Here is a 72,089-nt window from a genome sequence, read left to right as displayed (position 1 = left end):
AACAATGTTTGGATTCCTCTCGTCACCATGAAGTCGCGTCAAGTAAGTAATACTTCCTTCTACATTATCCAATCTGAGATTTCGTATTTGAACTGTAAAATTTCATGATTGTTGACGTGATTTATTATGCCGTCCATCGAAAATATGGCATAACGAAGTTCGTAGAAGTCACAGCCGTATATTTTTAATTGGCTTGCGGCCATAAGTTATGCCTTAGCTATAGGACTATGAAAATATACTATAGTATCTTGTAATCACATTTGGTACGGATGAGTCCTTATTATTTGTGACTCAAATATTTTTTTTTAATGAATAATCGGTTTTTATGTTTATTTTATTTAATAAGTGCAGTAAAATTTTGTTTCAAATCTTCTTCTCGTATGGAAAAAAAATATTTTATTTATAATATATTGTTAACCAACAATATTTTGGGTTTGTCCAAATTTTTGTAGACAGGGACTGGATTCAACTCCCTGGGGAGCTGTTTATATTAACATATTACAGCAGAGATGAATAACATTTAAGAGAAGGTAATATAGAAGTCTAGGCATCTACAGGGCTTATCACCTGTCAATGGCTGGTCAAGTGGCCACTTTACACACTGTGTAACATTCACCATTCGGCCCATATTTGAACATCTATATTTATTTATTTTATAATCAATAAAACATATAATACAACAATTACATATTATACTCCCAGGAGTTTGGAACCGTACATAAGAAAATACATTTTTTTGACAATACAAAATATCATACAAATTAATACATCCGAAATAAAAAGATAACATTATTGTTTAAGAAACATAAAACACCATCTTATATAAACTACATTTATAATTATCAATATCAAAAAGATTTATGAAATATTTTTAGCTTCTTACAACAGTTTAGAGTGATTTGATAGAAACCATATCTCAATTATCATTTCAATTATGTTTTTGAATATTTTTCTATTGATTTCAATAATACTATTATTTTTTTATAGTTTTTTTTATGATTTATTTATTTAATAGCATAATTATACATTTTTACAATTTAAAAAAAAAATTCACTTGTTATATTTTTACTAAAACTAAAATCCCACCAAGCCACTTTTTGTAGCTTGTTGGTGAAGATTATATTTATACTGACTTAATAATATTATTTACATTTATAAAAACAATGAATAACAGATAAAAATTAACAGCCGGAAAGATCAGAATAAACATGTTTATACAAATAATAATATATGAATTAATTTTTTAAATACAAGAAAATATATGAAAAATTAAAATATTTACACCTAAGCAACTATTCTTATATAAACTCTTGATCGAGTAGCCACTCTCTTATTTTGCTCTTGTTACAATGTGAGTTAAATTTAAGTTCTTTTGGTAATAAATAAAAAATTCTACGTACTAAATATTTGAGAGTTCTATTTCCATATTTATATTTTGGTACTACCAAGCCATCATTAGACGTGAAGCGTGTATTATGGTTATGTTTGAGAGGAAACTTGAATGTATTACTATGAAATTGTTCCAAAATGACGCAAAGCCACAGTAGTCCTCGAACAGGCAGAGTTTTGATTGTTTTGTACAGGAGATCATTATTACTTCTTTGTTCGTAAATCTCTGCAGGTACAATTCGCTTAACTATAGAATATTGTAGACCCTGGATCGTTTTAATATTAGTTTTAGTCGAATGTCCCAATGACTTTATACCATATCTTATTATTGATTCTACTAAAGAAAAATAAATAATTTTAAGAGTGATTTTAGGCAAAATAAAAGATAACTTATAAAAAGTACTCACAAGAGTCCGCAATCGATCACAAAGTTTAAATATATGACGATCCCATTTAAAATTATGATCAATAAAAATACCCAAATACTTATACTCCTCCACAAATTCTATGAGCTCACAATTACATGTGTTAGAAATACCATCATGCAAGCAATTTGTGCAATGAGCAATAGTATTAGGCAAAACCTATTTTTTGGCATGAGGAGATTTTATGTATAAGCATTTAGTCTTTTTTGTATTTATAATGAGACCATAGTCATGAGCCCATTATGAGCCCAGTTGATTATGTATGAATGTAAATTTGTATAATTTATATTTTAATATTTATATCTGATTATTATTTATATGGTCTTCTTTGGAATTTTATTATTTATGATTTATACTCTATTTTTCTGGATTTTTATTCTATTGCATCACATGTTATTATAATTCAATTAATTTTACTTGGTATTTTTTATTGTTAATTTTCATAGCCATAACACGGCCCTAAAAAGCCTTGATAAGTTTATTAACATGTAAACGAGTGTAATTATGAATGAATAAATAAAATAAAATAAAATCTATGGTGAAAATATAAATTATTTTCAGTTTTTCTTTCAATAAAGCTCGATGTACATGATTTTTGTTTTTGTTTTAGGTTTACAGGCAAAACAGAAATATTTCACCTGCTCAGAGTGTCAATATAAATGTCCAAAGAAGAGCAGATTCACATCGCACATGTTGACTCACTCCGGTGAGAAACCATTCTCATGCTTAGAGTGCCAATTTAAAACTTCTTACAAAGAGTCCCTGAAAACACATATGTTGACTCATGTCGGTGGGAAAACATTCTCATGCGCGCAGTGTCAATTTAAATCTTTTCACAAAAGTTCTTTGAAATCGCACATGTTAACTCATAGCGGCGAGAAACCATTCTCGTGCTCAAAGTGCGAATTTATATGTTCACGGAAAGCTACGTTGAAATTTCACATGCTTACTCATACTGGTGAGAAACCATTCTCATGTTTAGAGTGCCAATTGAAATTTTCTCATAAACAAACATTAAAATCTCACATGTTAACTCATACTGGTGAAAAACCATTTTCATGTTCAGAGTGCCAATATAAATGTTCTCGGAAAGAGACTTTAAAACGGCACATGGTAACGCATACCGGTGAGAAACCATTCTCATGCTCATACTGCCAATTTAAATGTTCTCATAAAGTTACTTTAAAATTTCACGAGCTAGCTCATACCGGCGAGAAACCTTTCTCATGCTCTGATTGCCGATATAAATGTTCACGGAAAGATCATTTGAAAACACACATGTTAACACATGCCGTTGTGAAACTCTTATCATGCTCAGAGTGCAAATTTAGATGTTTTGAAGAACAGCATTTAACATTACACATGTTTTCTCATACTGGTGGTAAACCGTCGTAATTTTTAGATTGTGATACTCGTTTTCCTTAAAAGAGGATTTAATTCGTCGTTCACTTTTAAGTTATTGATGACGGATGTTGTCCATTTATACAATACATAGGGTATTGATATTACAAAATAAAAATAGTTATAAACATTTTTTAAAAAAGAAAATAAGTATTGACAAACATAAGGGAGATCGAGACAAGATCTGGACTATTTATTTAGTGCTCGTTTAAATCGTTGTAAACTTAAACCAAAAATGTCCGATGATCTTGACTCGAGTCAGCAATACGACAAAGGCGAGTCATTGAAGAATTATGGCTATAGTTTGTTCTATGCTGATCGATGAACAGTACTGCATTGTTTCTCAACCTACAAGTATGAATATGGAATTTTGCCTGTCACAGTAATGATGGCACGTCGATTATACCATTTAGTATGCCGAACATGGAGTAAATATTAGTTCTACGTTTTTGTAGACTGGACATATTTAACATTGACTTTTTTTTTTTTTTATTTATTTTTTCAAAAATATTTACAAAAAATTCTTAAATTAAAGTCCTGCTGAGTTGCATACATACAACTCGTCAGCAGGTTCTTATAAATTACATTAATTATTTACACTTAGCCTACATTAACAATAATTTTACTTGAAAAACAATTACAGATTACATTTTGAAAAATTAAAAACTATCACTAATGCAAAAAACTTTTTTCTAATAACCATAATTTGAGCAAACGTCGAACTCCTGTATTTAACTCAGTATTTTTAATATTGTTTGGTAACATATTAAATATTTTAGGTATACTGTATTGCAGTGTCCTTTTGCCATATTTATTGCAGTATCTAGGAACAGCTAGCCCTTCCATACTAGTAAACCTGGTGTTGTAATCATGTACCAACTTGAGTTTATACTCGGAGTGCGACGCATGCTGACAAATTAATTTGTACCAAAGTAGAGCCCTAACAGATAATTTATTTACAGATTTATACATTAATGATATTGAAATATTGTGTCTCTGGCGGTATACATCTTTATGTAGTAGCAATTTGATCATAGAGTTTTGCAAGGTTTGAATAAAATTAATATTAGTTTCACTTGATAACCCCCAGGAAGTTATGGCGTATCGTATAATTGATTCAGAGAGAGATAAATAAATAATTCGTAAAGTATTAACAGGGACATAATATTTTATTATGTACATTCTATTACTTATTGCTCTTAATCGCTTACACAATTTTCTAATATGTACATCCCATTTAAAATTACAATCTATAGTTAAACCTAAATAAACATACTGCTCAATATTTTCAATATTTTCACACATGCACGGTTGCATAATATCACTATGGATACACGTATAGTTATGTGATAAAATTGACGGTGTTGTGTGAGTTTTATAGTTCGGTGATCTTATGTGCATAAGTTTGGTTTTCTTTGAATTAATTATTAACCCTGCATCATGGGACCATTTTTGCAGGTTTAAAAAGTCTTCTTGCAATAATTTCTCTGCAGTTTTGAGGTCCTTATGAGACACAACTAAAGCAGTATCATCGGCGTATACATAGTGTTTGACATTATTAAATAGTTTATACATGACTGTCACATATATTATATACAAGGTAGGGCCCAATATTGATCCTTGTGGCACCCCCGAAGAAACATGTTCTATTTTACTATTTTCATCTAATACTTTGACACATATTTTTCTATTAGTTAAATAATTTTTGAAAAGTTTTAAAAGGTTTCCTCTGATTCCAATGTCATTTAATGTGTCTATTAATTTTGAATGGTTAATTGTATCAAATGCCTTTGAATTATCGATAAATAGAACAAGGGTGTGATATTTTTTATTTAGTTCATTATTTATTCCATTTGAAAAATCTTGTAATAATAATTCCGTACTCTTTTTCTTTTGGAAACCATATTGATATTGATCAATTATAGAAAATTTTGATAAATAATTAATTAATTTTTGAGCTATGTATTTTTCTAATATTTTTTCAAAAACAGGTAAAATACTTATTGGTCGATAGTTACTAATGTCTGAATGTTTACCACTTTTATATATGGGTCTGACTATACTATATTTAAGTAATTCTGGTATTTCCGCTTGAAGTATAATGCAATTAATAAAATGTGTTAATACTGGTCCTAATAAATCAATATGTTTTTTTACATCAAACATTCTAATATTATCAAATCCAGCAGATTTACTATTTTTAAATTTTTTAACTATATTAACGACATCTTTTATTTTTGCTCTAGGCAAAAACATGCTCTGCGGTTGTTTGTCAATTGACGCATCAATTGTTTTTTTATTACAATGATGTAGCATGTTATTTATACTTTTTGTAAAATGATCAACAAAATCGTCACTAATATTTTTAGGAGTAGTATCATTCTTTATTAAATATTTATTTATGGTTTCATCGCAACTGCTTTTACTCCTTTTCCCTAACAACTTATTTATTTCGTCCCAAGTTTTCTTAGTATCATTGAAGCAATGTTTGAATTTATTTCCATAAAAAGCAGTTTTATTTATCTTAATTAATTTAGTAACATTATTTCTTAACAATTTATACTCTTTTTCATATGATTTATTTGTAGGAGTACTTTTCCATCTTTTATAAAACACGTCTCCATTTCGTATTTTTTCTAATAAATCATTTGTGACCCATTCTTTAATAGCATAGGGTCTAGTTTTTGGTTTAAAATGTATGTTTTTTTTACTTTTTTTATAAATTTCATTGAAGCAGACATATAAGTTATCATAAAGTATAAGACAATTTGATTCTTCTATAAGAGAGTTCCAGTTATATTTCCTTATTTCATAATCAATATTTTTTTGAGATAATATAGATGTATCAGCATATAAATAGTTACCTCTCTCTAGTCCAAGCATCCACGCTACTTTCCGAAGCAAGCGATGTTGGACTGATTCAATGTGATTTATGCGATTCACATAGAATGGAGACCAGACCACGGAGGTATATTCTAGAAGAGGGCGAACACTCGAGTAATAAAGAGTTTTGATTGTGCGGACATAAGTAAAACCAGAGAATATTCTGTTTATGAAGCTAAGCAATTTCAGTGATGTATTTATTATATTATCTATATGCTCGTTGTATGTCAGTTTATTGTCCAAAACAACTCCCAAATCTCTGATGGACTTAACTACATCAATTTTGGAGTTTTCTACTAGGTACTAGAAGGAAATCGGTGGTTTTCTATGAAATGACATTGTTTTGCACTGTTAAATATTTAGTTATAATCTTTTGACTTAACACCATTGGTTGAAACAGTCTTGTAAAGTTTGAAATATTTTAAGAAAATTTTATGTATGTATATATACGGTTTATACGCGGTTTTTCAGGAGATCGCGAAACTTTAGAGGAACATTTGTCATATTAAACTTCACCCAAAAAAAATCACAAAATTTCTATCTCAAAATCGAGTAAATCTTTCATTTCTCTGACCAGCATCCCTTCCGCAAACCCCCACCCCTCCCCTACGAAAAGAAATAGCGATAAAAACGTATTTGACCGACGAAGCAATACGCACCAGACGCGGAGAAGGGAAGCTGCTGGTAGGAGAGCGGCAGGTGTTTGTGTAGGGAATGTTTGTCCGAGAAATTAAGGATTTACTACATTTTTAGAAAACATTTTATTTAAATGGCTCTTTGGAAAATTTTTATAGTTTACCACTAGGAATGATCCTGTGAAGTTTCGCGGTCTGGCCTTGAAAAACCGTGTATATAACATTTGTGAAAAAGTTCTTACTGTGAAATTACTCAAAATAAATATCATAGTAAATCCTCGATAGTCTGTATTATTAATCAATCCTAAATATTTTTCTTTTTTAAAAACTTAACTGTTAAGACTCCCACGAACTTGCCGTTATGATCGTGACAATTTTTTTAATTTTTGGAAACCGCTAGAAATAAGAATTTGTAGCCATAGTGGAATCACTCTTATAAGTTAAACCAGAATACAATTTTATAAACTCTTTTCCCATACATTATGTATTATTAGATGAACAGTGGTTTTTTTTTTAATTGGCTCTAGTATTGTTAATAATATTGTTAATCCTTTTAATGTAATGCCACTGCATGACATAACCAATACTATTTTAAATACCATAAACTTTTCTATTCACTCAAATTTAAAATACACATTTGGTCATGATATTCACAATTCCAATACGCGTTACTCGAGGAATCTTCATGTGTCTAAGTTTCGCTCAACAAAGTTTGGCAGTAGGTCTTTGGAAAATATTGGCCATTCCGAATATAATAAACTGCCCAATGAGCTAAAACACGAAAAATTTAATAAAAAATCCAGAAGTGTCGCAATTAACACTTTGTATCGCGGAGCCGTGTAAACACGTGATTATATAACCACGCGTTGTGTCCCGGTCCCGTGTTTTCAGGAGATTTACCAGCTGTTCAAAAAAGTGCATTTTATTGTCATCTAGTGACTTTCATTGATACTTTTTCTCTGCTGGTAAACTACGTGAAAATACGGGACCGGGACACAACGCGTGGTTATTATAATTACGTGTTTACACGGCTCCGGGATACAAAGCACAAAAAAAAGGGTGAGACGCTGTAGGTATATGTGCAAACATTGCAATGTGGCTCTATAAAGGCCAATGTTGGCAGAACTATCACACAAAAACGACTTTTTAGATTGTTTTAAATAAATATCAGAAGTAAGAATTGATTAAACCTTATATTTTTATAATTATGACACGTTTAAGAAACTCTTTACAAAGCATGAAATTTCATAAAAATGGCCCGGGCACAGGGTAAATTTTATGTGTATTCGGCCGGTACTTAAAGCGTTAAAAAATATTTCTTAAATCTTTTTGATAGTGATAATTATTAATAAAATTTATATAGATGGTTTACTGTGTTTTATGTTTCTTGGACAATAATGTTTTTTTTTATGTACGGTCCAAATGAGTTTCTTTAAAAAATCCTGGTAGTATAATATGTACTTTTTATATTATATGTTTTATTAATAATAAAATATATATGTATATGTAATTTTTACTTTTAAAAAATGTAAATAGCTGTAAAAATCTCAAATAAATAAAAATGGCGTTCTATCTTATCTGCCTATGCCTATGGGAAAACGGCGTAATGGTTTATGCGTTCATTTTCCTTTTTGTGGATATCTCGAAAGGGCTTGAAAAATATTCGGATCACTATCGCCACGCTTAGCGAAGAGTCAACTTAGCGTGGATTGTTCAACAGTCGCAAGTCAACAACTACCTGTATTTTTGTACGTTTATATTTTTTATCCTGTAAAAATTAATATGGCAAATATATTGCTGCCGAAGGCTGATCCAATTAGGTAGGTCCAGTCTTAGTTTTCTACTCTGTGGTTTTTTAAGTAAGCGAACCATTTTGCCTAGTCTGTGGTTTTGTCTGTGGTTCCACTGTCAAGCGTGCGTGGTGCGCGTCCCTGTCCAGTGGATAGTATATTACACACACAATTGCAATATTGTTGAACGTGTAAACGAAGATTTTACATATAAATCGCCGCAAACAGTAAGTGACAAATATTTATTTGGTTCGGATCAAACACCACAACGGGTCAGGAGTTCCAATTACAGTGGTTAATTACCCCCAGGCTTCAGAAAAGTCATATTAATTTATTGTGATCCCACCGGGAATCGAGCCCGGTTGTCCGGCCCGGGGTTGTTATGATGAAACATGATTCCTCTCCTATTCGCCAATGCTGGCCGCTTCTGTTCAATCGCCAGCTTTGAACGGTCGAGTTGTTCGCAGTAGAGGGTAGAATTGGTCATAGGAGAGCAGCTCATAGTAGAGTATTTTATTTATTTAACACTTTATATAACATGTAAGGGCGGGCATATTGCCTTAAGGCAATTTCTTCCTACCTACCCACACCGCTCAGTTTAAGAAAATTACGAATACATGGACATATTGAATCTTACAGTTTATACAAAAATCAAAAACAAAGATTAACAATATTAATAAAAATAACACAAAACTACGAATATCGGGTTGTGGTCCTGTGTCTCGGACTCACGGACCGAAGGTCCGCGGTTCGAATCCCACTCTACCCCATCTCGATTCCATTTTCTAATAGTGAGTTATTTACAACTCGTTGAAAATGGCCCTCAAAATTAAATATTTGGGTAAATCATAAGAACGTAAATATTTCTTTTTTCAAAAAAAAAAAAAAATATATAAAAAAAATTAACACTATTTATTTTTTTATTATTTTTTTTATTTTATTTATTTTTTTTGTTTTTTACAATAAACAGAAGTGATAAAACAGTATTAAAAAAAACATAATTGCATAGCATTGAAATACATATTAATAGTAAAAATAGTAAACAAAAAAATCCCACAAAGGCATGGGCTATTCGTGGGTATACAAGAAAATTTTAATGAATTTTTGCTCCTATAATAAATAATAGACAGTTGTAATTTTTGTGCGACATAAGAAAGAAAATGTAAAATATTCTGTAAAATATTTACAGTAATTTAAAAAGGAAATAAAAAATATTTAAAAAAAACACAAAAATAGTCATTTTTATTAAAGGGCAACAAAATAAATCATAGAAAAAAAGAGTTCATATCTTTAGTTTGAATCCAGGATAGTGCTATACTATGAAGAGAGGAGAGGGAATGGGAAGGAAAGAAGAAGGATAAAGAAACAATTTAAATATTTAGATTGTGACTATTTAATCATGATTTAAATGTAAATAAAGAAGGGGTCTCTAACATAAGTGGGTAGATTATTCCACAATAGAGCGGCTACTTTTGTGAAAGAGGAGACAAGAAAATTACAGCGATGACAGTGTATTAAAAGGTTTCTCTCGTTACACGAACGAAGAGATAGTCCGTGTTGTGATAAAGGTTGGAAGAGATCTCTCGGATAAACAGGCGAAGTGTAGTATTCCCTGCCAATCCCACCAAACCCACAGCGACACCTTCCTAGCCGTCAGTACCGGCTTGCCCACGGTCTGCGTCACTTCGTTGGCCTTCGACCACGATCTCTGTCGCTTGACATTGTCGTAAGTGACCAAATTTTCATCCTCAGTCAACATCCGCTTCAGAAATGGATCGATTTTGTTGCGATTCAGCAGCAATTCGCGGTTGGAAATTTGGTCCATTAGGTTTTTTTGCTTCAGTTCGTGTGGCACCTAAATATCGAGATTTTATTTTAAATCCAGCCTTCTGTAAATGGTTCCAAAAGGTTTTATGGTCAATATTCAGCTCCTGGGCGATGCTGGGACTGCTAACATAACGGTTCATCTCGATATTTTCAATGATTTTATCGAAATTTTCTACGACAGGCCTGCCAGAGCGTGGTGCATCATTCACCTCCACTACACCAGAACGAAATCGCTCCAACCACTGTTGTCCAGCACGAACAGAATGAGTATCGGCCTCGTATACATCGCAATTTTTTTAGTCGCTTTCGACGGGTTTTTCCCTTTCAGGTATTAAAAATGTAAAATATGGCGAATTTCTTCCTTGGAGACCTTCATACTCGACTCACGATCGTTCACGGCTGAACGGACCAAGCGCAATACCGCAAAAAAGCGTTTGTATTATACACTCACACCTTAACAACGACGTATCTTATGATCCGATGCGACTTATACTGAACGAGATAAACTTTTTTTTTGGTTCGTGTACCTGCACACAAATCTGGATTTTCTCCCAAGACGGAAGTAGGTATATATTTTTATTTTTATCCCTACAAAGATGAGGTAGAATTTTTTTAAATTCAAGATTCAGGATTATGGAAATTCGAGCGTTTACAGGGCTTATGACATCTCTGTAGGGATATAAATAAAAATATATACCTACTCCCGTCTTGGGAGAAAATCCAGATTTGTGTGCAGGTACACGAACCAAAAAATGTTATAAAAAATCTGGTAAAAATATAAGTAAAAATAAATTGCAGAGTCATCTGCAGGCGTTTACTAGTACTTAATTTAACTCGGTTGATGAGTCTTAACTACATAAAATAAAGTAATCTGCTAATTAAATACTTAACTTCAATATCAATGCATAGATCGCGCTTCCAACTCGCTTGTGGATGGGTTCTTGATTCGTAGCATATATACAAAAACCAAAAATGTTACCTGGTGTGGATATTCGCTAAATAAGCGTAATGGGGAATGTTGTAGTACCTACATAAAGTGGCCACTTAACCAAAACCAATGACAGGTCATAAGCCCTGTTAACGCTCGAATATCCATAATCCTGAATCTTGAATTTGAAAAAATTCTACCTCATCTCTGTAGGGATATAAATAATTAAAAAAAAGAGATAAACTTAGTTGAAAAAAGGTTAAATTAAAAGTTGGGTTAGTAAAATTTTCTCTGTGTCCATGCGTATGAAGAGTACGGTTCTGTGTGTGAAAATTTACATTAATAAACAAAAATTATAATAATTTTTTTACAATTCACTTTCTAATAATATAAAAAATACACAAAACATGTACGTACTTAAAAAACACCTAAATAAAACAGTTCTTACAGCCCGTGTGACGAGTGATATGTGATGTTATTTTATTAAATTTTTATTTAAACTATTGTGTTATGAATTAAATATCCCCTCATACCAACTCTTTTGCTGATAGGGAATATTTTGTACAAATAAAATATGTTTCGTTTTCGTTTTGTATTGATCGGGTTGTGGTCCTGTGGCTAGTGTCTCGGACTCACGGACCAAAGGTCTGCGGTTCGAATCCCACTCTACCCCAACTCGATTTCCATTTTCTAATAGTGAGTTATTTACAACTCGTTGAAAATGGCCCTCAAAATAGAATATTCGGGTAAATTATAAGAACGAAAATATTTCTTTTAGGTAAAAATAAAAATGTGATTGATAAAATTGTACCTTCAATTTATATTATGGATAATTACTCAGCGAAAACCAAATGTAGCCATAAAACCCCAGCTTAACTCGTATTTTCCTCTATGGATGCGAATCGTAGCACCTCATTGGGGCCCAAAACAGCAAAATACTGAGTTTTGAAAATAGGTGTCTCAGAAGAACTTTGGTTGTGCGGTGGTTTGACTTTGCGCGGAATATAGTATTAAGAGAACGGACGCAGCAAACTTCGGTGACAACTGTCAACAAGCGGAGGCGATACGGTTGACTTGGCCATGTACTGCGGATGCCTCCTGAGAGCCTTAACCACGCTTGCCTACTTTACAAAGCATCAGGCTCTCGTCATCCAGGACGTCCATTGCTGACTGTTCGTCGGCAGTTCATTTCAGAACTGCGGAACGCGAACCTGACTCGAGAGGATGCACCGGAGCTGGCAGCCGACAGAGATACCTGGAGGATCTTCGTGGACACCATATGCTCCGACTAGGAAGCGAACATGGAATGATGACACCTTAAATGTTCAGGGAAAGCCAAATATCTTAGGCATATTGTTGAACGTAACACAGTGTGTATATTGACCACTCAACACAGTTAATGACAGATCATAAGATCTATACATGCCGAGACGTCCATATTTTCAAAAGCTTCTTCTCCGTTTAACGAAGGAATGAAATTGTGGGTAAAGTGGATGCTTGGACTAGAGAGAGATAATTATTCTTATGCTGAAATAGTCAATGTTAAATATTTCTAGTCTACAAAAACGTAGAACTAATATTGACTCCATATATATGTTCGGCATACTAAATGGTATAATCGATGTTCCATCATTACTGGGACAAGTAAAATTCAATATCCCGACTCGTAGATTGAGAAACAATGAAGTACTGTTCATCGATCAGCATAGAACAAACTATGGCCTAAATTCTCCAATGACCCGCCTTTGTCGTATTGTTAACTCAAGACAGGATCTGGACTTTTTTGGTTTAAGTTTACAGCGATTTAAACGAGCACAACATAAATAGTCCAGATCTTGTCTCGATGTCCCTTATGTTTGTCAATGCTTCTTTCTTTTTTCTTTAAATGTTTTAAACTATTCTTTTATTGTAATATTTAAACCTTATAAATTGTATACATGGACAATGTCCGTTAATAAATAAATAAATAAATAAATAAAGTGTTATTGTAGCACGTTCAAACAACCTTATTTTATTTTAGCATCGTATTACATCTTATGTCAAATTTTATTATTTTTAAAGTTACATATATTTGATTCTTGCTTTAAGAATTGTGATTTTATTTTTATGTTAAGATATTTTGTATGATCGTTTCCAGAATCTTCACCATCAGATTTAATTATGAAAAAAATGGAATTCGCTTCAGTGAATATTAAGGCTGAACCGGGGACTGGCGATATAGAAGGAAGTTCTCTCCGTGCTGGGAAGGGGCGCCACGGCCCCGCAGCAGTGAGGAGCCGGGTGTTGCTGCCGTGAAGGTTGAACCGAGGACCAGTGCCGGCCGGCCTAGGATAACCAGCGATATAATGATCTTCACGGAGATTGATGTTGACTATCCCAACATTAAACAAGAATGTTCGGAATCCTCTCGTAAACACGAAATTGCCTCAAGTAAGTAATACTTTTTACACGTAAATCTATTTTGAGATTTTGTCTTTGGGCATTAGATGATAGTTCACAGAGGGCTTACCTATATAGGCTCTACTGAACGTTGACAAACGCACGTACTAATAGCGCTCGATAAATGTTCGTTACAATCGTACAGAGGAGGAGGGGCTATCGATCGCTATGGAGATCCTATTTTTTCAAATAAAGTTTTAAGAGTTTCCGGACGACAGAACACCAGGGGCGAACCGTGCATAGAAGTGATTATACGCAGCTTACCATTATATTTGACTTACCATAATAACGTTTGACTGTAACTTTATTTACAGATAAACAAATAAAATAATTAAAATTTATATTAAATCAATTCCACCGTTTGTATTTTTATCCTAATATAAATATTAAAATTAATAAAGCGCGCCCAGCACCTGCGGTGAGCCAAGAAACTAGCCGATTATTCCAGCTTATTTTTTCATACAAATAAGCATACTATATTTTGAATGTCTTAACCCCCAGTGCGGGTTTTTACTCCTAGATTAAACTTGCAGATTACACATTATTTGAAGATTCTTGATTTGGAAAACAGTATTTCGAACATTATTTCTTAGGGGCTATTTTTCTTTTAGATGGTTTGACATAAATGGGGCTCCTTTACGACATAAGGCCATAATTACTTTCATAATTAATTTTCATATTGCAGGACATATGGCGCTCGATGCGGCCGTTTTTAGCACTATTAATTTTTAGAACAATTCGGCCAGTTGACATTTCAATTGAATACCTAATATCGACTGAATTCATAGTGCTATTTTTTATTTATTTTTCAATGAGTTATGAACTGAAGTAATGGATAATATATCCATATTATATAATATATCACGAAGTTATGTCGTTTGTGTTAATTTTACAGATAAGTGTTGTTGTATCACACAGAACCACAGAAAAATATCAATTTATAGCATATAGATCTACACTAACTAATTTAATGTCATACGAAAATGTCATGGCAAATTCATTTACATTCAGAAAGCGGGTAGATTCTATTTACACAGACTTTGGAAAGGTCTTTGACAAGGTGTGTTTAAACATTTTATTCGCCAAACTATCAAATCTAGGAATAAGTGGTCCCATGATTAAATGGTTTTAAAGCTACTTGACTGATAGAACACTAACGGTAAACATTTGTAACACTTTATCCCAATATTTCTGTGCTACTAGTGGTGTTCCTCAGGGTTCCCATCTGGACCCAATACTGTTCATCATCTTTGTTAATGATATAATGGATGTATTTGATGATGTGGAAAGATTTTTTATGTTATTAATTCCGTAAATGATTGTGTGACTCTGCAACGTAATTTAGATAAAATGTTACAGTGGTGCTCCACCAATGAACTACAATTAAATATTAAAAAATGCCACATAATGAGATTTTTTGGAATAAAAAACCCAATTTTATTTGATTATTTGATGGGTAATATGCAATTAGGCTCAACTTCTGAGGCGCGTGACCTGGGTATCGTTTTTAATCAAAAATTATCCTTTATTAGGCACATAAATAATATTACTAGTAAATCTCTAAAAATGTTAGGCTTCATGTTACGTGTGACTAAGGAATTCAAAAACATAGGCACTTTGAAGTTGATGTATACTTCATTAGTGAGAAGCCAGTTAGAGTATAACTCTACAATATGGACTCCTTACTCCTTACTACAACTGCCACCAAAATTCTCAGCAGAGTCCGAAAAAAATTCTTACAGTATATAAATTTTAAACTTAGAATCAGCCATGAATTTTTAAATTACGATTTTTTACTAAAAACATTAAATTTGTTCAAACTTAACGATAGAAGAAAAATTATAGGCCTTTTAAATTTATTCAAAATTGTAAATTTAATATGGGATTGCCCTGAACTATTATCTCTCATCAACTTCAGGGTGCCTGGAAGAATGACTAGACAAGTGCCACCGTTTTGTAGCAACAATTCACAGATAGTGTATACTTGTAATGCCGTATTAAATAGACTTCATGAACTCGGCAATAGTTATTCCCACGTATCTGATATATTTAGTGTAGGGTATGGTTCCTATAGAACAAACCTTTTGAACTTTTTCAAAGATGGTGAATGGTAATTATATTTATTTTTTCATGCATTTCATAATATATATATATATATATACAGTTTTTTGTTCACTTTGCCTAGCTGTGAGAAACAGTACTTAAGATTTTCTTGTTGTTTTACTGTATAATGTTTTATTATTTAAACTTTCTACTGAATATGCTGTATAATTTTTAGGTTAATTTTTTAAATATAAATCTTGTTTTTTTTTTTTATTATTAATCTTGTGTATAAAGAAATTCATGTTTTATTAAAAAAATAAATATTAAGCCAAATATGTTAATATTATAAATGTTTGTGAAAGGCAGATTTGCCGTTTATGTTATTAAAATAAAATAAAATATTACTTATATTATATTATGTACCTTCTATGTACAAACATGTTTTTTTTATACTTGACCTGTAAATAAAATCACCATACGCCACTGCAGAACACTAGCATATTACACAGCCAACAATACACAAGTACATAATGGTTTATCATGCTTTTATACAGTCTTCTTTTTCTTATGGAGTAATTGGATGGGGAGGAGCCTGTAAAAATCATATTTAGCCTTTAGAAGCCGTTATCAAACTAATTATTAAAATTATATTGCATTCATATCGAGTTTTAGTCCCAACACTTATGTATGGAAGTGAAACATGGAACTGGCAGAGGAAGGACGAAATCCGAGTGAACGCGGTTGAAATGCGATCTCTTAGACGAATGTGTGGGAAATCAATGTATGACAGGGTTACGAATGATGAAATCAGGCGAGTGTGTAAATCTGAGACAAGTATAATTGATAAGATTAAGAAAGGGTCTCTGAGATGGTTTGGTCACGTAGAACGAATGGACGACGAGAGAATGGTAAAACAAATATATATGGCAAAAATGAACGGCAACGTTAGACGAGGACGACGTGGCATGATCAGATAAACCAAAATCTTAAGTCTGGTCATGTCAAAAGCAGACAGAACCGAAGGGCATGTATGACAAGATGTATGAATGTGGAAGAGGCTAGGATTGTATGCCAGGATAGACGTGTGTGGCGGTCCATTCTCTCTGCCTACCCCTACGGGGAAATGGCGTGATGGTAGTAGTAGTAGTAGTAGTAAAAATTCAACTTTTCCCTCTAACCAATTATTTCAGTAAGCTGAACTTTTGAAGTTACGTGAAATCTATTGCCAGCAATCTCTAAAATATATTTTTATGCGCTTTAATCAGATGAATCTCTTCACAATACAGGTTTCAGCTCTTTAAATTTACTTACATCAACAGATGGAAGAATTGAAGAAATGTGGATGTTCAAACATAGCCAAAAATGTGAATGTTACATAGTGTGTAAAGTGGTCATTAAAACCAGCCAATGACAAGTCCTGTACATGCCTAGACTTCCATATTCCCTTCTCTAAAGTGTTCTCCATCTCTGTTATAATTTGTTAAAAAATCGGTACTTATAAGATTTACAATACAATATTCTTTTTTTTAATTTCAGGTTTACAAGCAAAACAGAAATATTTCGCCTGTTCCGAGTGCCCATATAAATGTCCGAACAAGAGCAGATTAACGTCGCACATGTTCACTCATACAGGTGAAAAACCATTTTCGTGTTCAGAGTGCCAATTTAAATGTTCTCATAAACACACTTTAAAATCGCACGTCTTAACTCATACCGGTGAAAAACCGTTCAAATGCTCAGAGTGCCAATTCAAATGTTCACGAAGAGATTTTTTAAAATCACATATCTCAACTCATACCGGTGAGAAACAGTTCTCATGCTCAGAGTGCCAATATAAATGTTCACATAAAAGTAACATGAAATCACACATGTTAACTCATACCGGTGAGAAACCATTTTCATGCTCAGAATGCCAATATAAATGTTCGAAAAAAAGTCATTTGAAAACACACATGTTTATTCATACCGGTGAAAAAGCGTTTCCATGCCCAGAGTGCCACTTTTATTTTTCACATAAGAGTCATTTGAAGTCGCACATGTTTACTCATACCCGTGAGAAACCATTTTCATGCTCGGAATGCCAATTTAGATCTTCACGGAGACGGTCATTGAAACCACACATGTTAACTCATACCGGGGAGAAACCATTCTCATGCTCTGAGTGCCAATATAAATGTTCACATAAAAGTCAGTTGAAAAGACACATGTTAACTCACACCGGTGAGTAATCATTTCATGCTCAAAGTGCTAACATAAATGTTCGCAAAAAATTCAGTTCAACCCTCACGCCGGCGAGAAACCATTTTCTTGCTCAGATTGTGGAAACATGTTTTCTACAAAAGAGGATTTAATTTGTCATTCATAAAATCACGCTGGAGAGAAAGTGATTTAACCAATGCCATGAATCTCATTAAATCAGATCCCGATACGTGTTCAGAAAACTTCGAAACAACCTTATTGTCTCATATTAATAACCGCACTATACCTTCTGTTAATTGCATAAAAGCTAGAAATATATCAAACAAACCACGGATTACTTATGGACTGTAAATTTAATTAAAAACAAACATTTTTTTAAACTAACCAAAAAATATCTGAAATAAACTAACTTCAATAATCAGAAAAACAAACGAAAACTATTTATAAGAGAACATTATAAAAGCCGGACATGTTGCAACTGTTTTTGCAAAGTTTTTAACAATATTAATTCCAAATAAATTAAACGCATCTTCCATCAAAAACGTTTTTCACAATTCAAAACCGTTCGAAGCAGAAAAATATCCGAAAATATGTGCTAATATTTTCAAGGATTATTTCTCAAATGTTGGTATAATTTTAGCAAGCCGTTTTATTTTCTTAATAAAATCTAAATCACTTTCAATTGTGTAGTTTATTTTCATTCTGTTTGTTTTTTTTTTTTTTAATTTGAAAATTTATTTATTTATAAACCCTTACGGATTATAACATTCATTTTACATAAAATAATATATACATTTTTCATTTATACTCTGTTGCTTAAAATAATATTTTTTACATCTTTTGTAAAGTTTGTCTGAGTCTTTTGTTTAGTTTTGTCTGGTAGTTTATTGTATAATTTCAGTCCCTGGTTCATTAGTCTTGATTGTCCTTGTCTTGTTTTAGAAAGTTGTATATGGTATTTGTCTGATATTCTCGTATTATGTCCATGTTGACTACAATTTTTTACTAGTTTAAGTTCTTCGTCTACAATTACATTAGTGGCTAATTTATGGATAAATTTTAATGATTCTAGTTGAAAGAGTTCAGTTATATTTAATTGCTTAGTTTGTTTAAAAAGTTCTCTAGTTGCAGTTAAATAGGGAAGGTCATATACTAACTTTAATATTTTATTTTTTTGTCTTTGTAGTCTGTTTATGTCATTTTGATATCCTGCTCCCCATAATAGTTGCGTATAACATATTTTAGTTTTTACATAGGCTTCATACATTAGAATTTTTTCCGTTTTTGGAACAAAGTTTTTGATTTTTAAAAAAAGACTCGATAATGTCGCCACTTTGCTAATTAAATTGTTGATATGAATTGTCCATGTTAATTGTCTGTCTATTGTTAGTCCTAAGTAGTCCTAAGTATAGTCCTAACATGTTCAATTTCAGTAAGTCGTTCATTATTTATGTAAGCATCTACTTTATGACATTTTTTTCTAGTTTCAAAATGGATAATATTGCATTTTTTTTCATTAAGTGTAAGTAAGTTTGTGTTTGTCCATTTAGTCAACATAGTTAGGTCTTTGTTTATGTCATTGTTTGTTAATACGCTCATTAAAAAGCTCTTTAAAGACTACTTATATTTTTTGGTAAAATTAATGTTTAAATAAATGATGTAGGTATGTTCTTTATATACTTGTAGGATTTTGGTAGTTGAGAGAGTTGGAGTTACTTCCCCAGTTGGAGATGGACAGAAGAGACGGTGTTGTAGTTCGAAGCGATTTTATCAATCGCATGTTGAAGAAATATGACACCGTGTTATGGAGCGCGAGAGTAATGGCGATAAGGATTTGACATAACTGCACTGAACTTGAGGGGGTTCTGGTATGGTCTCTGGGGGAAAGGGGAGGGGGGAGTTGTATCATTTTGTTCTATCTAAAACACTAATAAATAAAAATAAATACTTAATATGCACATCAAACGACAAAATAAAGATCATATGCGCTATTTTTGAATGGTGTTTTTATGACCATGTGTTTAAGACGTTCTCATTATTAACACTGCCAGGGCTGTACATTTGCTTAAAATATTAACTATTAACTTAAATGTTATTTATACGTGTAATCATTTGTGCCCAAAAACAGTACCCAATTGCGGTAAAGGAAAGAAAAACGTGCACGTGTGAAGCGAGACGGATAATCGTTCAAAGAATCGCAAAAATGTTGCGTTGAACATCTAAGAACATATAAAAGCAATATGGTGTTTTATCAAACATCGGCGTTTTAAAGCATTGTTAGGCGATTGCAGGCAATTGTTACACTATATGGACAAAATGTTGCCTTAAAAATCTAAGAACATATTTAAGCAAACTAGTATATTATCAAACATCGGCGTTTTAAAGCATTGTTAGGCGATTGCAGGAGGCAATTGTTACACTATATGGACAAAAATGTTGCGTTGAGCATCTAAGAACATATGGAAGCAATATAGTGTATTATCAAACATCGGCGTTTTGAAGCAGTGTTTGGCGACCGCAGGCAATTGTTACACTTTATAAACAAAAAACGGATAGGTCTCTTTTGTTGCGCATCCCTAATCAATATATTTCTCGAGAAATTTCCAAAGGCTCTCCCACTTCTACCGAGTTTACGATATACTCTTGTGTTTTTCTACTCTCCTTTATAATAATTTTCAACGTATAAATATGTCCTTAAAAATCCCCGTTGGGCGTACATATAACGTTAATTTTGTTTTTCTTTTTATGGTTTTTTCATATTTTATTTATGTACGATAAACTTATAAATTATTAAAAAAGAAATGGCCCACGCTCAGACGTTGAAGACTTTGTGAGCATTTTTTCCAAATAACGGTACTGTTCAATTTTAAGGTGCATTTTTGTATTATATTTTTTTGTTAATATATGTATGGAAAAATAAAAAAAATAAAAATTCATGTTTAATGCATCATTGAGCTTAAACCAACAATTTCATTCAAAATGGGTACAGCCCTGTTACAGGAATTAAATTATTTTTACTTCACACATCGTAACAATAATCATGGTGCTGTTTTTGTCACATTGAGAAGAGATTGTTGGTGGCGTATCATCAACTAATCCGTATAATATTTTAAGGTCGATTTGTTGAATCATCAGAAGCTTGACAAGTTATTTGCATATAAATAAAAAAGATTTAAAAAAAATATATTCTCACCGTTGAGTAATCTGAAATAAAGGACGAAATACAACGAATTACCTAGTCAACTACTAGTAATTAGAGCATTTAGACATAATTTCTATGTTTGATTGTAGATTGTCTATCACATTACATTTATCTGTGGCACGACTGTCAAGCTCGAAGCGATACGCGTTCTATTTAGTGGATAAAAAATATCGAAATTTCAACATTGTTAGAAGTTAAACGAAGATTTTACGTACAAATCGCTACAAAAAGTAAGTAACCAATGTACATTTGGCTCGTAGCAAGCACCACAAGCCGGGAGTTCCAATTCTCCAGTTAATTACCGCCAGGCTTTAGAAATGTCACATTTAGTTGTAATCTCACCGGCAGTCGAGCCCGGAACTCCCGTGCGTGGGGCGAGCGTCTCAGCTAGAGGTGTAGTCTCCTGCTCCTCGCGCCTCCGCGTGCTGCGCCGCCAGCACCGGGAGTGGCAGATGACAGCCGCCTTAACCGCAGACAACCTTCAGTTGCATCTTCTTATTCTTCAGGAAAAAAAGCTATCGACTGATAATTATTGAAATTGCAGTGGTGGTTGATATAATATTATGTCAATTAAAATCAAAGTATCATTTGACCATACCATGGATCTTCAAAGCACATCTTGGTTTTATTTTTTTAATATTTTTTTATCATATATATTGTATATAGTTATCATATACTGAGGAAATATTCCTTTAATTACAACTTATGACACCAAAGCAATTATACGCTAAAAAAATACTCACTCACAGATTCAAAAACTACTCTTACTCAAATGAAAGACATAACCCCTACAATACATTACATACAAATAATATAATCACTAGATCCTCAACACAAAGACAATTTAAACAAATACAAACAAATACCATTTTCGGACAAAGGGATTTTGAGTATTATTCTACGACTACTACTACTACTACCATCACGCCATTTCCCCGTAGGGGTAGGCAGAGAGAATGGACCGCCACACACGTCTATCCTGGCATACACTCCTAGCCTCTTCCACATTCATACATCATCATTCTATTTAAATCAATAACCTACTTCTACTATCTATTAAAACAATTAGTAACAAGAAAATGTTCAAAAAGGCTATAAAAAATAGATAGTGTAGCTGGGTAAAAGTAAAATGGATTGTCTCATTCGCTCAAACCAATATTGAATCAACTGCTCCACAAGTGTTTAGCTTTTGTTAGGTTTTTGTTCTTTCATTGTCCGTTTTGTAATGTAAATAATATAGATGTTCATACATTATTATAAACATATATACGCAGTGTTTAAAACTGTCTGAACATTTTGTTAATTATCTCTCTTTATTAAGTTCGTCTTCTTTGTGTATTCTCAAATGTAAAAATATTTTTAAAAAAGTATATTGTTAAGTGTCCTCGGCACGGGTAACCCCAGCGAGGTCACATTATTTTTATTATTATTTATACTCTGTAAGAGAAAACATATGATTAAATAAATAAAAAATATCTTGAACATAAAGTTAAACATTAATGTAAAGTTGCTTTGACTGCCTTAACTAGGGTGGAAACCCCGTTTCAAGACAGTCAAAACACCAAAACGTTATTTAGTACTAAAAAATAACCAATTAAAAACATATTTTTTTTAAAAGGTGGTCAACATACTTAGTAAAAAACATTGTGAAAAGCATAGTAAAAAACGTAGTAAAAAATCTGTCGGCATCGTGGTGTGATGGTCAGCGCGTTTGCCTACCATGCGAGAGGTCTCGGGTTCGATTTCCGATATGGTTGATATGAAATATTTATTTAAAAGGGTGTTCTTACACTAGAATATTTTATAGTCCGCGGAATTCTGAATCTTCTCTACCCCCTAGATTAATTTGTGGATTTAGATTTTTGCATGCTCACACTTTGCTTCATATCTGGCCACACATTTTTAAAAAAATACTTTTTTTTGTAAATGTCCTAACAAGACAATTCGCGTCACAATATACGCATAATATAAAAAGTAGAATTAATAACCAATAAACGTGTTTTTGTTTGGATTCATTACCAAATTTAATATGGGATTCTACCAATTGTCTGCATACACAATAAATAAGTTAAATTTCTATTTAAAATATCTAAATAACCTGCCATAGTTGTATTTTTATGGAGAAAATAAATTTTGGGTAAAGCGTCATTGGAGGACCTAAAAACGACCCTTTAATTCCAGCGTATGCGTAATTTTATCACTATGAAAGAAAAAGTAACATTATTTTTTAATTTGTGATTACAATTTTTATACTCTTGATTTGAATAATTTTCAGGATATTTATCTGCAGAATCAATTGTTAAAATGATGGAAATCTCTTCCGTGGATATAAAAGCTGAACCGGGAATAAGCGACATTGAAGACAATAATCTTCACACTGAGAAAAAGGCGTCATGGCCTTACAAAACCGAAGCTCCAATTGTTCTCACTGTGAAAGCTGAACCGGAGAATAGCGATATAGAAAAAGATTTTCTCCTCTCTGAAGAAAAGGCGTCATGGCCTTATAAAACCGAAGCTCCAATTGTTCTCACTGTGAAAGCTGAACCGGAGAATAGCGATATAGAAAAAGATTTTCTCCTCTCTGAAGAAAAGGCGTCATGGTCTTACAAAAGCGAAGAGTCTGGTGATGCTACCGTTAAGGCTAAACCAGGGACCAGTACTGACCAGCTTTGCACAACCAGTTATATAATTATCCGCACAGATCATCCTGACATTAAACAGCAGTGTTTGGATTCCTCCCGTCACAATAAAATCGCCTCAAGTAAGTAATACTCCCTTTCACGCGACCTTCTCTGCTAAAATTGCACGATTGTTAACATAACATGAGATGGCAGCAGACTTACAGTATTCATGCCGTCCATTAAAAATACACGAAAGTGCACGCGGTCGTGAGTTATGACTTATCTATAGGACTATGACTGTTTGATCAGCTCAATGCCTTTCAGGCATTGTACGCTGATAACAGCGGGTATTTAGAGTTTAGTGGACTGTATGGAAATTGTTACTCACTTTTAAAATTCTTCCGATTGTTTCTTATATGGAGCACTTCACTATTGCTGCAGCACGAATACCGGTATCGTGTAGATGATGATGAACTGTACAATTTAGTCTGTCTGCTTATATAAGTTGCCAGTATAGAAAATGCAAATTAAATACGTGACAGTGACAGTATACATTCATACCGTCACATTTGATACCAAAAAGTCCCCATTATTTTTATTGCCAATAAAATTTAAGTAAATAATAAGGTTTTTCAATTTTTAAAATTCGATTAGTACTGTAATACTTTCAAAAATGTTTTGAGTTTGACCAAATTTTTGAGGACAAGGACTGGGTTCAACTTGCTGGGGAGCTGTTAATATCAACATATTACAACAGAAATGAAGAATATTTCAGAGAAGGTAATGGATAATAAAAAAAAAACGGGTTGTGGTCCTGTGGCTAGAGTCTCGGACTCACGGACCAAAAGTCCGTGGTTTGAATCCCACTCTACCCCAACTTGATTCCCATTTTCTAATAGTGAGTTATTTACAACTCGTTGAAAATGGCCCCTCAAAATGAAATATTTGGATAAATCATAAGAACGCAAATAGTTCTTTTTCAATAAAATAAAAAAAATTAAAAAAAAGTATATAGTATCTACAGGGTTTATGACCTATCATTGGCTGGTTTAAGTGATCACTTTACACACTGTGTAACATTCACCATTTTGCCCATATTTAAACGTCTGTATCCCTTCGATTCTTCCATTTCTTGATGTTTGTGAAGTTAAATAAATAAAAAAAGATTTCAGCTCTTTCAAACATCGAGAGATGAAATAATTTAAGGAATATAGATGTTCAAATATGGGCAGAATGGTGAATGTTACACAGTGTGTAAAATGGCCACTTGAACCAGCCAATGACAGATCATAAGCCCTGTAAATGCCTTGATTTTTATATTATCTTCTCTAAATTTTTTCATCTCTGTTGTAATACGGTAATATTTTGTTTAAAGTCTTCGAAGTAATTATCGTCCTATGAAGCATCATCTCTGTCGAATTATACTTCGGAGACTATTTAGGCGAATTTCTCATTTTGCAAATGGTTATAATTAATTAATTATTTCATTGAAATGAAGCTTGTTTTATTCTTGATATACTCCACCTTTTTATCGCTTTTTTTTGTTACATAAATATAGGATTAAAGGGTTTTAATACATTATTATTGTTTTAGTTTCAGGACAATCTACAAGTCCGATGAAGACTAATTTGAAATCACGCAAACTAGCCGATAGCGGGGAGAAAACATTATCATGCTCAGATTGCCAGTTCAAATGTTTACGGAATTGGCATTTGAAATCACACATGTTGACCCACACCGGTGAGAAACCATTTTCATGCTCGGAGTGCCAATTTAAATGCTCACGGAAAAGTCATTTGCAATCTCACATGTTAACTCATACTGGTGAGAAACCATACTCTTGCTATCAGTGTCAGTTTAAATGTTCACGGAAAGATGCGTTAAAATCGCACATTTTAACTCATACCGGTGAGAAACCATTCTCATGTTCAAAGTGCCAATTTAAGTGTTCACGGAGAGATGCATTAAAATCACACTCGTTAACTCATACTGGTGAGAAACCATTTTCCTGCTCAGAGTGCCAATTTAAATGTTTACATAGAGGTACTTTAAAATCACACATGTTTACTCATACTGGTGAAAAGCCGTTCTCATGCACAGAGTGTCAATTTAAATTTTCACTGAAAGACAAGCTGAAATCACACATGTTAACTCACACCCGCGAGAAACCATTCTCATGCTTAGAGTGCCAATTTAAATGTTCTCGAAAAAGTCATTTGCAATCACACATGTTAACTCATACTGGTGAGAAACCATTCCCTTGCTCTGAGTGTCAATTTAAATGTTCACGGAGAGATGCGTTAAAATCACACATGTTAACTCATACCGGTGAAAAACCGTTCTCATGCTCGGGGTGCCAATTTAAATGTTCACGGAGAGATGCATTAAAATCACACATGTTAACTCATACTGGTGAAAAACCATTCTCATGCTTAGAATGTCAGTTTAAATGTGCACATAGAAATACTTTAAAATCACACATGTTAACGCATACCCGTGAGTAACCATTAAAATGCTTAGAGTGCTTATTTTAAAATGCACATAGTGAGTCTTTCAAACGACACATGTTTTACTAATACTGGAATGAAACCACTCTCATGCTTAGATTGTGAAAATGGCGCACGGCAGACTTTTGGACGCAGTACGATGTACGCAAACTAGATGCTACGCTCCTTCTGGTATATTGGTTGTAAATGATTTTGCTGAAAAGGAAAACATATGAATTATGTATTCTGCCAGTGACTTCATACGCATTAGAGACCATGGCTCTCACAAAAAGAAATGTAGGAAAGCTCAAATGCACTCACACCGCAATCCATGGAAAGATCCATGCTCGGTATAGGCCTAAGAGACATGTGGGGTCCATAGTTCATAATCGATGACACACACGTGTTAAATTAGTTCACTTGAAGTAGACTAATGACCGACGATGCAATGTCATCATTTTCTATCGAATCCAATACAATCGTATAATGCCACTCGCATTGTTATGTAGTACATTTACATCGTCCCTACCATGAAGAAATGAACTATAAAGGAACGTCGTCTATAAAGAGACCACAGGACGCTACGCCAGTCAGTCAGCCCAACAAGATCAGTGCAGTTCGCTCAGCTCCAGCATGCAGTTCAATAGCAGTATCTTCAACTCATCATCGCCGCTACGCTCGCGCTACACAACCAAGTGCTGCATCTTATTTGACATGTAATAGATACGCATTAAATAGCTACTTCGTGTCTTCTCTGCCAATCACTAACTGGGGTAGGAACTCCAACCAACCCTCAACAACGTAAAACTACAGACAGAATAAGAAATGAAGAAATTAGGAACATAACCAGAGAAACGGATATCACGGATCCCGTAGCAGGACTGAAGTGGCATGGGCAGGACATGTTGCGAGGCAAGACCCACAAAATGGACCCCTAAAATTTTAAGATGGAGGCCTTGAGAGAATAAGCGAGGCGTCGGAAGAACTCAAAAAAGATGGTCCGACGACATAGCCGCTGTAGAGGGTAAAATCTGGCTGCAAGCAGCAGCCGATCGAGAAAAATGGAAGGAAATGGAAGAGGCCTATATCCAGCAGTGGAGAACAGAAGGCAGAAGAAGAAGAATAAAATAAGTTTGCATGAATCCTATATAAGTTTCGAATCCGCCATCAAATTATGTATTTGACTAACTAACAAATACTTTCATAATCAACTATTATGATCGTCTAGAGTACTTTCATATCTTTAGTTTAGAATTCAGAAGGATTTTGGCTGGTTTGATATTCTTGCACAAATCAATATCAACTGTATAGATACCCATGATATCCTTGCTCAGATAAACCTTAATATACCTCGCCGTAACTTGCGTACTAATCCTGTTTTTGCTATGACAAATTATAAAACTAACATCGGATTCTTTTCCCCTCTGCCGAGGATCCTTAGAACGGTGAACGAAATCTTACTAAACGCTACTGTCGATGTGTTCCTACAGCAAGGGTGGGCATTTAAGAAGCGAGCGGTGTTGTCTCTTCTGACTCGCGATTTCACACTTTCATTTCCGCCTAGATTATGCCTTACACATACCTTTTGTTTTTTTAAATTTATTTATTTAAATTTCATTGATAAAACCTTACGAGTTACATACATTTAACAAAATATTTTTACTTTTAAAATTCACATTCTACTGTTAATAATAATATTTTTAACATCTTTTGTAAAGGTTGTCTGAGTCTTTTGTTTAGTTTTGTCTGGTATTTTATTGTATAATTTCAGTCCATAGTTAATAAACCATAATGACTAATAAGTCTCGATTGTCCTTTTCTTGTTTTAAAAGGTTGTATATGATATTTTTCTCATATTCTCGTATTGTGTTCATGTTTACTACAGTTGTTTTCAAGTTTTAATTCTTCGTCTACAATTACATCAGTGGCTAATTTATAAATAAATTTTAAGGATTCTAGTTTAATGAGTTTAGTTACATTTAATTGTTTAGTTTGTTTAAAAAGTTCTTTAGTTGCTGTTAGATAGGGAATGTTATATATTAACTTTAATATTTTATTTTGCTGTCTTTGTAGTCTGTTTATGTCATAATTATACACTTCGTGAATTTAAGTAGATTTTAAGAATGTTTAGATTAAGAATTACTCATTAATGCCAATCTATTAGGACTTACTTAAGTCTGTTAATTGGCAACTACTTAATAAAATATGACTTACCACTACTTAATTTTGAATAATAATTTCACCAAAAATTGTATTTTTAAAAAGACTTACTTTTTTCGTAGTATTTACATTTCCGTTTCTGCTTCCGTTATGACACTTCCGTGGATCACTAGTGGTTATATACAGATATTGAATAACATCTAGTAATGTTGTTCATCATCCGAGTTTTCACATAAATGTAAATTATGGAACAGTAAATATTTAGGGTGATCAATTTTTTACTTGCCCATATTTAAAAACAAAGAACACATTTTAGTAAAGTAGTTGAGTATTTGTCTAAACACACATATTAATTCAAATATCGTATGAAACATAAATATTTTTATGATCAGATACCCATAGAAAAAAGTTCACAAAATAATATATACTAACCGATTTTAGTACTTACATCAAGTATTACTTTAGCAATTTTTTAAAAACTCTTGAGTAAAATCCACATGTACACTAAAAGAAAATGGCGTAATGAGATGGCGTTGCCAGGGAGGGCAGTGCTGCCAACAGCATAAAAAATGCACCAATTATTAAGTGACCAAACTATATTTTATACCTTCATATACATTAAATACAATAATTTATCTCTTCAAAGTTAGAAAAAGAGGATTATATTTGGATATTTTCAATTTCAAAAAGTGGCCATAGCAAATTCTCACACGACTGTACATGTCAAATCACATTTTTAATTTCAAAAAAGTTGAAATTTATTAAATTTTTTGAAATTTAACATCTATAGGAACGAGGTTGTCAATACTTTTAAAGTTCGAGATTAGCGAAAATTGACTAATCTGCTTTCCTTTCATACTTTTATTTGCTTTTTGAATGAATGAATAAATTTAATTTTCAAATGATATATTTCTATATTATTTTACAATTTTTGTATTTTTTAAAATTAAAAATAATTTTCTTTCACTGGGGTGTCCCGTGCCGAGGGAAACATTAAACAAAATAAAAAATGCTCTAAATTACATATAAATTATAAATAAAAACGTATAAATAAAAAAACACTTATTATTTATTTTGTCTGATCCAGTCATCAATCCATATTTACAAAGTATATTAATAGTTTTAAAAAATGTCAGTTTTACTGTTAAGTAAAAACATTTGCATTTTTGATAAACGTGCTAAATCGAGTTTATAATTATTGGTGGAATTGTTGGACCAATTAATAAGAAAGCGATCAAAAAATATAATTTTGAAAACATAAAGCTAAAATAGTAATTTCTCATTTAGTTTGTTATTACCAATAATCAGCTAATCATAAAATGTAAATGCACTTGCCACAAATATGATAAGATAAAAATAAAAAATCAAATGCCGCTATATGTATGTATGTATAATGTTTTAAGATTAGTATTATTTTATGACACCGATTGTTTAATTCCTCTTAATAAACCTGGAATAGCACTTAAAGTTTTTATGCCAAATACCTATACTATAGTCTAATATTAGTTATCATGTTAATGGGAACCGATTATTAAATTTACATTTACGTATAAATAAAATAGAGAAATGAATTATAATGGAGATAGTTTGAAACAGGTCGAAGAATTTGTATATCTGGGTAGTATGTTTACTAGAGATGGAAATATGGACAAGGATATTGAAAGGAGGGTTAGTGCCGGTAACAGAGTTAATGGTGCCTTAAAGTCTGTCGTAGCAAATAAGTGTCTATCGCAAGAGGCTAAATTAGCAGTTCATAATGGAGTTCTGGTACCAACCCTAATGTATGGAAGCGAAGCATGGAGTTGGAAAAAAAGGGACGAAAGTAGACTGAATGCTGTTGAAATGCGATCCCTCAGGCGAATGTGCGGAAAAACAATGTATGATAGGTGCCCTAATGTCGAGATTAAAGCAGAATGCAAGGCTGAGTTAAGCATTATCGACAAAATTAAGAAAGGTCTTTTGCGATGTGTTCGGTCATGTGGAGCGAATGAATGATGAAAGAACTGCTAAAAAGATTTATGATGGGAATGTGTCTGGTTGTAGAAGTCGAGGAAGGCCGAGAAAGACATGGCATGATCAAGTACAACAAATTCTTGAAAGTGGTCATGTGAAAAGTCGGAATAATCGACGTGCGTGCATGAGAAGATGTATGAATGTGAAGGAAGCAAAGGAAGTGTGCCAGGACAGAGTGGTGTGGCGTTCTATCCTCTCTGCCTACCCCTCTGGGGAAATGGCGTGATGGTTAGTTAGTTAGTTAGTTAGTTTTGATAATAAATAACAATATTTATGTGTTGCGTATTCATTGATTTTACTGGTAAGAAGTCAAATTTTGAGAGTTTTATTATATTATATTGTAAACATATTTTAAGAAAAATACTTTTTTAATTTTTGAAATTATCGTGTTTGGAGATTATAATAATCCTCCGGTGTTTAATAAAATCACGTTTGTACATAACAATAAAGTTTAATTACTAAAAATCGATCTAAGGACTCTTTTCATTTCGTCATTATGTGCATTAGGAGAGGTACTATTGAATACTTTTTAAGCTGCTGGAATTTCATCTTACTTATTACATAAAAACTTATGCAAAAAGCAAATAAAGAAGATGATACTTTATATTTATATTTTCGAATGTTAGACGGAGACTAACCGAATCAAAAGACATTTCATATTTAAGTAAAAATTCACTGTTAAAAAAGGTGTATATTACGAAATAAATAAATATCTAAATACCGACATAAAATATTATCTAGTATTTAAAACGTTTTTCAGAAAACATAATAATAATTAAAATTATACGTAGATGGAGAACAGAGATTTATGATATCTATTTATTGCATACAGTCATATACAATGCATAGTACAAAAATACTGTATAAAAATACCTCAAAATAATTGTAAAATCAATAATAAATTATGTTAGTAGTAAAAGTGTTTAGTTTTGTAAAATTCCAATCAATATTTATCGAGGAAGTAGATTGACGTCACTTGAATTACTGCTGTGTTTCAATTTTTTAAATATTTTTCTCATATACCTTATTACACCGTTTATCAACATACGGTTCTTGTTTTCCAAAAATCCTTTATGAAATCTATGTTAGGAACGACCTTAATTAAATCATATATTGCTAAAAGCTTAGAGATATCTTATCGACGGATCAATTGAAGACAATTTATTATGCTTTAGTACAGTCAATCATTCAATATGCAACAGTTGGATGGGGAGGGGCTTTTAACGCTCATCTTATACCCTTAAATGTTCTACAGAAAAAGTTATTAAAATAATATTATATAAACCATCCTTGTTCTCAAATACGAACTGTTCAAAGATTTTTTTGTTTAGAAGGGAGGATATTTACGGAAAGTGTTGAATGCTCCTGGCGCATAAGGAAAGCCTCCCAACGGACCGTATTCCGGGAAGGTGAAGAATAGGACGCCTCGCTCTACAGGGAATTAAAACTACCACGGCCAAACATCATTATACTTATGTAAAACAAACGTTTTTCAATAATTTACCACAAAATCTACGTCAATAAATAAATTACGGAAAATTTAAGGATAAATTAAAGAAATGCTTCCTGACATTATTAACACTAACCGTATTTTGTAAAATAAACCTGTATGTTTACATATATTGTAATATGTGCCTGTGTATATCAATATCCAAATTTTGAGTTGTTTTTAAATTTTATTGTAAAAAATTTTAAATAGTAAAAATGTTAAATTTTTTATTTAATAATTATTTTGTTTTGTATTTTTTGTTTTTCAAAATATTATTTTGTAAAATTGCCAAACTCAAGAGCCAGACTCTTTTTTGGCAAGTTCAACCTTAGGTGTTCCATTTTTTTTTTTATTTATTTTTTTTTTGCACCACAACAGGCCAACAGGCCCATTGACTGTGGTGAATTAAATGACAAAACACCCAGGCTTGAGAAAAATCACATTGATTTTTTGTGTTCTCACCGGGAATCGAACCCGGAACCTTCTGTGGGTGAATCACGCATCTTGACCACTACACCACGGAGGCCACCACTTTCCTGTATGTATTGTTTTTTTTTATGGTTATTAAGGTTTTTATTTTTAAAATATATATTTTTTAAATGTAGAGACAAGCAGGTAGGTCCCGTCTGTGTAATTCTACTCTCTATGGTTTTTTAACAAACCTACTCGTATTTCGCCTAATCTGTGACTTTATCTGTGGTTCAACTGTCAAGAACTTAAGGGTATGCATTCCTGTCCAGTGGATAGTAAATATATAAATTACAATATTGTTAGACGAGCGAACGAAGATTCTGCATACAACTCGCCGTAAAAAGTAAGTAACAAATGTATGTTTGGGGGGTAACGATTGTAATTTTGTGAGGATATTATTTAACTGAATCGTTGATCTGTGTTAATTTTTGCGGGGAAATAAAAGATGCGTTGCGCGGAGATGTAAAATGCGGAAAAGAGCAGTATGCGGCCAAACAAACTTTAGCAGACAAAAATCCTACTTTAGGAAGACAGGAAAGGGAATCAGGGACAGGAATCCGGATGATATATCCAAGTCCTGGCTTCTGGGTAATTTTTTCCTTTTTTGGTGAACACGGTACTTTCACTATAGTTATTTGCAAAATATAAAGATGAATGTGGCGGAGCGGCGGTCAGATGATGTAAAGATGTTCAGATGCGGGCAGATGATTATAGGACAAGCAGATGCGAGCAGATAAAATTATGAACATGCGGTAGTTGGCAGAAATTATCAAGAATAGAGTAGCAACCGTAGCTTCCCATGGCCATAGAGACGAGGAGAATAACAAATATTTTCTGTGTTCAGGTGGACGAATAATACAGTTCAGCCTGTCTGAATTAAAACTAGAACCCTGGACGAGTATTTTCAATTCATTGGGTGCTCTTAGATAAAAATCCTTAAGAAGGCAATCGAGTAGGGATAAGTTGGCCTTGTAGTATATTAAATGGTTGGCGCGTTCGCCTGCCATGCTTAGATACCGAGTTGAATTCTAGAAAGGTGACAATAAATACTGACTGAAGTTTTTTTGGATTGGCACCATAAGGCCAAACAGATTTAAATATCTTTATAACCTGGTTAAAGTGTTTTTCTTACCTAGAACAATTAAAACCGTTAGAAAAATTTAATTGGAGGACTAAATGACTACCTAAATTAGTTCCAGCATCGCATTACATCACATATGTAATATTCTTGCGTTTGATTCTTGCTTCGGTGAGTTGTGATTATATTTTTAATATAAATTATTTCCAGGATATTTGTCTTCAGAATTTGTTAAAAAATGATGGAAATCGCTTCAGTGAATATAAAGGCTGAACCGGGGACTGGCGATGTAGAAGGAGATATTCTCCAGGCTGGGGAAGGGGCGCCACGGCCCCGCAGTAGCGAGGAGCCTGCTGTTGCTGCCGTGAAGGCTGAACCGGGGACCAGTACTAGCCGGCCCAGGATAACCAGCGATATAATGATCTTCACAGAGATTGATGTAGATTATCCCGACATTAAACAAGAATGTTTGGATTCTTTTCGTAAACACGAAATTGCCTCAAGTAAGTATTACTTCTTAACTCATTACCTACGCATAGATATCGTCTTCAGACTGCGGATGATGATTTTCAGAGGCCTCAAGTACGAGAAATTAAGACGCAACATGTAAGACGCCACTTTGACGTCAATCGTGTTATTTTCAGGTCTTTTAATCGTTTTTTTTTCGTTATTATATATATATATTTCCATTTAATTATTATTATTTTAGTTTCAGCTTTACAAGCGGAAAAAAAGTGTCAATATAATTGTGTAAACAAGAGCGCATTGACAAATTTATGTACTTCTCACACCGGTGTGAAACTACTCTCATGTTCCGAGTGCCAACTTAGATGTTTACGGAAAAATGATTTAAAATCTCACATGTTAACTCATACTGTTGAGATTGAGAAACCATTTTCATGTTCAGAGTGCCAGTTTAAATGTGCTTATAAACATGTGTTAAAATCACACACGATGACTCATACTGGTGAGAAACCATTCTCATGTTCAGAGTGCCAATTTAGATGCACACGGAAAAGTGATTTAAAATCTCACATGTCAACTCATACTGGTGAGAAACCATTCTCATGTTCACAGTGCCAATTTAGGTGTGCTTATAAAAAAGGGTTAAAATCACACACCTTGACTCATACTGGCGAGAAACCATTCTCATGTTCAGAATGCCAGTTTAAATGTGCTTATAAACATGTGTTAAAAGCACACATGATGAATCATACTGACGAGAAACCATTCTCATGTTCAAAGTGCCAATTTAGATGTGTTTATAAAAATGTGTTAAACTTACATGCGATGACTCATACTGGCGAGAAACCATTCTCATGTTCAGAGTGCCAATTTAAGTGTGCACGAAAAGGTTATTTAAAATCTCACATGTTAACACATTCAAGTGAGAAACGATTTTCATGTTCAGAGTGCCTATTTAAATGTTATTACAAACATGTATTAAAATCACACATGCTTACTCATACTGGTGAGAAACCATTTTCGTGTTCAGAGTGCGTATTTAAATGTTCTTATAAACATGTATTAAAATCACACATGTTAACTCATACTGGTGAGAAACGATTTTCATGTTCAGAGTGCCTATTTAAATGTTCTTATAAACATGTATTAAAATCACACATGTCAACTCATGCAAGCAAGAAACAGTTCTCTGGTTAAGATTGACAATTTTAATTTACACCATGAGGTCGTTTAAAATCACAAATGGTGAGAAATCATTCTCATGTTCACACTGCTAATTCAAAAGGTCATTTAAAATGTTAACTCATACTGGCAACAAACCATTTTCATGTTCTGAGTGCCATTTTAGATGATTTTATAAAAATGTTTCAAAATCACTCATGTTAGCTCATACCGATGAGAAAGCATTCTCATGTTCAGACTGCCATTATAAATATTGCCACGAAAGGGAAGTTTAAAATCGCATGTCTTTACTCTTACCTATGAGAAACCATTATCATGCTCAGAATCTGGAAACACGTTTTCCAAAAAAGTGGATTTAATTCGTCATTCATTCAATCGCATTGGTGAAAAAGTTCGTGCCGTAAAATTATTAAAAATAAATATCTTTCCTCCCTGCAACAGGCCAGGCCGGTGATCTATAATATTGTATATTATTTTTCAAACTTAAAAACCTCTCTTACCTGGGTGCGATTCATCCTGCTGAACCATTCTACCTACCAGACAACGCCCGAAAAAGATTTAAAAAAAATACACATATTCTTTAAATTTTTTTTGTGTAAAAAACCCCAAAAAATATAAATCAAAGAATATGTGTAATAAAAAGTATTTATAAATCATATAACAGATAGTACTTTACAAGTATAATACGTTAAATTACATTTCCAGGAGTTACAACAACTCAATTGGGGACATAAATAATATCAAAATTTAGAAAATAACACATATTGAGAACAACAAGGAAACAAAGCAAGTTAAGCAGTTTTTATTTTTCTTAATTTAATACCTCAAGGGCCCTTTACAAAGTGATTTTATAAAGAAATAAGTTTTCTAATTTGTAATTTAAGCGAAGCAATTGACTTTGTTATCACATGCTACGAAATTATTCATATGAACAAAGAACACGGGGATTTTGAGATTTTTCTGAAATATCTCTTATGTTTATTAATGATTAATCAGTCTTAACTGTTGTAAGCATTATGCAATGGTCATCCATCTTAATATCATTTAAATGCAAGTTATAATAACTTATACATTATTTCATTTTTTTTCAAATAATTTATTTAATGAAATCAATAGTCAATAAATGGTTGTGTTGGTACAGCTAATTCTTATCTCTGGACTGAAACGATTTCATAATACATGTGGTAGTATGTTTAAAGCCACCACAATTAATTTTAAGTTTATGGAAGATGCAATGCTGGCGCATCAATGATGATAAAATCTTTTCAAACTTATTTAAAAACTACTCTACACGAGACGGTTCTGTCGGGTCACAATGCTACGATAACTCATTTTTATTGTTTTTTCCCCGGTGGCATATCAATATTTTATCCTTAAAATTGAATACTAACATTATAACAATATTCAGTTTAAAAAATCACCCGCAAATCAACCAACTGTAAATACGTATTAAGTACAAATTAGCGCATTGGCCGTATTGTGCATTGCGCGCTACGTGAAATCCACGGCGCTGATCACATATTATGATAAAGAATAAACAGGAATGCGGGAAAAAATACTTGAAATTTGAGTTTTTAATCAATTTCTTTATTTCCCCCTTCAAAATACTCGCCGTTTGCGACGATACATTGATGGCAATGCTTAATCCAATCGTCCGCACTTGTCATAGTCCTGCAAAAGTTTTGGCCTCAGCGAATTCTCTGTTATGGAATTATTCGTCTCAAACCGCGTTCCTCTTAAAACCAATTTTAGTCTTGGGAAAAGAAAAAGTCAGACACGGGGCCGGTCTGGCTAATGCGGTGCTTGGCTGATGACATTAGTCGAACCTTTGGCCAAAAACTCCTCCCTGTATGAGATGGCGTGGCATATTATCGTTGTGTAAAATCCACGAATTGTCTTTCCACCGTAATTCGACGCTGCTTTTGGACAAAATTCAGTGATTTTGGGACATGGCGGGCAGCGACGCGTAATATTAGGAAGTCAAGTCTTTTTTGCTTCACTCTGCATTGTCTAGATTACCCAGACGAGATCGTTTAGTTGTCATTGGTGACCCTAATGCTAGGGTAGGGGATACCTCCGTAGTAGGACCCGCAATCATAGGGAATCATGGTCTTAGTGATAATAATGAAAATAGTGTGAAACTTATCAAATTGGCTACTCTAAATGAGCTCACCATTGGCGGTACTATCTTTCCTTATAAGAACATTCACGAGTATACATGGACCTCCATATTTGTGTATGTAAAACATGTGAAAGCCTACAGAACGTTGAATAAATGTAATATTGTATTTCCTTTACACCTAATTAGTTGATTATCATTATAAAGATATGTAGATAAGGGAACAAGAAGGGAAGGTTCCTACGCGGGGAGGTAAACTGCAAAGGCCGCAACTTGTGCTGAGTCTCCCACTCGCGTTCATTTGACGTTTACCTCTTAAGTATGTAGTTTGTCTAATTCTTATCTAGATAAGTCACTGTTTTATGTATGTATATATTTTTTTTAAATAAAGCATATTGAGTAACAGCTTCTCTTATTAATTATTCCCCCCTTTCTTATTTTATTTCGAACCAAAGTCAAGTCCGAGTAGCCTTTATTCTAGAGGCTGGGGGTAGAGACACGTCACAGCCCCAGTCCTGCAGGCCAGTAAGTCTTCCTTCTTTCATTCTTACAACAATGTATAAGGCGATTTATATGGCAACGACGACTCTCAAAGTGGCACCTCTTCGTGTTTATCAGGATTTAAAGTGTCTTCGTAACCTGTTGTTGAATGCGAATATTCTATTTTTATACGGAAAATTCTACTTTACTTTCGTGAAAAATCATAATGTCTCTGTTAACTTTCCATTGTACTCGGGGCTCTGGTAGCGGGTATTTATTTATTTTAAAGAAACAAACAGTCGACAATGATAATTATATCAACATTAAAAAAAATACGGTTTAAAGACAGACTAGCGAAGTTTCTAAATAAGAATCATACACATTATTAAATTGTGTTACACCAAAAGGGTGTGTTTATGTGTATTTGTATGAGAGTAAGTAAAGATGTGAGTTTATGTGTATTAGTGTGGGAGTAAGTGTTCAGGTGTGTATAAGTGTAAGCATCATTAAATAGTAAGTGGGGTCGAATCGCAGCCAGAAATAATGAGTCTTAATTTATTTTTAAATAAATTAAGGGGCATGTAAAATATATCAATAGATGAAAAAAAAGCATAATCGTTAGAGCAAGAACAAGGGTTTAACAAAGTATACACGGTGAGTCCCAAAGAGCCAAAATTTAGGATTGTCCGACAATTTCATTTACAGGACCTCGCGCTGTATCATGAATCGTGACTAATTATTTTAAATAGTCTGCCGCAAAAAGTGTCCTATGCACCCACCTTTGCAAAATGTGTTATATGAATTAATTAATAGTGTAGACGTATTATTATTATACTCTACTTGATAGTAGCTATTTGTTAGTTCATGTAAAACATATTATAATTGAATGGATTTAACCTCAAGGAATAAATAAATAAAATAATTTAAGTTACTTACAATTTTTGATTTATTACACACGAAAATACAAAGATTATACAAAGAATATTTTAGTGTGCATTTGAATACTGGTGAAGACAGAGAAGGGCGAGTGACGTATTACGCCCCCTTATATAGGTTCATTGGGCACTGTGGCCATTGACAAAAACACATCCTCGTCTCTCACTCTCTGGTCCCCACAATGGTACTGAATTCAGAGCGAAACTACTTGTTGGTTTTTATTGCTGACCAATGCCTCACTGACCAGGGCGGAGTGCGAGAGGGTTAAAACAAAACAGGGTGTCGTAACTTTGTTTCAAAATCCGAAGCTTGGTTTGGAATTTATTGATAAAAAAATGTGGAGTGCGCCTCTCTGAGCCATGCTTTATCGGCCCTGCGGGCCTCAGTTGAATTACTAGAATCTCAGATTCAGATCTCAGAGACAGTTTTTGTGACAGCCTTCTTCATCAATGACAGTTTTCTTTAAGTTAAGTCATGTCTTTTTCGGTCATCCTTATTTTCTTAATTCATTAACATGTATTCGCATGGTAAATGCTTAAAGCTGTTTTTTTTTGCCATTAATTCGCTCTACATACTACATTATACATGTAAAATCACCTTTTTTCATTTTTAAAACGTGGTTTAAAATTTTCGAATTTAATATTCTTTTTGCCACCACTTTGCTGTATGTATTGTTTTTTTATGGTAATTAAGGTTTTTATTAAAAAAAAAAAAAAAAAATGTAGAGACAAGCAGGTAGGTCCCGTCTAAGTAATTTTACTCTCTATGGTTTTTTAACAAACCTTTCGCCTAGTCTGTGATTTTATCTGTGGTTCAACTGTCAAGAACTTAAGAGGGATGTATTCCTGTCCAGTGGATAATAAATATATAAATTACAATATTGTTAGACGAGCGAACGAAGATTCTGCATACAACTCGCCGTAAAAAGTAAGTAACAAATGTATGTTTGGTGGGGTGACGATTGTAATTTTGTGTGGATATTATTTGACTGAATCGTTGATCTGTGTTAATTTTTGCGGAGAAAAAAAATGCGTTGCGCGGAGATGTAAAATGCGGAAAAGAACAGAATGCGGCCAAACAAACTTTAACAGACAAAAATCCTAGCTTTAGGAAGACAGGAAAGGGAATCAGGGACACTAATCCGGATGCTATCTCCAAGTCCTGGCTTCTGGGTAATTTTTTCCTTTTTTGGTGAACACGGCACTTTCACTATAGTTATTTGCAAAATATAAAGGTGAATGTGGCAGAGCGGCGGTCAGATGATGTAAAGTGTTCAGATGCGGGCAGATGATTATAGGACGAGCAGATGAAATTATGAAAATGCGGTAGTTGGCAGAAATCATCAAGAAGAGAAAAAATGTGTTGTTGTTATGGATATGAAAAATTGTTCTCATAGCAACCGTAGCTACCTATGGCCATAGAGACGAGAAGAATAACAAACATTGAAAGTTGGGAGATCACAGGATAAGTAGGATTGGTGGACCTTCATCCACTGGTGGTCCATCCAGCCACAAACCACTCAATCCCACCAACCACTCGCGCAACCATTTGCTTTATAGTTTAGGATATCGATTTGCGAGTGCGAATTATGAAGATTAACACTGATTCGATTTGAAATATTTATAACTAGAAGCATAGAATTAGAACAGTTTAGAAACTTCCTACGCGCATCAAACTGAATCCGACTAAATTACTCACAAATGAGTAGTTTTACGTATTGGCCATTAGGTACTCTGTAGATGTCGCTTAGTACGCAATAATTGCCGCTGTATATTCAATTAATCCGTGTTGTGTCGTTTGCAAGTGTCAAAATACCGCTGGGATTAAAAGGGAATACGTTAGGATCACTTTTCATGTGTAAGAAGCGTATTCGCAAGTAATATTATTTGGGAATTCTATTGTTTTACCATCTGTCAGATTGTTGTGATTAGAAGTTTCACACTATATCACCATATAATTTTATTAAAAGGAATTCACAATTTGTTAAAACTAGCCAAGGGCCCTGCGTGCAGGTGAGATGAAAGATCGGGAAGAAATGCAGCGAGCGATGTCCTTTCAAGTGTCATATCGAGTGAAGTTAGGATCGGCTTGCCAACTTGAAGGTGTTCCAGTGTTAGCAACCTTATGATGTTATTTAAGTAGTTCGCTCTCCGCTACAGTAGCAAGCACCACAGCGGGCCGGGAGTTCAATAGTAATAACAGTAATATTTTTCATAAAAAGTCTATATAAAGATCGTACGTTATATACTATTTCTATAAAAACAGAATAATAAAACAAAAGCCATACATGCCATATTTAGTTAGTGCGATCTCACCGGGAATCGAACCAGGGACCCCCGTGCGTGAGGCAAGCTTCTCAAGACAGCTCTACGCGTCGGCTAATACGTTCACCAGTACGCCGGCAAATACGTATTGGAAAACGTGTAGAGGGGGTATTTGTGGCCAGCAGAGCTGGTCCATGCGCTGGTACATGCGCTCGCGCCTCGGTTTCCAACACAGGTCGAAAGGTGCTGGGCAAATTAATTTTCAAAGCGTCCCCACGCCGAGCGAGCTTTTCAGTGCCCCGTGAACCTCCGGTAAGAAAGCACGCGTTCTTTGTCTTGAGCGATAATTCCGCCAAAGTGCATATATTTTTTAATTTCTCTACTTTTTCATGGACCAGGTGGATTAATCAAAAATATTTTGAGTTTGTTTAAATTTTGTAGACAAGGTTTTTCAGACATTTTGTTAACAGCTCCCCATGGATTCAACTCCATGGGGAGCTGTTAATATTAACATGTAGTATGTCGGTGAAATAATTTAATTAGATGAATCTCACCCGCATAAATAAAGGTTTCAGCTCTTTAACTTTACAAACATCAATCGATGAAAGATTTGAAGGAATATAGATGTTCAAATGTAGGCAGAATGGTGAATGTTACATAGTGTGTAAAGTGGCCACTGAAACCAGCCATTGACAGGTCATAAGCCCTGTAGACTTCTATATTGCCTTCTCTTAAATGCTCTTCATCTCTGTTGTAATATGTTAATATTAATTATTTAATTGATTTCCATTTTTCTTCAGAATTTGATAAAAAATTATGGAAATCGCTTCAGTGAATATAAAGGCTGAACCGGGGACTGGCGATGTAGAAGGAGATATTCTCCAGGCCGGGGAAGGGGCGCAACGGCCCCGCAGCAGCGAGGAGCCGGGTGTTGCTGCCGTGAAGGCTGAACCGGGGACCAGTACTGGCCGGCCTAGGATAACCAGCGATGTAATGATCTTCACAGAGATTGATGTTGACTATCCCGACATTAAACAAGAATGTTTGGATTCTTCTCGTAAACACGAAATTGCCTCAAGTAAGTATTACTTCTTAGCTCATTACCTACGCATAGATATCGTCTTCAGACTGCGGACGAAAGTACGAGAAATTAAGACACAACATTCAAGACGCCACTGTGACGTCAATCATGTTACTTTCCGGTCTTTTTATTGTTTTTTTTTCGTTTTTTATTATAAGATTTCCATTAAATTATTATTGTTTTAGTTTCAGGTTTACAAGCAAAAAAAAAGTGGCAGTATAAATGTCTAAACAAGAGCGCATTGGCAAAGCCATGTACTACCCACAACGGTGAGAAACTATTCTCATGTTCCGAGTGTCAATTTAAATGTTTACGGAAAAATCATTTAAAATCTCACATGTTAACTCATACTGTCGAGATTAAGAAACCATTCTCTTGTTCAGAGTGCCAGTTTAAATGTGCTTTTAAATATTTGTTAAAATCACACACGATGACTCATACTGGTGAGAAACCATTCTCGTGTTCAGAGTGCCAATTTAGATGTATACGGAAATATGATTTAAAAACACACATTTTAACTCATACTGGCGGGAAACCATTCTCATGTGCAGAGTGCCAATTTACATGTATGAAAATAAATGATTTAAAATCACACATGTTTACTCATACTGGTGAGAAACCATTCTCATGTTCAGAATGCCAGTTTAAATGTGCTAATAAACATGTGTTGAAATCACACACGATGACTCATACTGGTGAGAAACCATTCTCGTGTTCGGAGTGCCAATTCAGATGTATACGGAAATATGATTTAAAAACACACATTTTCACTCATACTGGCGGGAAACCATTCTCATGTATAGAGTGCCAATTTTCATGTATAAGAATAAATGATTTAAAATCACACATGTTTACTCATACTGGTGAGAAACCATTCTCATGTTCACAGTGCCAATTTAGATGCACACGGAAAAATGATTTAAAATCTCACATGTTTACTCATACTGGTGAGAAACCATTCTCATGTTCACAGTGCCAATTTAGATGTGCTTATAAAAAAGTGTTAAAATCACACACCTTAACTCATTCTGGCGAGAAACCATTCGCATGTTCAGAGTGTCAGTTTAAATGTGGTAATAAATATGTGTTAAAATTACACATGATGACTCATACTGGCGAGAAACCATTATCATGTTCAGAGTGCCAATTTAGATGTATACGGATATATGATTTAAAAACACACATTTTAACTCATACTAACGGGAAACCATTCTCATGTTCAGAGTGCCAATTTAGATGTATAAAAAAAAATGATTTAAAATCACACATGTTAACTCATACTGGTGAGAAACCATTCTCATGTTCCGAGTGCCAATTTAAGTGTACACTAAAAGGTAATTTAAAATCTCACATGTTAACTCATACTGGTGAGAAACCATTCTCATGTTCAGAGTGCCAATTTAGATGTGCTAATAAACAAGTGTTAAAATCACACACCTTGACTCATACTGGCGAGAAACCATTCTTATGTTCAGAGTGCCAATTTAGATGTCGACGGAAGAATAATTTAAAATCACACGTTTTAATGCATACTGGCGAGAAACCATTCTAATGTTCAGCGTGCCAATTTAGATGTATACGAAAAAATGATTTAAAATTACATGTACGCATACTGGTGAGAAACTATTCTCATGTACAGAGTACTGGTGAGAAACCACTTTTATGTTCAGAGTGCGAATTTAAATGTATTCACAAAGGTCATTTAAAATCTCACGTGTTAACTCATGCTAGCGAGAAACAATTTTCATGTTCAGAGTGCCTATTTAAATGTTCTTATAAACATGTATTAAAATCACACACGTCAACTCATGCAGGCAAGAAACAGTTCTCTGGTTCAGATTGACAATTTTAATTTACCCAATGAGGTCGTTTAAAATCACAAATGGTGAGAAACCATTCTCATGTTCGGAACGCCAAATGAAAAGGTCATTTAATATGTTAACTCATACTGGCAACAAACCATTTTCATGTTATGAGTGCCATTTTAGATGATTATATTGTAACATGGCAACATTTATACCAAGAAGGAGGGATTGCGACAGCCAATCAGAGTGATGGGTGGCCGCCATTTTGCCTGGAAGCGAGTCCAGGAAAACGACCGTTGGTGGGCTTCACTTCTTTCTCCTTCCCGGATCGACGTAGTCGTAGAGCATTGTACATTATTTTGTATCACCGCAGTATTAAGAATAAAACTATTGACATTAACTTGTCTTTGATTGCATCTAACACGATCACCTATTACATAATATCAATATACAAACACGTAGAACTGGACAAAATAGTCTAGATTATTGTCACCCTTCTAGACTAACTATCTTGGTCAGTAACCAATACCGCGTATACACAGACTAGGAAACGAATGTACCTCATATCGACATTTTTAACTCGAGTCTCTGTGGATTCAAATCATCTCTTTACAAATATTTTATGATGTTCTATAGTAACGATTAACGAATTATTTGCCAAAGCTACTTATGCTAACGATTTGGTGTTTATTAATTTTATATTTTTTACATCTTCTGTGTGCTGACATACATACATGTATATATATAAATATTTTTATTTAACTTTTTTTACATAATTTTATTTGTACATTGGCGGGTTTATTGCCAAATGGCAATTTCCTCCAACAAACCTATAAAATAAATGACGCGTGATCTTCTTCCGAGTCAACAGGAGCTTCGTCAAGCATCACTAACGTCGTAAGATTGGCTTTTGAGTCAGTGGAGACTTCGACAAACGTCATGGATGCTTCATCCATAGCGGAATCTTCTACCGGCGGTCGACTACCTAAAATGTAACATATTATCTTATCTGCTCCGAATGATGAATAGGGCGTTGAATTGGTATTCCAATGCAGAAATTTGTGGTACGATCAAATCAAATCACCATAAAACTCGTGTGAATAAGGACAATATATATATATATATTTTTTTCATTTAACTTTTTGAACATAATGGTAATTGTACATTGGCGGGTTTATTGCCAAATGGCAATTTCTTCCAACCAACCCATAAAATAAAAGTTTTATTTTTATAATTCAAGTTACAGAACATATTCAATAAAAAATACATTAAAAAGCTAAAGATACATAAAAATAGAAATAAAGTTTGTTTATAAATTACCTTAAATCGAAACTACTACTCAATGGGAAAAAGGAAAAAAGAGGAAAAAGGAAAGGAGGAGAGATTAAGGAAGAGAAAGGATATGTTTCTTCAGACGTGATTTAACAGAGATAATGTAGTAACATCTTTGATGGTGGATGGGAGATAATTCCACAGTCGAGCCTCTATATTTCTTGTTATATTTATATGTCTTTTTATACCCATGTTTTAATATTGTTTTTTAGTTTTTCATTTTTGTATATCTAACTAATTCATTATATTGTTTTATTTTATATTGTAAAAGGCACTTGTGCCGTATAATAAATAAATAAGCGCTAAACTTCTACTAGCTGGCGATGCGAGTTGGAGGTCCGAGGACATCAATTTGTTGGAAAGATCTTCATGCGAAAAGAGGCACGGTCTTCGACTGAAAGAATAATTATATTGGTTGACATAATATCATGTCAACCAATATAATTATTCGATATGGCGATTCCTATTAATAAAACTTGATAGCTTTATTTCTAAATAGTAAGGCAAGGCGCAAGGCACAAGGAGTAGAAGAATTTGAGAATTTTCCTCTAGCTAAGGCGCCTCGACGGCTTCAGAGATCACAATAAGTCAATATGACTTTCCTCAAGTCTGGCGGTTATTAACAGCTTAAATTGGAACTCTTGGTCAGTTGTGGTGCTTGCTACAAATCAAATATATGCTTGTTATTTACTTTTTGCGGCGGTTCGTATGTGAAATCTTCGTTTACTCGTCCAATAATATAATTTAGGGGATGGGGACGCGTACTGCTCGCACTTGACGGAAGAACCACAGACAAATTGTAACGTGATAGACAATCGACAAAAAAACATAGACATTATGTCTTCAGGTCAATTATTAGTACTTGAGTAAATAATTTGTTTTATTTCGTCCTTTAAATTTGTATCCTTGTTTTGCAATTTATTAGATGAAGTGGCTTATTTAAGATAAAGGATTTGGTACCTAAATATAAATCAGGGATCGAACAAAAAACCCTATTGGGTATAAAACGGTGGCCTCCGTGGTGTAGTGGTCAAGACGCTTGACTCACGCTCGGAATGCTCACGCATTTTTATTATAATACCCTTTTAGTTCATGCTAGCCAATTCTGAAAAGAACCCCATTTTAATTACCGCCTTTATAAATAAATACATTTAAATCCATATTTACTTGAGCTGTTACTAAATATTTACAAATATTCAGTCAATCTTTTAATGTCAATTAGTATTCGATACCGCGGGTTTAATTAGAATGACCGAGCGAATTACTTGGGATTCCAAAACCCTATCTATTGAAAGTAATGGCTTGAATAATTAATATCGACCCATGTTTTAAACTTGATTTTTACAGCCTCCGAGATAATCAAATCTCATCTTTAATTTTCTCAACCTCGCCACTCTTTCAAAATAACAAAAACTACCCCATAAACACTATTATTTTATATTTCAATTTTACCCCTCCGTGATTGTCTGCATAGCTCGAATCAATACCTAAATACGTAGTTCCTAAACGTCTTTTATTCCGTCCTTTTCTATGGCAACCCTTTTTACCTCTTAGGCTCCTATCCCTGTTAAAGTTTTCCGTTGTCTCTGGTTGCTATTACGGCTGTCACAGGCCACTGGCTATTCTCCTGAAAAGGTATAATTTGTGATCGTTCCTTTGTTTTACTCGGATCAGGATATATCTTCAGTATGTGATTGTATCTCACCCAGTGAGAAATAATCATTTGTATTCTGGATACGCGAGGAAACAATACAACATGATCCAAGTTTAAATGGTAGGTTAATCTATTTCATTATGTAGTGCCATCTTTTATCCAGAAAATGTTTATGTGAAAAGTGTTTGTTATCGCCCGGTGCCAGCGGTGATCTTAATGTAAAATACTGTTTGGAGGAGTATTAATACTGGACGATACTGGCTAGGAGCCGAGATATCCTTACCGATTTTTGCACGATGAGGTTGGCAATTTCATCTGTCAGTGCTGTGACAGGCAGGGGAATACGAGTAAGCGTAGTTTTCAATTATTCCATTGTTTTAATTGTATTTCTCCAGGCAGGAATTGATCATATTCTCTGGATATTCTCGGGTCAAAATGGTAGGTAAAACTCTTTCATTTTATAGTGCCGTCTGTAATTCAGAATATGTTTATGCGAGAACTGTCGTTTATCGCCTTGTGATGGTACCGATGTCAATTTTAATATTTAAATTTATTTCAACAGAGAGGGAAAACATTTTATAGAAGGTAATATAGAAGTCTAGGCATTCACAGAACTTATGATCTGTCATTGGCTGGTTTAAGTGGCCACTTTACACACTGTGTAACATTCACCATTCTGCCCATGTTTAAACATCCACATTTCCACAACTTTTCCATCTGTTGACTTTCGTGAAGTAAAAAAGCTGAAACCTTTATCAGCCGTTCAGCCAGATGAATCTCACCCACGTGTCGTGTGTGTCTCACCACTAGTTTGCTAAACAATTCATTTTTGAGAGTTTTTGGACCGAAATTGAGATTAAGCTTTTATTGTTTAAAAGGTGGGAAAAGAACACATGGCGAAATACATCAGAGTAGGAATGCACATTTTAACAGATAAAGTTAGTACAATACATTATTTTTTTGGCGGGGATAAGTTTATTTATAATTTTATAATAATCATTATTAAGGAAGTATTAATACTGGATGATACTGGGGAGCCGACCAGAAATATAAATCATAGGTTTGGCACACACAGCGTTGATGTGAATGTGATACTGGATAACATGTACTCGTACATCTGGCCGGGAGCCGAGATATTACCACCGGGTATATACTTAAATCATTTACCATGACAATGCAGGTAAAACTCAATAGCATTTCAACTCTACACACAGTAACAATTAACATTGAAGACAGGTTTATACAAATTACAAAAGGTCGTCTCTGCTTATCATCAGTTGACTCTTCAAAGGCTTATTTGTGTCACTCAATGTAAATAATTTGTGCGATTTCAGGATATTTACCATTAAAAATGGAAATCGCTTCATTGAATATTAAGGCCGAACCGGGGACTGGCAATGTAGAAAGAGACATTATCCGTACCGGGGAAGAAGCGCCACGTCTCCGAATAAGCCAGAAGGTGAAGGCTGAACCGGGGACCAGTTCTAACCTGCCTAGGATAACCAGTGATATAATTATCTTCACGGAGATGGACTTCGACTATCCCGACATTAAACAAGAATGTTTGGATTCCTCGCGTAACAGGGAAATACCTTCAAGTGAGTGATACTTCCTTGCACATTATCTGCTCCGGGGCTACGTATTCGGACTGTTATGGATGATGGTACGCGGAGGACGTGCGCACAATTGCCCACACGAACTGGGAGTTGTGTTATTCATGCCATGTATCATAAATATAACAAAAATTATGAATATAGAAAACAAACTAATATAAGTAACGTTGTCAATTATAATAGAAAATGAAAAGCTGAATGGAGTTGGTGAAATTATATATTTGGGTGTAATGATGGATTCTAAATTAACATTTCATCAAAACCGTAAAATAGAAATAAAAAAGATTTCAAAGGTGTTTTAAATTTTGGGAAGAATTGCAAAATTCACAATTATAGAACCATTCATAAACTATCGTAGCTGCATATTTTTATCGAACCTAGAAAATTCAAATGAACTAACTATATTACAAAACAAATGGTAGCCTCCGTGGTGTAGTGGTCAAGACGCTTGACTCAACACAAAAAATTTAAATGAGATTTTTCTTAAGCCTGGGTGTTCTGTGATATAATTCACCACTGTAATTGGACCTCCTGGCCTGTTGTGGTGCAAAAATTAATGAAATAATTATTCTTTTTAAATATAAAAATGAATAAAAAAAAATAAAAAAAATCCTTAAGATCTATTTTTAAAAAAAAGCGATGTACAAGTTAAAATTTGACGTTAAAGTAATTAAACATACTAACAAGTTTGCAACTACTTTTTTACAACGCGATGTTATTTGTATATAAAAAAAAAATATTCTAAAAAAATATCACATTCTGACAAAAGAATTTTAATCAGTAGACATTTGCAGTTCAAATCCTTCTGCTAGAATGTATATAAGACCTACGCAATTGGTTTAAGACACATTAGAAATAATGAAACCGATTTTTTCCTAATTGTGGTTTAATGTATTTGACCTGAACACGGTCGATATACTTATTTCAAAAAAGCCACTGTGGGCCCGAAATAAGACTTAAAGTTAATATATTATGATGCAAAGTGTGGGTCAAGAAATAAAGGAAGTTCATGAATAAAATATTAATTTTATTCATATTAATATAGTATTAATTTTATTAATCATAATTAAATAAAAAATCCTTATAAACGCAAAGAACTAGTAAGACACCCTCGTTGCTCTAAGCCTCCTCCGAGCATACTCGGGCGTGGTTAATTAAAAATAATATTCAAAGAGATTTCATACATTATTCTTGTTTTTGTTTTAGATTTGCAAGCAACCCAGAAATATTTTGCTTGCTCAGATTGCCATTTCAAATGTTCAAAGGAGAGCATTTTGATACAACACATGTTTTCTCATACCGACGAAAAACCATTCTCATGCTCAGAGTGCCAATATACGTGTTTTCGTAAAGCCCATTTGAAAACACACATTTTGACACATACCGGTGAAAAACTATTCTCATGCTCAGAGTGTCGATGTAATTTTTCTCAAAAATGCCATTTAAAATCACATATGTCGACTCATACTGGCGAGAAACCATTTTCATGTTCAAAGTGCCAATTCAAATGTTCTCGAAAAGGCGGTTTACAACGGCACATGTTTGTTCATACTGGTGATAAACCATTCTCATGCTCAGAGTGTCAATATACATGTTCTCGAAAAGCTCATTTAAAATCACACATTTTGACACATACCGGAGAAAAACCAATATCATGCTCAGAGTGCCCATATACATGTTCTCGTAAAGGCGATTTAAAATTACACATGATGACGCATACCGGCAAGAAACCATTCTCATGCTCAGAGTGTCAATATACATGTTCTCAAAAATGCCAATTAAAATCACACATGTTGACTCATACCGGTGAGAAACCATTTTCATGCGCAGAGTGCCAATTTGAATGTTCTCGAAAAGGCGAATTACAACGGCACAGTCTTGTTCATACTGGTGAGAAACCATTCTCATGCTCAGAGTGTCAATATACATGTTCTCAAAAAGGCCGATTGAAATCACACATGTTTACTCATGCTGTCGAGAAACCATTATCATGCTTGAAGTGCAATTTCAAATGCTCTCTAAAAGGCCATTTAAAACTACACACTTTTACTCACACTGGTGAGAAACCATTCGCTTGTTCAGAGTGCCAATTTAAATGTACTCGAAAATACGATTTAAAACGACACGCGTTTACTCATATCAGCAGAAACTATTCTCATGCTCAAAGAACCAAATAAAAAGTTCTCAAAAAGCAGTTTCACAGAACACGTGTTGACTCATAAAATAAATTTTGACTCCTGTTTTATTTTATTTAATATATTATCTACGGCCCTCAGGCCAATTACAACAGTTACATGAAGAAACGTAAATACGAGAAACTGAACAAAAAGAACATAAAACCATGTAGCAAAGGCAATCAAGGGCAATAAAATAATGGTATACAATTTATTCATAAAAATGAAAGACATTGAAGACTTCGAGCTAAATATCCCACACTTTTAGTATCTAAGAGATCTACGAAAAGCCGGAAGATCTATCCCAAAAAAGTCGTGACGAATCACTAATCTACACATTTTGAACTACGGGGCATACTGTATGGATGGGTGCGCGCGAATTGATTTTAGGTTTGAGATTTGAGGTTAAATGAAAAAGATGGATTACAATCAAAGTGATTTTTTGAGTGGATACACACGAGTTACATCCTTACAATTTTGTACGGATGTAACTCGTGGTACAATAGCGAACATTGGCGAGGAGCTGGTGGACGGGTGACACGAGATGCCAAGATTAAATGTTCATATTCTTTCGCTGCACGACGTTTAATTACTTGTCCGAGCTGACGTTGCGTCGGGTTACGTGTTGCGGGCCAGAACGGTGTTCGGCCCTGCCAACTTTACGGCTTGATGGTGATGACCTCCACAATACAAACAAAAGTTGCTATTAGAAGATTTAATAATTAGCAGATTTTGACTTCTGGCGACACGGTTGGGAACATGCAGTAGATAGGACATCACTTAGCTATCTCCGTTCTACGCTTCTCCAATAAAGACAGATTAAGAGATTGCTCTTTTTCAAAATAAGAATAATTACCCCTTTGTAATCCGAGCAACCACGCCACTTTTCTTAGAAAACGATAAACCATCGAGGGAAAACATTTTTGAGAAGGGAATATGGTAGTCTAGGCATTTACCGGGCTTATGACCTGTCATTGGCTGGTTTAAGTGGCCTCTTTACACACTGTGTAACATTCAGCATTCTGCCCATGTTGGAACATCCACATTTCTTCAACTCTTCCATCTGTTGACTTTTGTGAAGTAAGAGAGCTGAAACCTTTATTACGTGGGTGAGATTCATCCGGCTAAACCAAATCACCTACTAGGCAACGCCTGAAAACAATTTTCCATTTTTTATACTTCTTACTCCCTAGGGAGGAAATCCAGCCAGTCTGCAAGCATTTTGACATACTTAAACATTATGGGATAAACCATTGGCTTGATTGGCATACTTGTTGGCTATGCACTTGTACAGTCATCGCTTTCCTATGGAAAATTGGATGGGGGAAACTTACAACAATTATATTAAACCATTAAAAACTGTTCAAAAATTTATATTAAAAATAATGCTTCACAAAAATCGCACTTTTCCCTCTTTCCAATTGTTCCAAGAAGCTAAACTTTGAAATCTAAGACAAATATGTTGTTTTCAATGTTTAAAATATATATTTAAGAACCAAAATTCATTTATTTATTTATTTATTTATATACGGCATTTCTGCCATTTACATATATGTGGTATAAAGAGTGCTTAGAAATTAAAATAAAAAAAAATAAAAAAATCGAGTGTGAAATATTAATATACTCGTACTGTACACATTATCAATTACTTGAAATACATACATATTTTAAAGAAATTATACAATAACAAAATACATTAATCAATCATATTATAACTATTCCAACCCAATCTTCTGAAGATGATTTGCTCTTTTTGATAAAAAATATGTTGGTCACTTTATTTTTTAAGTTAGGCAGAGATAAAATAAATATATCAAAATGTGATGCATATTCATTCCCGGTATTCTGTAATCTAACAATAGGTGAGTTATATTGAGCTACCGTTCGACAATTTTGACAATAAAATATTGTAGATGTTCTGCTTTATCTAGGTGGTACATAGAATGAAATCAATTTCAGTAGATCAGGGGTATCAAACATTGGTTTTATTATTTTATATAAAGTCATAAGATCGGTCGATGTTCTTCGTTCTTGCAATTTAGTTAATTTAAGAGAGTCTAAAATTGTTATAATTTAATTGATTAGTAGAAAAACCCATCTTAAAATTAATATATCTAAGAAATTTATTCTGAATTCTCTCAATAGAATCTGAGAAAGTGATTTGATAAGGTGACCATATTGGAGAATTATAATCTGGTTGGCTTCTAACAAGAGATGTGTAAAGATATTTTAATGTGTTTATATTTATTTATTTATTTATTTATTTATTTATTTATTTACGGACAAAGTCCATTATAAAAATTATTAAAATCTTTTCCGGTTCTAATTACAAATCCTAATAATTTTACAGCTTTGTTAGATATTTTAATAATGTGCTCTTAAAATAATAATTTTGAATCGAACAAAACACCCAGATCGCTCACGGTAGAAACATCAGTAATTTTAATTTGATTTAACATGTTATTAAATAGAATTGGATATTTTATTTTATAGAATCTCATAGCTTGACATTTGCTTATATTGAGTTGTAATTTATTTTGTTGGCACCAGATGTTTAATTTGGACAAATTATGGGACAGAATGTTACAATCGTTAATGTTTTTTATCTGTTTGAATATTTTCATATCATCTGCAAATATGAGTACATGTACATTATCAAATATATCAATTACATAATTTATAAATATTAAAAACAACACTGGACCTAGATGCGAGCCTTGAGGTACTCCACTAACTGATTTAAATTTATATGATAATATATCATTTATTTTCACTGACAGGTTTCTATCGAACAAATATGTTTTAAGCCAATTTAGTAAATTACCTTTAATTCCAGATCGTTCTAATTTGTTAATTAAAATTTTATGGTTTACTTTGTCGAAAGCCTTGCTAAAATCTGTGTAAATAGAATCGATTTGGGTTTTTTTGGATAGTGCATCAGATATAATATTTTGATATAGTAATAAATTAGTTAGGGTCGATTTATTTGAAACAAATCCATGTTGGGCGGGAGTTATTGATTTAGTTATTGTAAATATTATTTTATCCAGTAAAAGCTTTTCCAGTAATTTTGGAATCGCCGAAAGTAAACAAATAGGTCTATAATTTATTATGTCAGTTTTATCACCTTTTTTAAAAATAGGAAAGATATAACTCAGTTTCCAGTGATCTGGAAAATGACCTGAAGAAAGTGATTTATTAAATAGAAGAAATAGTGGATAAGCAAGAGTTGAGGCACACTTTTTTAGAAATAATGGTGGAATATTGTCTGGTCCAGAATTTTTATTTTATTTACAAGTAATTCAAATAGATCAAGTCAAAGAAGGAATCGAGTGTTAGAAATACCACATTGTAAAACGAGGCTCGCACAGAGACATGCATATTTTATAGGCAAAATTTTTTAATTCTTTTTTTACTGACAATATTTCATTGATTCAAAACTTTTTCCTTCTTTTAAAAAACACGCACTATCCTGGATTCAAACTAAAGATATGAACTCTTTTTTTCTCTGATTTATTTTGTTGCCCTTTAATAATAAAGAATATTTTTTTGTTGATATTTTTTATTTCCTTTTTTAATTACTATAACAAAATAAAACCATATTTTCTTGTAAGAATATTTTATTTTTCCTTTCTGTTATGTTATACAAAAATATTATAACTGTCCATTGTTTAATAATAATAATATAGGCGCAAAAATTCATTAACATTTTCTTGTATACCCACGAACAGGCCATGCCTTTGTGGGATTTTTTTGTTTACTATTTTTCTATTAATATGTATTTCGTTGATATGTAATTATGCTTTATTTTTTCATACTCTGTTTTATTATTATGTTTATTGTAAGAAAACAAAAAAATAATTTTAAAAAAAACATTCTTATGCTCTGTTTTATCAGCATTAAATTTCTTCCGTATTTAAAAACATATAATACTTAGAATGATTACTACTTCCGTTTATAGCGGCAGACCCAAGGTATTATATTACGTGTTTTCAATAACTTCTAGTTTCTCCACCAACATTATTTAAATATTTTCACACCTTAATATCTCTCTCGTTGCCCTGTTCCGTGGAACTTCATTTTTTTCAATTCAGTATCGTTTCCATGAAGCAAGACGCTAGAGCATAGTTCAAGTGTAGCTTTACAATAGATTGTAATACTAATTTACTAATCCCTTTTACTTTTTTCTGTTGTTAAGTTTTCAATGAGGCCCAAAGTTTAGTTTATTATTTGTTCCGGACGCGCCGATTTACGATTAAATAAATAAGAAGGTGAAAAACTGACGCCTCATTGTTTACACAAAATATGTCAATTAATATAAGGTCCCGGTATATGTTAGCCAAGTGCTGAATCCTCAATAAAGACGAGTTGTTTTATTTTCGGGTTCGGCCTTGACTAAAGTGAGGAAAAAAAATTAGGCAATGTTATAGTTGAAGACCTCCCCGGAAGAAGGGTCAATATGAAAAAAAGACAGCTCAATCTGGTTAGTATCCGCCATTTTGATGCGCATAGATCCACGCGAAAACAAAGACTTCAACCATAGATATAAGTCAAAATCAGTGTTGCAAAAAGAGATATCATTATTTCATCAAAAAATCATTTTTTGACCACATGTACTATATATATCCTTCTTCCGGGGAGGTCTTCAATTGTTAAACGTGTGTGCACAAAGCATTTGTAATTTTATACTCATTTTGCAAACAATTTTACAATAAACAAAAAAAATGATCACTGGATTCTTTTCATATGAAGTAGAAGTACTGTCGCCATAGTATTGGTAGGCTTGCTGAGTTGTCCTTTTTCGTCCTTCAAATTTAATAAGTGATAAAATTGCCAGGGTGTCAAACATGGAATGAATTATATTCTTTAAATTTAGTAAATCTGTTATAATTATCTTATTACTTTATCTTAGTAAATTAAAAATAGCTTATAAATAACAATAAAATAATTTGACTTGCGAACAACCTAGGTGTTCGGACCAAATCCATATCTACCTACCTGTCTTTCCCATTTTCTAGCGCACTCCATGTAACAATGATACTACTTGTGAGTGCCGGTAACAACATTAAATATCAGTTCTAATCTAACATTAACGAGTGAAGTTCTTGACTAATATTTCCACAAACGAGCTGTGCTAGTCTGTTTTCATATGTTAAAAATTGAGCTAATACGTTAATAATGCATTTTTTCAAAAGCCATGTTGGCATCGGATCTAATATACATTGTTTGTTGGGTAATGCCGCAACAATCTCTTTAACCTCATTGTTGCCGACGTAAAAGTACATGCACCAACTTGGCGGCCCTTCCTGGGGTTTTAATGTAGCATAGGAGGCTTCAGTATGTGTAAGCGATCTACCACCTCCTCAATAAAGACTAGTATTTGTCACTTTCGGGGGTGGTGATCGCCATACTGAAGCCCACATATAGATTAGAATTCATGAAAATATTTGTATGCCCATAATGTGTTTTTATGTTGTTCTGTATAAGTGTTGATCGCCGCGCGGTCGGCGGGGAACTGCGGCCGGTAGCGGGAGGGTGGGGACCTTATACGTGGCGCGAGAGAGACCGATAGAGCCGGCAAATGTGCTCGCTATCTCTCTCGCCGCGTGATTGGTCAACCTAGCACCGCCCGCTATTGGCCTAGCCCACCGCCGCACGGCAAAATGTTGTATATATAGCCCCGCCGGGGAAAAATAAAGTCAGTCATCTCACCACACTACTAAGGCTTTCTACTCTCCACTTCACCTCCCTACCTCGCTTCAAACCGGACCTCATCGCCACCTGGATTCGAACACCGCTACCCCCCTGGACTTGGAACTCGGATACTCTTTGGATTGGATTTTGGACCCCGGATAATTTGGACCCTTGGATACTTCCCCGGAACACACCCCGCCGTTCCCACCGACGGAGAGATACCGGCCTTACAACCCGGTTGCCTGACTCAGGATTGCGGCCGCCAGCGCTACTCGCTAGCGACCCCGCAAGGGATCTCTAGGCGACGATACCTCCCCCGGAGCTTATCGTTCGTCGGCCGAGGCCCGCCTACGCCCGGCCACTCTGCGTTTGACACCAGCACCTATAGAAATACAGTTCTTGTGACGGGCGCGATTGCTACGGACGAAGCAGTGATCCGCCGCGTCTGTTACAAGTTGGTCCTTCGAGAAGAACCGGATATTCATCGCAGAGCGCCTAGAGATGACTTCGAGAACCCCTTCACTCCGCTCGGGTCGAGGAGGCACGGAACCGAGAGAAGACCCTGCTACAGATCAGGACTCAGCCGAGTCGGACACATCCGAAGATACAGTCCAGCGGCTGAGGACGCAGGTTCGAACGCTCCGTGCTTCACTACACGATCAAGACCGACGCGTGCCCTTGGAGACGAATCCCGAGCCCGCGCCGCGTACTACGGATATGGACGGCATCATGACGGTGCTGTCAAAAATGGCGATTCTACTAGAGGCTTCGCAAGGAAGAAGCCCGACTTCAGCCCCAGAGGACGTTAGCAGAGTCGGCGCCATGATAGCGCGCCAATCTACTGCCAAGGACCTACCCGCCTTCGCCGGAGAGCCGCAGGAATGGGCTACTTTCAAATCGCAGTACACTCAGTCGACGGAGATGTGCTGCCTTTCGGATCCAGAAAACCTCCTGCGTCTACAGCGTGCGTTAAAAGGACGGGCAAGAGAATCTGTGTCGTCATTACTAGTGGATCCAAGCCAAGTGAGGGTGATAATGAAGACGTTGGAGCTACACTACGGCCAGCCGGACATTGTAGCGTCTTCCTTGTTGGAAAAAGTGAGAAGGCTCCGCTGCATACAGAACGACGGATCTACGCAAGCATTAGTAGATCTGTCTAGCGCAGTTCGGAACGCGATAGCGACCTTAGAAGGCTTCGGTGGCGATTACATGTCTACGCCACAACTACTAAGTGAACTAGTGAGCAAGTTACCGCTGTGCATGAAGTCTCTCTGGTGGTACAGCAGAAGAGGAAACCGGGTGAGGCCCTCCGCGAAGGATTTCGCGCTCTTCTTGGAAGATTTAACGGAATCTTCGATGATAGGCGGCGGAATAGAGCCGCAAGTGTACAGCGGAAAACAACGCGAGAAGCCACAGAAGCGAGAACAAGTGCATACAGTGATTTCAACAGAGGGAAACGGGAAAAGTGTAGCGTCATGTGTTTTGTGCGGACGAGGACATTTACTACAAACGTGCCAGGAATACATAGAGTGTAGTATTTCGGAAAGATGGGACATAGTGAAGCGAAAGAATTTGTGTTTTTCGTGTTTATCGAACACTCATCGGGCGATAAAGTGTAGAAATGTAAAAAAGTGCGGCCTCGATGGATGTCGCCGAACACATCACAAGACATTACACGACAGAAATAGTGCCGATATCAGTGAAGCTCGGTCTAGCGCCGATATACGAGCGCCAGATAATAATGCCCGCCGCAACACGCCTGCAGCGGCGGGCGCCGGGGGAAACAGACCGACCGCGAACGAAACCCGCGCCGCGAGTTCAAATGAAAGAAACTACGATTACGGCCACAGTTCGCGGACGAATAATATAGTGACGAGCACCTACGCTCGGGAGGAACCGGTCCTCCTAAAAGTGATTCCCGTCATGTTAAGTGGTCCGCGAGGACGAGTGAACGCGTACGCGTTACTAGATGAGGGATCAACCGTGACATTGATTGACGCAAAAATAGCAAACGACATCGGCGCGCCGGGAGAGACTCGAGGATTAAAAATCCACGGTGCCGGCGGAATGTGCGTAACAGATAGTGCATCAAGAAAAGTCACAATTAAAGTGCGCGGAGTTACGGAAGATTTATTCACTCTCCGCGCAAACACAATACAGAAGCTGAGTCTGCCGCTACAGCCCGTGATTGAAGGGGAAGGCAGGATGCGACAAGTGTGCCCGCAGTTACTCATCGGCCAAGATAACGCCTCTCTCATAGTGACGAGAGAGGCACGGAGATGCGGGGAATACATCGCCTCAGTGACAGCCTTAGGAAAGGTGATACACGGTGGGCGGACACGCCAGACTAACGCCAGCATACTAATGGCGCTTAGTACAGAACAGAGACTAGAAAATCTAGTTAAACAAAATTACGCCGTCGACGCGTTAGGTATAAGTTCGACAGCCAAGATATCGCGTCAGGAGGCGCGAGCCACAGAAACCATGAGAGCCACGACACGTTTCCTACCGCAAGGACAGTACGAGACAGGGCTACTGTGGAAAGACAATCGAATATGTTTACCGGATAATCGCCGTACAGCGCTGAATCGATTTTTAAGCATAGAGAAAAAGTTCAGTAAAAACAGTGAATTCGCCGCGGCTTACAAGTTAAAGATTAAAGAATATCTAGACAAGGGGTATGCCCGGGAACTGACGCTGGCTGAAAGACAAGACACTGCGAGTGGGCTTTGGTTTTTGCCGCATTTCGCAGTGACGAACGTGAATAAACCGGATAAAATACGGATAGTATTTGACGCCGCCAGCCGCTGCAACGGGAAGTCATTGAACGACATGTTGGCCAACGGCCCGGACCTTCTCTCATCGCTTATGGGAAATATAATGCGATTTCGCGAGGGAAAGATCGCGCTGGCAGCAGATATAAGGGAGATGTTTCTCCAAATTAAAATAAGAAAAGAAGACCAGAGGGCGCAGCTGTTCCTCTGGCGCGATAGTCCCGAAGAAGAAATTCGGGAAATGATTATGACGTCGATGACGTTCGGCGCGGCGTGTTCACCGAGCAGCGCACAGTACGTGAGAAATCAAGTCGCAGAAGATCACGGGCAAGAGATGGCCGCCGCCAGGGATGCTGTGCGAAATAAATTCTACATGGACGACTATATGGATGCCGTAGACAGTGCAACAGAGGCGATACAACTGCGCCACGATGTCAGCGAACTACTACGGCGGGGCGGATTCATCCTCGCGAATTGGGCGAGTAATGATCCCTCCGTAATGGAAGCGATTCCTTCAAGTCTGAGAGGGAAAAGCGCACGCGAAATAATTAGCGGAACCTCCGTGACAGAGAGGGTCCTCGGCATCAAATGGGACCCGGTGACAGACGAGTTTCAATTTAAATTTAAAGTGTCACGGGAGGTTCCAACAGAGAGGCCTACAAAACGGCAGATGCTAAGTGAAGTTATGAGCATTTTCGATCCACTCGGTTTCGTAGGGTGTTTGACAATACGCCCGCGAATACTGCTACAAGATGTGTGGCGCTCCCACATAGAGTGGGACGAACAAGTGAATGAAGAACACGCAGAGAAATGGCGCACTTGGGTGGACATATTACGCAATACCGAGTGCGCTATACCGCGGCGCGTATCGAGCGCCAATGGCCAGCCAGTAGAGCTGCACGTATTTTCCGATGCCTCGGAGCAAGCGAGCTGCGCCGTAGCCTACATCGTGGAGGAGAACGCCGCCGGAAGGAATGCGACGTTCATGGCTAGCAAGTGCCGAGTTAGCCCGCTACGAGCGCTATCAATTCCACGCCTGGAATTACAAGCCGCGCTCATGGCCGCACGACTGGCGGCCACAATCAAGAAAGAATGCGGAAGTAATATACGCGATACCTACTACTGGACAGATTCTACTACGGTGCTGTGCTGGGTCCAGAGTGATTCGCGCATCTTCACGCCATTTGTAGCCCACCGCCTAGGGGAAATAGATGAGCTAACGAACGCTCAAGAGTGGCGGTGGGTACCAGGAAAGAAGAACCCCGCTGATCTCGGGACGCGGGACGGCGAGATACCAGACATCTCCCCGGCCGGCATGTGGTTCAGTGGGCCGAGTTTCATAAAGAAAAATAAAAGTCAATGGCCGCCGCTCAAGGTAATAACGGCGACCCCGGATACAAGCAGTGAAATAAAGTGTGCGAACAGTGCCATCGTGATGACAGCCCTCCCGGACGAAAGAAGATTTTCCTCCTGGCGGAGACTGATCAGGACTACAGCGTGGGTGTTGCGCTTCATAAACCGCTGCAGGAAAAAGAATACAGGAAGCGCGACACTCATCGCCCCGGAACTCAAGGCATCAGAGAGGGCGTGGATACTCATAAGCCAGACAGACAGTTACCACGCCGAGATAGCCGCAATTAGACGGGGGGAGTGCCTCCCGCGGAACAGCCGCCTGCTGGGCCTCACTCCCTACCTCGATAAAGATAGCGTCCTCAGAATGGGGACGCGAATTATGGAAGCCCCCGCGGTGAGCGAGCAACTAAAGGCGCCCGTCATACTGGACGGAGCGCACGCCTATACGCGTCTATTGATAAGGCATTATCACGAGTCGCGGCAACACGCAAGTACAGAGCGGACACTCAGCGAACTCAGACAACAGTTCTTTATAACACGATTACGGACAAATATAAGGAAAATTATATACGAGTGCCGCTACTGTCGAATACAGAAGGCCCGCCCGCAGCCTCCGCTCATGGGACAGCTGCCTGCCGGCCGACTCGATCATCACGTAAGGCCTTTTACCCACTGTGGGGTGGACATGTTCGGGCCCGTATACGTAACTATCGGAAGACGCCGGGAGAAACGATACGGGGCCCTGTTTACGTGCATGGTTACGAGGGCCGTGCATATTGAAATTACACCGTCGTTGAGTACTGACTCGACGGTGCAGGCCCTCAGAAGGATGGCGGCCCGCAGAGGACATCCGACAACGCTCTACTCGGACAACGGGACGAACTTCAGAGGCGCAGACAAAGAGATGGCGGCCGCCATGAAGGAACTAGCCCACGATCCCGAACTACAGAACGAGGCGACAAGGAGAGGGATCAAATGGGTGTTCAACCCGCCATCGGCGCCACACATGGGGGGAGCCTGGGAACGGCTCGTCCGGTCGATAAAGGGGGCGCTTATGGTGATTCTAAAGGAACAAGCCCCCCGAGAGGAAACGCTAATGACAGCGATAGCGGAGGCCGAGTACACAGTAAACACTCGGCCCCTAACCCACGTCTCGCTTGATAGCCGAGACGACGCTCCGCTGACTCCGATGCACTTTCTCATCGGGTCGAGCGGGGCCCAGCCGCATCTGGCCGATTACAGAGACGCGCCGCCCGAACTGTGCCTCAGAAAACAATGGCGGGTGGCGCAGAAACTAGCCGACGCATTTTGGAAAAGATGGATGAGGGAATATCTCCCGACGTTGGCACAGCGACGGAAGTGGCAACAGGCCGCCACACCGATCATGGTCGATGACCTGGTCATAATAACGGACGCCGCCCTCCCGCGGAATGAATGGCCGCGGGGACGCGTCATAGCAGTCACACCAGGGAAGGATGGACAAGTCAGGAGCGCCCGGGTCCAGACAGCCACCGGAACCTACACACGACCCGCCGTCAAGCTCGCCGTGTTGCAAATCAAGGACGACGTCGGCGCAGAGATGCCTCCTCGGCAGGGGGGAGTGTTGCCGACGTAAAAGTACATGCACCAACTTGGCGGCCCTTCCTGGGGTTTTAATGTAGCATAGGAGGCTTCAGTATGTGTAAGCGATCTACCACCTCCTCAATAAAGACTAGTATTTGTCACTTTCGGGGGTGGTGATCGCCATACTGAAGCCCACATATAGATTAGAATTCATGAAAATATTTGTATGCCCATAATGTGTTTTTATGTTGTTCTGTATAAGTGTTGATCGCCGCGCGGTCGGCGGGGAACTGCGGCCGGTAGCGGGAGGGTGGGGACCTTATACGTGGCGCGAGAGAGACCGATAGAGCCGGCAAATGTGCTCGCTATCTCTCTCGCCGCGTGATTGGTCAACCTAGCACCGCCCGCTATTGGCCTAGCCCACCGCCGCACGGCAAAATGTTGTATATATAGCCCCGCCGGGGAAAAATAAAGTCAGTCATCTCACCACACTACTAAGGCTTTCTACTCTCCACTTCACCTCCCTACCTCGCTTCAAACCGGACCTCATCGCCACCTGGATTCGAACACCGCTACCCCCCTGGACTTGGAACTCGGATACTCTTTGGATTGGATTTTGGACCCCGGATAATTTGGACCCTTGGATACTTCCCCGGAACACACCCCGCCGTTCCCACCGACGGAGAGATACCGGCCTTACAACCCGGTTGCCTGACTCAGGATTGCGGCCGCCAGCGCTACTCGCTAGCGACCCCGCAAGGGATCTCTAGGCGACGATACCTCCCCCGGAGCTTATCGTTCGTCGGCCGAGGCCCGCCTACGCCCGGCCACTCTGCGTTTGACACCAGCACCTATAGAAATACAGTTCTTGTGACGGGCGCGATTGCTACGGACGAAGCAGTGATCCGCCGCGTCTGTTACACTCATTTAACTTCAAAAAAATTCAACGAAAAACGAAATCAACTTTTGATTTATTGTTATTCAGTTTATAAATACAATATTAATAAAAAAGTATTAGATATTATATTAATAAATATAATCTTAGTTTATTAACAAAATATAACAATTTCTTTATCTACTACATACACACGCGGGTAGAAGATTTCTCTGGATCATGTCTAGTCTGCCTAACTAGATACAACCTGTTTTAAGGCAGACATTTTTATGCGAAATCAACAATAACATTACCACCTGCTAGATCATTTACTATTCTGTACAATAATATTAATTTATATTATTTATTATTTAAGAATGTTTTTGAGTACATTTTCCGATTTTTCTCTACCTTAACCCAGTAACCAATTTTTTACAGATTTTTATTTTTAATTTTTTTTTATGTTTATTTTTCCATACATATATTATTTACATAGAAATAAAATAACAAAAATACACTTTAGAAAAATACATCTGTTGGGGCCAAAACTAAATTGAGCAATATTTTGTTTATTAAATAATTCTTTACAGAACGCATTCAAATTACTAACTTCGTTCCGAAGATTTGGCGGGTTAAAATAATACTTTACAAAGAACGCTTTATTGAACGCTTTTGTATACCGACTAGCAATTTCAGATGTTATTGTTCGGCTTTGCAACGTGTTCATTTATTTCAAAAGTGTCGTATATCGTGAATTATTGTTTTCTGCCCTTTTAAATGACGTCTACTGAAGTTGAGATATTTATTTTTCTGTGTATACTTTGTACCCTTGTATTTTTTTATATAATATTTCAAAGAACCGGACATTTGTCCTGTGTATCCTAGTTTAGTTTATTGTTTCTTGTCCTAGGATCTCACATATAATTTAATTTATTGAGGAAGAGAAATCTCGTAATTGTTTGAAAAGGTCTTAGATATATTTTATTTGGCAATAAAATATCAGTATTTTTTGTAGAATGTAATTCAAATAGGTTTTGGAAAGCTTGTGAGAGAGGAAAAGCTTCAGTCTTCATCTTGAAGTCTGCAAGTGCGCTTGTAGAGTTGCTGACGGAAAGTCAGACCGTAGCAGGCGAGGAGTGTACGCATCCTCGAGTGTTACGTGTATTAGGTAAATGTGTACCTATGTAATCATTTAAAGAAACTGCGGTTATCTTTTAGAACAGTTACAATAATGATTATTTCTGTGACATTTAATAGTGAGCCTCTAGAGACGATGACGGAAGGTCCTAAGTGACAGGCGAGGCTTGTACGCATCCTCGAGTGTTACGATTTACGAGTGTGAGGGTGTGATTGACCCTGTGGTTTTATTTGAGCTGATTTGTTTGTTTAATCTCTATGTGCCCGCTCAACTTTTTCAGACTGTTTTCAATTTAGATTTATGTGACATTGCGGAATTTAGAAAATAAATAATATTTTGAAGAAACTGTGTGTCTTTTTCCTCGTTCGCGTGTCACCCGAGATTGGCGAGACCGTCGAAGCGAGAACCCTGCACCAGCTGGCGTGAACAACATCTTAAAATTAAGCTATAACATGAATTGGAAAAAATGCCCACAAAGACTTCAGCGTCTGAGCGTGAGCCATTCCTTTTTTAATTATTTAATAGTTTATAGCACATATATATGGCATGACATGACCATGAAAATAAAAGAAAAGAAAAATAAAAGAATTTGAGATGAATAATTCGCTCAGAAACCATCGTAATATTAAAACTCCTAAATACCACACAAGTCATGGTCAAGATAGCTTTGTCTTGAAAGGTGTAAAAAATTATAATAATCTCCCCAATGAACTAAAAACAATAAAAAGTAATGTGTCAATAAATGTTTTTATGTTTTTTTTCTTTATATCTCCTATGTTTTTTTTCCTCATGTAGGCGTATTAAAAATTATATAAACCCCTATGAATAAACAACTACAACAGTGTCAGTCACTCTCCAATCACAAGAGTAAGTATCTTTTTTTGGAGTTACAGTGATATTTACTAGATATGTTGTAACGTTGTTAAAAAAAGTCCAACGTACCCCGTTTTTGAAAACATTTTAGAACTCGAGTATAATTTTATGTTGCTTGATTTAGCGCCATCTGACGGCCGCGGTAGCAATTCATCCATATGAAGCCCGTGCTCTAAAAATAATTTATTTTCCATTCGAAAACTCTGAACGAGTAGTCCAGCTGTCGCGGAAGAACTCTAAGGGCAGGAACTGCACATTTCAAAAATGTAGTCCTTCAAGAAAGGGAACGTTCAACGTAACGTAAGCCTATTTGTTTTTAATTTAATAGCCGAATTCTTGTACAGAGAGATATCATAATCTAATGAGATTGTATTTTATATAGGTTTCCCCTTTTTCTCCCTTCTTCCCCTTTCTTCTTCTCTTTTTTCATTTTTCCTACACCTTTTTATCTACTTTGTCGTATGATAAAGATTTTTACAATATGCTATATTTAATCCATGATTTGAATGGATGACAAATCATTACGAAGTTTATTCGTAAATACCTGGAATAGTCGGTGTCAGATTCTAAGGTTTTCTTGAACATCGTGAGACACAAATAAAAAATGCAATGAAGCAGACGATCATCTACTGAATTCAGATGTCGACAAACAATCTTCTGGGAACTCATCAACTGAGCCAATCATGACTTTAAGCATATCATCCGAAGACGTCGCATATCAAATTCCATTTGCGGATTTTTATTTCGTAAATTCAACATTATTCTATATGGAATATGGACGGCGAGAAGAAAACAATCAAGAACCTATTTAAGTTGTTAATATTATTATTACGAATATTTACTTTTTAGATAAAGTTATTGTCAACTATTTATTCATACCAGCTAGGCAGAATTCTGATTTTTTACAATATCTCACCTTGTTATATTATTTGTAGAGGATTGCTTCTTTTATTAAAATTTTGTATTTCACCTCATATTTATTCCATTTTACAGTAAAGTTTTTTAAATATAATGTTTTTGATGCAGTTCATAAAATTAAATTTAAACAACATAATCTTATTCTTGTGGCGAATTCTCATGTTCTTGCCGATTGAGCGAAACTGGTGAATGGTAAGTTGTTTGTAGGTACTTTATTTGGTTATCTTCATTATTCTTCTATATCTTATAATTTTGATCATTAAGGTTGTGATAACCTACCATTACAATGTCGCCCGACTGGAACCAAACAATGTACTGCAACCTTTTATAACTTCTTACCGTTGCAATGTAAAAGTAGATAAGTATAGAACATGTACCTTTTTTTTAAATTTTACAATAAAAAATAAATTTAAAAAAAATTAACTTGTTAAGTATCACCTTATGTGAAACCTTATCGAACGCCTTGCTGAAGTCAATAAATATAATGTCAACCTGATAATTCTTTTGAGACCTCCACAAATAAAATTCTGATAAAGCATCAAGTTCGTGGCAGTTGGGCTTCTTTGACGAAGCCATGCGGTTTACTATCGATTATTTCTAATATTTACGGTTGGATTCGATCGAGGATAAGCGACTCAAAACATTTGGGAATGACGGACTGAATGCAAATAGGAACTATATTAATTCACCTTTTTCACATTACAAGCAATAAGAAAATAGAAAAACTCACTGGGGTTACCCGTGCCGAGAACACTAAATAATATACTTCTTTTTTATACATGTGAGAGTATGCAAAGAAGACTTTATATACAGAGGGAAATTACAAAATGCTAAGACAGTTTTAAACACTACGTATTAATGTATGTATTTAATTTTTGTATACCTACATTATTTATATTATAAAACGCACAAAAAAATAATAAAAACATAAAATAAAGTACACGTTTGTGACGTTAGGTGATCCAATATTGGTTTGGGCAAATGAGACAGTCTATTTAACCATCCCTGTTGTAATTTGTTAATATTAATGACTACCTAGGTGATGAAAGCCAGATTTTTGTCTACAAACATTTGTACAAACTCAAAATACTGTTATAATATAACTATTACAAAAATAATTTGTACAAGAAAATAATAAAGGATATTAAGGATCACCAACCCATTCCACGTTTGGTAAGATATTCATTTTTAGTCATTTTACAGATAGAACTTTCTCACCAATGTGATTTAAAGAATGACGAGTTAAGTCCTCTTTTTTGAAAAACGTGTTTCCACAATCTGAGCATGATAATGGTTTCTCGCCAGTATGAGTTTACATGTGTCTTTTGAAATAACAACTTCGTAAACATTTAAATGGGCAAACTGAGCATGAGAATGGTTTCTCACCGTTATGAGTTGGCATGTGTAATTTTAAATTACCTTTTTGAGAACATTTAAATTAGCACTTTAGACATGATAATGGTTTCTCGCCAATATGAGTTAAGATGTGATGTTTTAAAGAATTTTTCTGGGAACATTTATATTGGCACTCTGAACATGAAAATGGTTTCTCACCTGTATGAGTTAACATGTGTGATTGTAAATTTCTTTTGCTTGAACATTTATATTGGCACTCTAAACATGAAAATGGTTTCTCACCAGTATGAGTTAAGATGTGACGTTTTAAAGACGCTTTCTGAGAACATTTGTATTGGCACTCTAAACATGAAAATGGTTTCTCACCTGTATGAGTGAACATGTGTGATTGTAAATTTGTTTTGCTTAAACATTTATATTGGCACTCTAAACATGAAAATGGTTTCTCACATGTATGAGTGAACATGTGTGATTGTAAATTTCTTTTGCTTGAACATTTATATTGGCACTCTAAACATGAAAATGGTTTCTCACCTGTATGAGTGAACATGTGTGATTGTAAATTTGTTTTGCTTAAACATTTATATTGGCACTCTAAACATGAAAATGGTTTCTCACATGTATGAGTGAACATGTGTGATTGTAAATTTCTTTTGCTTGAACATTTATATTGGCACTCTAAACATGAAAATGGTTTCTCACATGTATGAGTGAACATGTGTGATTGTAAATTTCTTTTGCTTGAACATTTATATTGGCACTCTAAACATGAAAATGGTTTCTCACCTGTATGAGTGAACATGTGTAATTGTAAATTTCTTTTGCTTAAACATTTATATTGGCACTCTAAACATGAAAATGGTTTTTCACCGTTATGAGAACATTTAAATTCGCACTTAAGACATGAGAATGGTTTCTCGCCGGTATGAGTTAAGAAGTGAAATTTTAAAGATTTTTTCCGGGAACATTTATATTGGCACTCTGAACATGAGAATGGTTTCTCACCTGTATGAGTGAACATATGTGATTCAAAATCTCTCTTAAATAAACATTTATACTGGCACTCTAAACATGAAAACGGTTTTTCACCGGTATGAGTTAGCATGTGTGAATTTAAATTACCTTTTTTAGAAAATTTAAATTCGCACTTTAGACATGAAAACGGTTTCTCGCCGGTATGAGTTGACATGTGAAGTTTTAATGCCGCTTTCCGAGAACATTTATATTGGCACTCCGAACATGAAAATGATTTCTCACCGTTATGAATTAGCATGTGTAATTTTAAATATCCTTTTTTAGAACATTTAAATTCGCACTTTAGACATGAGAATGGTTTCTCGCCGGTATGAGTTAAGATGTGTGATTCCAAATAACTCTTCTTCGGACATGTATATTGGCACTCTAAGCATTTGAAATATTCCTGGCTTGCTGTTATACCTAGAACAAAAACCAAAATAATGTATTAAACCTCTAAAAATCTTATAAGGTAATACAATCTAATATAATACGAGCTTTACTTTATTCAGGATGTAGACAAATACTAAAAAAGTTAGATTTTAACTATTTGTTTTTTGTAAAACCTTATATTTTTAACAGTTCTTCATTTTGTTATAAAATTATTCCATAATCGCCTCACTGGGTAGGCTGTATTGGGGCAGCTTGCCCACCACATACCGCACACCGCATCTGAGAACAAGAGTCTCCTTGGTGGTGCCCACATACACGGAAAAGCTGTCTGAAGGAGGTCTCTGTTATCGGGTAGCCTTAGCATATTTGTGCTGAAAGAAGGTAATCCAGAAGTACATAACATGCACTTCATTGGATTGAGAACGGAGAGAAGTGAATTATTCAGACTGGGATTCAATTGATTGGACATGATAACTTCGGTGAAATTATTACAAAACTTTTTAAAAGGCTTGCAATTATTTTTGGAACCGCGTCTTGGGGCAGTTTATTTTAATTAAATTTATTATATTTATTTAATGGTGACCATATAACCGAGTTGTATTCAAGTTGGCTACGTACTAAAGCAAAATACGAACTTTTTATTACATAGACTAAGTCAAAATCTCTAAACATTCGCAACAGAAATCCGAGTAACTGTATAATATAGCCAGTTTATACAACACTAACTTCACTTTTTACGAAATATACTAACGCGGGATATGATAAAGATTTATCAGAGGACAACTTTTCACATGTGACTTGCTCACAGGACGGTAGAAGAACAAGAATTTGAAGTAGGAAGGATTTGGGTGGGAACGGGATATTTAGTCTTATACGAGTTGCCAGTATACAAAATGTAAATTCAGTACTTAAAAATAATTATTCCTTATTTATTTATAGTTTCATCGCAACTAGTTTGACTCCTTTATCCAAACAACATATTTATTTCGTCCGAAGTTTTCTTAGTATTATTGAAGCGATCTTTGAATTTATTACCATAAAAAACAGTTTTATTAATCTGAATTTACTTAGTTACATTATTTCTTAACAATTCATATTCTTTTCCATATGATTTATAGGTAGAAGTACTCTTCCGTCTTTTATAAAACATGTCTCCATTTCGTATTTCTTCGACCGAATATTTTTTTCTAAAAAGTTTCTAACTAGTATCACCATGTGAGTATTCACGGTGTCACTCGAGGGATTATATCTTCAGCTAGGCCGGAAGGCTAGCAATCTATCCATCATTCCCTAGTTAATTTTGCAGCATACATATTCATTCTATTTTTATATACATATATACGACTATTTTAGCAAATTTTCACAGATAAATGTCTCGGTTGCGACAAATTGAATCACATTACAATAGATGATTCTGAATTTTAGAGTGGATTTTCATAAATTTCTGGAGGTTCTAATTCAGCGGGATATTTTTTTTTAAGCGTTGTATATTAAGCCCTGTATTAGTTTTTTTAGTTAGATAAGTTCTAAAATGTTGCTCGCTTAATAGCGGGCAAAATTATCAATAACCTCAGATATGCTGAAAATACCGTTATCCTGTCTGACAACGCATGTGCCCTTCAGGAACTCCTTAGTAAAATTGACGAAGCTGGTAGAGTAATAGTCTTGAACATCAATTTGGCTTAAACGAAGATGATAGTGTTTAGCCGAAACCCTCACAATAATGTTGTATTGCGACTGAATAGTCAAAAAATCGAGAGAGTGACTAACTTTAAATACTCCGGCAGTCAAATCGCTTCTTATCTAGACCCAGATAGGGAAAATAGATGCAGAATAGAGATAGCACGATCAGCATTCAATGGCACGAAATCATTTTTCTGCAGTGATAGTCTTAATTTAAAACTGAGACAGGATGGTCAAGTGCTATGTTTGGTAATTACTGCTCTACGGGGTTGAAACATGGACTCTCAAGGTGAACTCCCGACCGATAAGAGGCTTTTGAAATGTGGCTTCACAGGAGAATGCTGAGAATTTCGGTCGTAGTATGGGATATTTCCCTATGCAAAGGGAGCTAAAATTCTCTGCAAACCATCATCCACAGTCCAAAGACGAAATCTTCGAGTAGATAACGCGTACAAAAGTATAACTTACTTGAGGCTTTTTTATGTTGACGAGAGGAATCCAAACACTCTTGTTTAATGTCAGGATAATCTACATCAATCTCTGTGAAGATCATTATATCGCTGGTTATCCTGGGCCGACCAGTACTGGTCCCCGGTTCAGCCTTTACGGCAGCAACACCCGGCTCCTCGCTGCTGGGGGGCCGTGGCGCCCCTTCCCCAGCCTGGAGAATATCTCCTTCTACATCGCCAGTCCCCGGTTCAGCCTTGATCTCCAATGGAGCGAATTCCATAATATTTATAGATAAATCTGTTAATGAAGATCCTGGAAAACAAAAAAATATTTATGCAAGAAATAAGAATCAAACTTAAAAACAAATAAAATCACACATTAATCTAATACGATGCTAGAATGTGTTAAATAAATCGTTTTAACAACCTCCAAGGAGATTTCGCTTAAAATTCTTCAACCGCCTGAACACCGACAAAAATTTAATAACATTTGAAAAATTTAAATCGACCCATGGCAAAGCACACCATAAAAACCTGAAACCAATGTGTGCTTTAAAGGATCCACGGTATGGCCAAATAGATTAATTATAATTGACAAAATATATCAACCGCTACTGCGTTTCCAAATATTTTATTATTTTTGCACTACAACAGGCGTCGAGGCCAAATTACAGCGCAGTACACCCAGGCTTGAGATAAATCTAATTTGATTATATTTTTGTTTACAGGGATCCGAACCCGGAACCTTGCGTGTGAGAGTTCTTTATTTTATTTCATTTAGGAAACCAACAGTTCTACATATATATTTATAGTAAACAAACAGATGTAGTCTATAAACTCTGAACAAATAACAGATTTCCACAAAGTATACCAAGTTAGTAAAGAAAATAAATTACATATTAAATAAATAAAATATAGGTGCATATGCATGTGTATGTATGTGTGTATGTTTTCATATGTAAATTAGTTAAATATTTTTCTATGTACCCATATACCTATGTTGGTACATTTCCTTATTTTTACTTATTATTGTATCTTTTAGTTTTTCTTATGTAATCTTTCATTTTAACTAAATTTACATACTTATGTTTCACTGCTGCACTTGAATATAATTTCTAATATATGTAAAAGCCCGTAGGGCGTGTAATTCAATAAGTAAAATAAATACATCTAAGTTTATACATTTAAAAATGTTATTTTCACGTACTCTAAACGTGTAACTAAATATTTTTCAATAATGAAATAAGTTATTGTAAATTGGGCGGGATTAGGACAAGGATACTTGAAGAGAGGATAAGGAGGGGAAGGGAGATGTACATATTTATTATTATAATGTCTACTAAGTTGCATAATGCATTTTTAGTGTAAATTTTAAATCTGACAGAGTGATGTCTGAGTAATCTATATCTTTTAATTTTGTATT

General features: G+C 35.3%; 4 protein-coding genes and 2 long non-coding RNA genes across 11 annotated transcripts in view; 5 read left to right on the top strand and 1 right to left on the bottom strand.

Annotated features, from left to right (window-relative positions):
- Positions 1 to 13,699, top strand: part of LOC148277134 (uncharacterized) — a 15,681-nt gene extending 1,982 nt beyond the window's left edge. For 4 of the 5 annotated variants that reach the window (XM_088233268.1, XM_088233270.1, XM_088233266.1 and 1 more), the window contains 2 exons: positions 1 to 42; positions 2,425 to 3,333. The exon at positions 1 to 42 is cut by the window's left edge. In XM_088233268.1, the coding sequence (XP_088089394.1) occupies positions 1 to 42; positions 2,425 to 2,511 (129 nt within the window). In that variant the 3' untranslated portion in view covers positions 2,512 to 3,333. Of the gene's footprint in view, positions 43 to 2,424; positions 3,334 to 13,415 lie in introns of those variants that run through there. The other variant, XM_088233267.1, reaches the window with a different exon arrangement.
- A 7,576-nt stretch (positions 13,700 to 21,275) lies between these two features.
- Positions 21,276 to 27,330, top strand: LOC148277133 (uncharacterized). Its single transcript, XM_088233271.1, has 3 exons — positions 21,276 to 21,391; positions 23,437 to 23,922; positions 25,376 to 27,330. Exons 2-3 carry the CDS (start codon positions 23,466 to 23,468, stop codon positions 26,284 to 26,286), a joined length of 1,368 nt encoding a protein of 455 aa, XP_088089397.1. The 5' UTR covers positions 21,276 to 21,391; positions 23,437 to 23,465; the 3' UTR covers positions 26,287 to 27,330.
- Positions 27,331 to 39,459: 12,129 nt separating this feature from the next.
- On the top strand, positions 39,460 to 44,211 carry LOC148277132 (uncharacterized). Its single transcript, XR_015823569.1, has 3 exons — positions 39,460 to 39,588; positions 41,726 to 42,003; positions 42,192 to 44,211. It is a non-coding gene; the product is annotated as an uncharacterized LOC148277132 (long non-coding RNA).
- A 2,537-nt stretch (positions 44,212 to 46,748) lies between these two features.
- Positions 46,749 to 52,049, top strand: LOC148277131 (uncharacterized). Of its 2 annotated transcripts, none has more exons than XM_088233296.1 (3): positions 46,749 to 46,917; positions 48,295 to 48,395; positions 49,617 to 52,049. In XM_088233296.1, the coding sequence occupies exons 2-3, from the start codon at positions 48,326 to 48,328 to the stop codon at positions 50,585 to 50,587; spliced, it is 1,041 nt and encodes a 346-aa protein (XP_088089422.1). In that variant the 5' UTR covers positions 46,749 to 46,917; positions 48,295 to 48,325; the 3' UTR covers positions 50,588 to 52,049. The 2 variants fall into 2 exon arrangements, with proteins under 2 accessions (XP_088089422.1, XP_088089421.1); XM_088233295.1 differs by having other exon boundaries at positions 48,132 to 48,395.
- Positions 52,050 to 64,778: 12,729 nt separating this feature from the next.
- On the top strand, positions 64,779 to 65,312 carry LOC148277130 (uncharacterized). Its single transcript, XR_015823579.1, has 2 exons — positions 64,779 to 65,153; positions 65,236 to 65,312. It is a non-coding gene; the product is annotated as an uncharacterized LOC148277130 (long non-coding RNA).
- Positions 65,313 to 65,586: 274 nt separating this feature from the next.
- Positions 65,587 to 72,089, bottom strand: part of LOC148277129 (uncharacterized) — a 9,135-nt gene continuing 2,632 nt past the window's right edge. The window contains exons 2-3 of the mRNA XM_088233293.1: positions 70,686 to 70,979; positions 65,587 to 68,564 (exon numbers count right to left, since the gene is read on the bottom strand). Coding sequence (XP_088089419.1) covers positions 67,210 to 68,564; positions 70,686 to 70,947 — 1,617 coding nt within the window. The 5' untranslated portion in view covers positions 70,948 to 70,979 and the 3' untranslated portion in view covers positions 65,587 to 67,209. The remainder of the gene's footprint in view (positions 68,565 to 70,685; positions 70,980 to 72,089) is intronic.

Source organism: Micrasema longulum, unplaced genomic scaffold, assembly GCF_059751315.1.
Source record: "Micrasema longulum isolate JH-2025_06_02 unplaced genomic scaffold, ASM5975131v1 h1tg001080l, whole genome shotgun sequence".
NCBI classification, from domain to species: domain Eukaryota; kingdom Metazoa; phylum Arthropoda; class Insecta; order Trichoptera; family Brachycentridae; genus Micrasema; species Micrasema longulum.
Note: the sequence above shows the minus strand (reverse complement) of the source record. Positions and strands in the feature narration are given on the sequence as shown.

Bases quoted from the DNA above. Each gene is read 5' to 3' on its own strand.
- LOC148277133 (XM_088233271.1), top strand. From the start codon at position 23,466: ATGATGGAAATCTCTTCCGTGGATATAAAAGCTGAACCGGGAATAAGC. The intron at 23,923-25,375 runs GTAAGTAATACT...TTATTGTTTTAG, and splicing joins TCACAATAAAATCGCCTCAA to TTTCAGGACAATCTACAAGT.
- LOC148277131 (XM_088233295.1), top strand. From the start codon at position 48,149: ATGGAAATCGCTTCATTGAATATTAAGGCCGAACCGGGGACTGGCAAT. The intron at 48,396-49,616 runs GTGAGTGATACT...TTTTTGTTTTAG, and splicing joins TAACAGGGAAATACCTTCAA to ATTTGCAAGCAACCCAGAAA.